At 45.4% G+C, this 61,365-nt stretch overlaps 2 protein-coding genes and 1 long non-coding RNA gene across 3 annotated transcripts; 2 read left to right on the top strand and 1 right to left on the bottom strand.

Annotated features, from left to right (window-relative positions):
• Positions 1-688: 688 nt before the first annotated feature.
• On the top strand, positions 689-29,028 carry HAPSTR1 (HUWE1 associated protein modifying stress responses). Its single transcript, XM_079952634.1, has 4 exons — positions 689-1,267; positions 3,063-3,143; positions 12,364-12,639; positions 24,890-29,028. Exons 1-4 carry the CDS (start codon positions 1,003-1,005, stop codon positions 25,132-25,134), a joined length of 867 nt encoding a protein of 288 aa, XP_079808760.1. The 5' UTR covers positions 689-1,002; the 3' UTR covers positions 25,135-29,028.
• On the bottom strand, positions 28,792-33,337 carry LOC307202570. Its single transcript, XR_013832937.1, has 2 exons — positions 31,426-33,337; positions 28,792-30,511 (listed from the first exon to the last, which is right to left on the bottom strand). It is a non-coding gene; the product is annotated as an uncharacterized lncRNA (long non-coding RNA).
• Positions 33,338-34,123: 786 nt separating this feature from the next.
• TEKT4 (tektin 4) lies at positions 34,124-47,795 on the top strand. The gene is made up of 6 exons (XM_079952600.1): positions 34,124-34,803; positions 36,191-36,261; positions 40,170-40,313; positions 41,640-41,862; positions 43,529-43,683; positions 47,441-47,795. Exons 1-6 carry the CDS (start codon positions 34,270-34,272, stop codon positions 47,655-47,657), a joined length of 1,344 nt encoding a protein of 447 aa, XP_079808726.1. The 5' UTR covers positions 34,124-34,269; the 3' UTR covers positions 47,658-47,795.
• The last annotated feature ends 13,570 nt before the right edge of the window (positions 47,796-61,365 follow it).

The following is a 61,365-nucleotide window of genomic DNA, read 5'->3' as shown; positions in this document are numbered from 1 at the left end:
TGGGTGGAGGTATAATAAAGATGCCATTTCTTATTGCACATTTATGATACATTTGTGTTCATAAGGCAGTTAGGATGTGCACAGACGATCTACACAATCTTAAACCACAAATGTTATAAAAGTTTTTATGCTTTTTTTTAAAAATGAGTTCCAATTTATACATACGCCTAATAAAATAAATGACACCTCCGCGGCCATAGGTTCGTCAACATTTATTAAGTGGGCCTCGTGGAGTCAAGGACGAAGGAAGACTTGCAATCAATCTTTGATAAATCTGCAGAAATCATAAAAATATTAATTATTCTGCAATGACAAGAGAACTCTCTGGACATTTCTGCTCCCCTCCCCCAACCCGCCTCTTAGGGGAGGGTCACAACTCAGAACAACACGCTAAGTAGAGACAGAAAGCAGCTGCGCCTGCGCGCAAGCATAGCCCAGAGGGCGAGCGAGGGAGTTAGAGAACTCCGAACTCCCTCACATCCACCCCGCGCTTGCGCAGACTAGCCCCTCCACTCCTATTTTCTCTCCCTCCCTTCCATTTTGTCGGTGCAACCAACCTTAATGCTCATAATATGTTTCGGGGGAAGGAAAGCGAGAGAGAGAAAAAAGACCCGACTCGTTTCCGTCTCCTTTATGACATTGATGGACACGTCAGACGCCCAATAGGCTTGCGGAGGCGTCCAAAGGGACGATCGGCAGTGGCGTAGCGAAGGCAGAGAAGGCGGGATTTTCAGCCTTTCTTTTCACTCCTTTTTTTTTTTTTGGCCGCAGCCAACCAATCACCCAGCCAGCATGTTCGGGTGACACCTTTTGGTGTGCTCGGGGCGGCGTCTCGGGCTCAGTGTGGTCGGAGGCGACGGAGGGGCCGGACGCTCCCCGGCCTTGTTGTTGTCGTCGTCGTCGTCGTCGTTATGGGGCCGCTAATGGCGTCCCCGTCCCCGTCGAGAGGCGCCCGCTTTAGGTAGCTGAGCGGCGGCGCACGACAGAAACGGGAGAGGCAAGATGGAGGAGAAGGCGGCCAAGGAGGAAGGCGACGCCGAGATCCAAGAGCTGCACGGGCCCGAGCACTGGTTCAGCAAGTGGGAGCGGCAGTGCCTGGCGGAGGCCGAGCAGGACGACGGGGCGCTGCCGCCCGAGCTGCAGGACGACGACGAGGCCGCCGCCGCCGCAGCTGCCGCCGCCGCCACCCCGCAGCCCGAGCACAAGCAGCAGAAGCTCTGGCACCTCTTCCAGAACTCGGCCACGGCCGTGGCGCAGCTCTACAAGGGTGAGGAGGAAGGGAGGGGGAGACCCCGAGGGATTGAAGGGGGGGGAGGGGAGGGAACGGGGAGCGCCCCCTCTCAAGATGGCTGGGAGGGAGGGAGGAGGCATAGAGGAAGTGCCAGGGCCATGGGGGAGGGGTTTCTTTTGGGGGAGGAGAGGCTGAGGTTTTAGGAGGTATCTCCAGTTCATGGGGGAGGGGAAGCGGGTCCCCTAATTATGTTGGGGGTGGGGGGAGCAGGGAGATAGGGACCTCCATTTATGGGGGAGGAGATTTGGAGGCACGTCGAATAGCTTGTGGTTAGTGGGGGCCTCCTTGTATAGAGGCGTGGTGTGTGGAAGGGCACCCCAATTCATGTAGGGGTATGGGGGACCCCCATTCAGGAGACCCTGGAGAGGTTCTCGGGGTAGGTCGAAGAGCTTTTGGAGGAAGATTGGGATCCGTAGATGGTGCCCTATTCATGGAGACAGGGTGGGGAAGCCAATTGGCCTGGAGCTGGGGAAGGGGGACCCCCCCTATTAAGGAGGCACAGTTAGAGAAGACGAGGATTCTGGCGGGTTTGGAGCAGGTCGAAGAACAAACGGGTCTCCATGGGCAGCTTAATAGGAGAAGGGGGTTTCCTCTGCCTCTACGTGGGGCAGTTGAGTATCCTGGGGTAGGGCGAGAAATGAGAAGCCTGTGTACGCGCTAATGCGTGTAGTTAACACATGGCACGTTCATACGTGCGCAGTCGCGTGTGCCTGCGTGCCTTACACGTTCCTGCCTCCGCGCTTCTCGTGTGCCTGGGCATTGACGCGTGTACGTACACACGTGTGGTCTCTGTTCATAGATAGGTGTGTGAGGGGCAGAGGCGGCGACGTGTCTGCTTCGCTTCCTTTGCCCCCTCTCTTTCGTGGGAACGGGGCCTGCAGGGGGAGGCGAGGAGGAAGTGGCCGCGGGCGGAGAGCGGGAAGCGCCTGTCAGGGGGCCCTCCGGCCGGCCGGCCGGCCTTCCTTCCTCCCAGGCCTCGCCCGCCCGCCCGTCACGGCCTTTCCAGTCGGCCGCCGTGACACAGACACGGCGGGCGCGCACACAAAATGGCGTGAGGCGGATCCCTCCGCCCTCCTTTTCTCGCCTCGCGCCCCATTTTCTTTTCCCTCACGAAATAAATATAAGGAGGGTGGGGGGCGGAGGGGGAGAAAGGCATGTTGGTTTCTCCTTCGTTCTTTTCTCCTTCTCTCTCCCCCCCGCGCAGTTGGCAAGTGGGTTCGTCCCGGCCCCTCCCTTCAGCTTCCCGTCGTCGGCCCTTCCCACCGACAAAATGGCGAGAGGGAGACTCGGGTTGGGAGGGGCCTGTGGCAGGAGGAGAGAGAGGAGACGACGTGAAAAAAGCGAGTTATTGTAGGATTCCCTTATCCCCTTCCTTTTAATGGTGTTTGTCTTTCCCTCCTCCTGCTTCCAGTCTCCCCCTACGTGAGGGGAAGCAGTTTTACTCCCCCCCCTCCATTCACATGTGGTTGGTTCCAGTAGTCTCTCTCCCCCCTCCATGAAGACTTGGTTGATTCCAGGATGCTTCATATCCTGATTTTTCAGTCTTTTTTGTCCCCCTCCTTCAAAAAAGGTATCCCATTTCCCCCTCCCTCCTCCGTCCAGGCAACTGAACAAAATGGCGAAGCCCAACATGGCCGAGGGAGGGTCTGAGTGACAGATCATAAGCAGAGCCTGAGAAAGAGATAAAAGCGAGTTAGGTGGTTTTCTCTCTCTTCATTTTCTCGTTTTTGTTCTTTTGTTCTTCCTCCTCCTGCCCCCCCCCCCCGCACAGACCGTGTGTGTCAGCAGCCGGGCCTCTCCTTGTGGGTCCCATTCCAGAATGCAGCCACTGCTGTCACCAATCTGTACAAAGGTGAGAGATTTCAGGTTGGTAGTGGGTTGTGGGGAGGGTGGCAGGATGAATGGGGCCTGAAGAGGACAAGCAGGAAATGGACTTCAGTAGAGGAATAACTGAGTTATTTTGTGTGTGTGTGTGGTTTGACAGTCATGCTGTGCATCTTCATTTCTTACCTCCTTCAAATCATAGTCTTGTTAATAAATGCATACTGGTCTTCACTTCATATTCTTGGGCATTTCTGCTCCACCAGGGCCAGGGGAATGTGTTTGCTAGGAAATGTTAGTTAGTTTATTTATTTTTATTATTGCATTTATAGTTCATCTTTTCTCCAAGGAGCTCAAAGTGACATACATAGTTCAACCCTCCCTCCCCATTTTATCCTGCAGCCATCATGTGAGGTTGGCCAAACTGTGAGACAGCGACTGTCTACCTAGTGAACTTCATGGCCAAGTGGGGATTTAAAACCTGGTCTCCCAGGAGCTAGCCCAACACTATCCGCTACATCACACTGACTGTTTTGCAGTTTCCTGCTCCCTCCCTCTCTGTTTCTGTTGTTGTAGTTGCACAAATTGTGGCCACACGTTTCTTCAGTCTGGTAAAGGTTTGCTGTGCTTTACCTGACTGTGGTACTGCAGTTACAAATAGCAGAATAACTTGCCACTTTCAAAGTTAGGCTGGTCAGCCAGGTTTTCCCTCTTGCCTTCCCACACAATTAGTGAGCATTGCTGGACAGTGCAGTTGTATATTTGTGACAATAAATATGGAAATAGGGTGCTGGTGGTTACAGATAGCTTGGCAAAAATGCAATGTTGCAGAGTTGCATATTTGATTAGGAGGGTAGCAGGGGTATAGTTCTTTATAAATGGTCTAGCACTTTGAGTCTCCAGGTGCTGCACTACTGCTCCCATTATCGCTTACCATTGGCTAAACTGGCTGGGGAGTCAGTAGTCCAGGTGCTCTTGGGACTACAAGGTTGAAGAACACTGGCCTTCGAGTAGTGACTTGCAGTGTGTAGCTGGGTATTTCCCAGACTAGAGACATGTATGATAGACTTCTGGGAAGAGAGGAGTGATTCATAAATGATAAATTTGAGAATGCTAAGGTCTGGAAATCAGTGCTGTATGTTGTAGAATAAGGCCTACTCCACCCTTTCCCAGAATACTGCTGCACACTCTAGAGAGAACTGTTTCCATTCTAGAAAACAGAACACTTCTGGAGTATGGTGCCATGATATTTTCAGTGTTAATAATTGTTAATTATAATATGTGTTGAGGTGCCTGCATCTAAATAACTCAGTATTGAGTGCCTTCTGCTTCCATCGCATAGATAGAAGCTACTGAATCATGCCCTTCACTGTTATTGGAGATGCATTGTGAATTGTGAGTGAGTGACAAAATCTTCGTTGTAAGGAGTCTTTGGCCAGAATGACAGAGCCAAATGTACTCTGATGTGACAGTTGCCAAAGTTCTTGGAAGAAGAAATGAATCGGTTTATCTGCTCCAGTGTTTGGATCCTACCTGTCCATTCCTTTCCCTATCTTGAATGTCAGCCATTTTTGTGCTGCATTGTCCTTGACCTGCATTACCAGCAGTCTGTTAGGTCTACCTGGGTCCGAATGCCTTTTAGGAACAAGTGCGCTGAGATAATAAGGTCCATTCATTATAGAAGCCTTTCTCAAACTATGTTTTGACCAAAAGAGCCTTGTAAGTTAAGAACACCTAGGTATTGCTGAACATTTGTGCATAAGGCAGTCTGAGAGCCACCTTTTCCTCAGTGGATTTGGTTATAGAGTGTGGAATTGGTGGTGTAAGCCTTGAGACCTAACTGTGATAGAATAGAATGGTGGTGTTGGATTCCCATCACCCCAAGCCAGTATGACCAATGGTCAGTGCTGATACAAATTGGGAGTCCCACAGTACCTAGAGCACCAGTTTTCCTATCCCTAGAACAGGAATGTTGAGGTGCCCCAGGATGTCATCTGTGTCTTCATTCCCTTCATTCTGACCCTCTGCCTCATAGGAATGACTAAGAGCTTTCTAGGTTCTTCATTATCACAACACAGACAGAATTACCTTGGTCTGTCTGTCAAGTGGTAGAATGCTTCTGTCTCACCTATTGTAGTACACCTGGCCCTTGGATATGGAGTACAGGTATTATTCAGCTAAGAAACCTAGGTGTGGTTCAGGCTAATTTCTGAACAGTTCGAAATGGGGGTCTTGAGTCACCTAGCACATTACTGGATGAAAAGTTGCTTTGTGACTCAGTGCCCTAAGGTCTCCATTCTTGTAGGAATCATGAGAAAGTTGATTTGCACACTTGGAAGAGGAATTTCTGTAGTCTACAAGGAAGTCTAGAAGTGGTTAAATCTCTACCCTTAAGTTATGTTACAAGCAGACAGCCTTGAATTGGGGAGGCTGACTCCTAGAATAGTTTCCAGCTTGACATTATAGCATAGTTTCCCATAGGAACAAAGTGATTCTACACTTTGGCTGTGTAGTAGCTGACATTGGAGAGAACTGATCTAGTAGTAGTCTGGTGCTATTTATACTGTATTCTAAAAAACCTTAAATCTTAGTGACACTGAGTGAATTGCAAATCAGTTGGCATCCAGAATGTAGATGACAAAGCATCTAGTTCCTTCTCGCAGTCACAGAAGACAGCGTGCATACTGACTGCTAGGGTATTAATATTACTCTTTTTACTTTTAATGATTATCATTCCTATGTTTTTAGCTTTTTCTGTTTTATCTGCATATTTGTATTTTTAACAGTAAGTCGCCTTGAGTACCAATGGGGTGAGGGAAGGCGGAATATAACTAAATAGCAACAGTTCATCACTCAAATTAGTGAGCTGTGCTGTGCTGCTAGACTTAAATGGATCAGTTTGTGTTTGCTTTGTCTTATATGAGAAGGGGGCAAGAATGTGATTATGGGTTTTTGTGGGTTGGGGTTTTTTCTGATTTATGAACTGCAGACCAGCACAGGAATCTTAGCACACTGAGACTAGAATAGCTTGCCAGCTACTGGTACATCCTCCATAAGGTTCACATGTTCTCTTCCATCCACTCATGGTGGGAAACTGAAGACAGGACTACTGACTGTGTCTGAAGTTGCTCCCATTTTCTATAAGGAGACTCTTCAAGAAGTAACTGGCCATCTGACAAAATGGTTTCAGTTTCAGTAAACCACAGGTTACCCTTTTGATACGTTTGACCCAATATGGTGGGGTAACAATAGTTTAGTCAGACTTAACTTTTTCTGCAATCATGTGAGTAACTTGCTATAGAGCAATAGGTGTAATTAAATTAGATGGTGTAGCTTCCAGTGTGTAGTGGTTTGAATGGAATGCAACACTCAAAATGGCAAGCTCTTAGTCATCAAGGGAGGTCTTTGCCAACTCAGCCAATAGTATTAGTCAGTGCTATTTTTCCTTATTTGTGCAGCCAGCTTCCATTTTGCTTGTTTATTGCTTGGTAAGGGAAGACATCTGTGTCATAGCAGTGACTTGCCTTATGCATGTACCTGTTGAAAATAAAAATAAAAACCCATGGAATTGGGTTGTAAAGAGTGAAGCGTTAATTTGCCATGTGGAGTCAAAAGACCTGTGTGCTAGGCTAGTCTTGTAACTGCATCCTGCCCATCAGTTGTGCAAGGCAGAAAGTGGGTAGGAACAGGTGCACTGAGTACTACAGGGCAGCTTAGGACAGTGCAGGAGCATTGCTCAAAGCTGTGGAAAGTTGACTGTAGGTGGAGTTGGGACAGGATGTTTACCAAGTCTGGTGGCCCAGCCTACTTAAATTGCAGGATACTGCAGGAAATTGTGCCAGTGCTAATGCAGCAGCACTAGTTCTTGAGCCAAGGTTCTCATGATATAGTGAGCATGACTTCAGTAGCACTGTTGACACCAACCAGCAGTGGTTCTCCACAGCTTCAGGTCCTGGCTCCTTTTAAGCATGGAGAACATGTGCTCTTCAACTGAGCTACAGCTCTTCCCTACACAAATAGGTAGACAAATCGTCCAAAACCAGTTTGAAATCCATTTTGTTTTACCAGAGTCAAAGTTTTTGACCTGGCAATATATTGTGAAATCACAATGTGGGAGAAACCATGAAGCTAGACAATGCCTCTACATAGTTCCATACTTATTTCAGATATTGTGATGTATTATGATGTTTAGTTTGTGATCTGTTGTGATAGTGAAAACCATTTATTGCCCAGCCCTGTACTGTAGCACAGTGGTAAAAAGGCGAACTGTGAAATCTCTAGTAGATGTCTAGGCTATGGACTCACTAGGCAGTCTTGTGTAGATGACTCTCTCTTTACACCCTCCATCTGTAACTGAAGTTAGTACTGACCTATCCGTACATGTAATTTATAAGGGTTATATAGTACAGCAAAAATTGTATATAAATGCTGTTAGCTTCCTGCTCTTCCTCTTCTTACACTGGGGTAGCATGTGCCCTTGTCCTTCACATTTTATTCTCTCAGTAATATTGTGATGTAGGTTTGGCTCAGAGTGACTGGGTCAAGGCCACCCAGTGATCTTTAACAGAGTGCAGGATTGAATCCATGACTTCCCAGTCCTTCCTTTAACGTGCTAACCACTGTACTACATTGACTTTCAAATTGACACATTGATAATTTTAAGATAGAGGCAACTGCTTGGCTTTTGCCATGGATTCACATTGTCTTGCAGATAACCCTGTTTATACTGAGTTTGCCACCTCAACCTCAGTAGCTGGATCTGTGTGTGTATGTTCTGCTCGTATGACAACATTAATTCCAGTTGGATCTTCAAAGGGTGCTTAGAATCAAGGTAGCAAATCTGCTTTAATCTTTTTAAAACTGGAACAGCTCCTTGAGTAAGGAACACTATTCTAAATGTATGAATCTGACTAGGAACAAAGTGTCAGTTTTATTATTTACTGCCAGACTTGTGTACTGCTATTTCCACACCAAGAATGGACATAGGTACCTTTTGACACTGTGCACACACATGGTTTCACATGTATATGTGTTAGCAGTCCTACAAAAATGTTCATCCACATCAAGTAAACAACTGTTTCTTCATTTGGATCCTACTGACGGTGGCCTTTCAAGGTAAAACAAGTTGCTTTCTGGACTGGCTTTGGTCACCCAGTCAATACAATGTGGTAGTTCTAATTGCTCAGTGGGAGGTCAGTCTGTTAACCCCAGTTAAGAAAATTGCTGATAATCATGCCAAGTGTAATGGCACCAGGCAGAATAGGAAGATGTGTAAAAACAAGGAGTGTCAGTCTAAGACTCTAGTTCTCACTTTGATATATTGCTGTTGATAAATCACAGTGCAATTTACAAAGTTGCCAAGGACAAAGTGGAATGCATGTATTTCCTAACTCAGTAAGGATAGGATTGAAAGTGCGAACTTGCAACACTTTTTAGCAGGTAAAAACTTGTGCTGAGGATTTTGCAAGTCGAGCAAATTTTAGGAGTGTTTCTAATATATAGGACCAGTGGTGGTGTAAATTGTGTGGTTTGCTAGTGGTTGAAGATGCCCAATAAAAGCATGATAGTTTTACTATTTTTTTTTTGTTAGTAGTGCTCACGTTTTGAAATCTCCCTATAAAGTCTGTTAAAAACAAAGCTGAAGGCTTGTTTTCAGTTCCTTCAGCTTGAAATGACATGTGACTACTTGGCTGATATGAAGATCATAAGCTTTTCTTGTCATTTCAACTCTGGAATGTGGTGTCATACAACTCTTGAGTGTGTCTATTCTGGATGCTAGCTGAAGTATCTGTGTAGAGGGCAGATACAAGTGTAGATGGTTGTCAGTGTACAGTCATAGAAAGTAGGACTTAAACATGTTAAGTGAGTTGCGTAACTTCTCATACTGCTCTGTCTCACCTTTGCAGATATGTATTTACTGTTGAAAAGAAGCTCAGTATGCTTTTTATATAACTTGAATGTAATTAGCATTAGTATATTGATAGAGAAATTTGCTTTTGCTTCCTTGGCAATTTCTGTGTCGTGGAAGCATCTTTTAACATTAGTTCTATGCATGCAATTCCATTTTAAAAAAAACTTATGTGAGGAGACTTTTAGACTTGCTTGTTTCCCACAGGCAAGCTCTTTGTTCAGAGTGGGATCAAATTGATGAAACTGCTCAGTCTACTCTCCTAATTCACCGATACAAATAAGATAAGTGTATTGAAACAAAGTTTCATAAATGAAAGTTAAGATGGTGGTAATGGGCCTAAACACCGTGGCACTTGAGATTAATAACTGATGGTGGTGCTCACCTCAATTGCTGCCTTACAACATTGCCTTTAAAAGTTGCCTGTAATCAAAACCCTTGTACAGTGTGGCAGTATGGTGCTGCCTGGACTAAATAGCAGATGTTTTACCCTCACCCTCCCTCCCAAGAAGCATAAAGGTGGCTGTCAGATTGCACCTGTTTCTTTTTATTGCCTACCCCAATTATCCTCCTCCTCTGTGATCTGTTTGTCTGGCCTGATTTTGGCTTTCATCTGTCTGTTACTGACCCCTGGCAGCTTTAGTCGACCCAGAGAGGAGGAAGTGACTCAGGGCTCTCTTGACTGAGTTCATTTGCTTTAAACATCTACTTCCCCGAAGCGTCAAGGTGTCCAACAATAAAAGTGATACTGTATATGAAATACAATAAACACAATTCTTTAAAAGCTGTGTTGGTTGCAGGAGGGTAGGGATTACTGTAATTTATTGTAGTTCCTGTAAATTATTCCTGGTGCTTGTAGCCATCACTTAACACCAAACTACCACTGGCCATGAGCAAATGCTACAGCCATGGGGCACCTCCTGGAGTGGTTAACAGCAATAAATCAGCAGTAAACAGTTACTTCAAGGCATTTTGTAACTCTACCAAAGGGTTCTTAATGAGACTTCATAGAAGAAACTGAAAGGCATAATATTCTCCTAATATAAATGCTTTTGGGTTGTGGAGTTTTTTTCTTCCTAGTAGTCATAGTTCTGCATTATAAGTTGCTGGGTCAGCAGCAGAATGACTGTAGTTCAGTTCTGAACCCCATGCGAACAGCCACTCATCTTGATAACCTATTGATATATCAGCTGTGGTTATCCTGAATAGTGGGCTCTGGCTGACTTGTGAATGAATTTGGAAATGCAATTGCCATATAGTGTGAAAATCGAATAGTTGTTCTAGAGCTCAGGAAAAGATTTACGCATTTTCATAGGTGTAGATCTCCCCCCCCCCCCCCCCCCAACATCTAGCAGTGAAAAGTGGTTTGGTACAGTATGCTAAATGGCCTAAATTGTCTTGTAAGAATGGATACTCATCCAGTAATAGAATGGGTGGAGTTGTGTGAAGCACAATGGTTATGTGAAGCAGGCCTCTTGCATATGCCAAAAGTTCTGATATTATTTCAGAATTCATCATATATAGTTTTCTCTTGAATTGGAAGAATGGAACAATTTTTAAATTGAGTTTTAAGGCATGCGTGCAGTTTCAAACTGCCAGAGTAGTTTTGATACAACTTATGGCTGTTCTCATTGCTGGCTTTACTCAAATTGCAGGGCTAGGTCCCATGGCATTCTCCTGGGAATAAATGGATATTCTACACTGTTTGCAGCTCAAGGGCCGGGTCACATTGTTGTGCATGGTTACTCAACACCTGATGGTCTCTCTGCTGAATATGCAAACTTACTTGGTTGAAAAACATTCTGTTTGAGCTGAACTGATAGGAGAATGTTCTAGTGTGTCTTGATCATACATGTAGGCCACTGTTGGGTGCTGCTTTCATCAAATATGAAAGCATGAATGTGTAAACTGTAGTCTGCTGCCGGTTGCAAGAGCTAGAATGATCTACCATGGATACCATTTGGCTTGGGTTGAGACAGTTGGAATCAGCTTCTGGATTCCATGTGTTGGCTAGGCAAGTCTTATGATTTGCTGTTTTTTCATGTTTGTAAAATGAGCAGTTCAGTTTGCAGTGCTTGAGGAGCATTTCTGTATAAATGATTTCTCCTCAAAAATTTCAAGCCACTTTGAAATTTGAGATAGTTTGTTCTAGGTAGCGTGCATGAATAGTTTGCCAGATGTGATGTTGGTAACTCTTTTGGAGGATTAATAAAGTTGTACTTGACTCCTAAACTTATTCCTAATGCTTCTGTCTGATGTCAAGAGTCTGTTTACCTTGGGATATTACAGAACTCCTGGGCTAAAATTACATGTGCGCTCAAAAATGTTCAATTCAAATCTTCCCTTAATGAGCATTGACACTATCTGTAGGTTACACTTTTCTGTGTTAAATATTATTGTGCGCACCCTCCCAATTTGAATGAGCATCACTATGCATCAGGGCTCACATGAAACCCTGAAGAGCGTGCCACTGCTTTTCCACATTGCATGCCTCTAGCAGCACAAGACAATGCTCCTGAATGTGTGGCAAGAACTCTTGTCAGTGTTGCCCTCCAAAAGATTTTGTCAGCTTAAAAAATTCAAATATTACTTTGCTACAATCATTACTATACATTTACTATGTATGCGGTTTATATGCTTAACCTTTTAAGCCAAACTTTGCCATAAGTTTGGGACTCACGGAAGCTGTTTTTCAAAACATCTGGTGGGCATCAGGTTGGCAAAATATTTTTTTTTTAATCGGACAAAAGTTTAATAGGATTAAATCCTATTTTAATCCCATTGGAGTGAGACAATGAGGAGATGGATACAGGAAACAGACCAATCTTTCTAACTATGATCCTAATCATAAAATAAATGCTTCCTGTTTTGCCTTTATTTTTATTATCTCCTCACCCTGGGGCAAAAAACATTCTTAGAGAGCAAAGCCAGGACATCTGGCAGCTTGTTTTGTATGCTCCTTTTCTTCAACTTCTATGCTTCTTTTGACTGAACTTGCATTGCTTCTTCTCCCCTCACCCCCCCTTGCAAGTTCAGCAAACCAGAGTGGTTTTTGCATGCTGCATCCAACTGTAGCATTTTTGAAAGGGCACTTGTATGTTTAGAGAAACTTCACACAGGAAAAAGATGTTTTAAAACAAAAACCGGTTTCAAATGTGTGCAACTCCATGGGAAGTGGTGGAGGGAAGCAAAGAAACCATACATTTAGTGCTAATTTTCACAGGTTGCACAAAGAGGCTCAAAAGTGTTTTAAATGAGTCGCATGAAGTCAGTATTTGACTCCAGAAGCAGATTTTAACTGTGTATCTAATGCACCTCCTAAAATTCTTGTCTCTTTTTCCAGAAAGCGTGGATGCCCATCAGCGGAGTTTCGATGTAGGAATCCATATTGGCTATCAGCGTCGTAACAAGGATGTGTTGGCTTGGGTTAAAAAGCGCAGAAGAACTATTCGCAGAGAAGACTTAATCAGCTTCCTGTGTGGGAAAGCGCCTCCTCCACGAAACTCTAGAGCTCCCCCAAGACTAACTGTAGTATCCCCTAACCGAGCTACTTCGACAGAAACTAGCTCCTCTGTGGAGACGGACTTGCAGCCCTTCCGAGAAGCCATAGCTCTCCATGGTAATGGTTCTGGCTTTTTCAATGCTTTTCATAGGAATGGGTGTTTAAAGCTCACGCCTCTACACTCTTTTAACTTCTTTAATGACCGTGAGGTGTTACGGCAGCTAACATGAAGAGTAAAGGCACAGTTGGACTGGCTCTGAGTAGCTTGACACCTCATTTGCATTTTCTGCAGTTGCATCTAGCTGTAGAGTAATTTGTTGTTTCTTGCCCTGGAAACTGCTTAGTGCACTTTCCAGTGAATATTCCATGTTGGTATCAAAGGGTTATATATCTCTGAATCACTGTTTCTTAACTCTGCAAGCTCCGAACACACTAAAAAACCACTTGCTTGTTATGAACATAGTTGAGCAGGGCTTAAGAAACATATGTTGGGAAAAGGAAGAAACTTTTCTTCATTTCCCTCTTCTAATAGAGGGAAAAGGGGGCACTTCAAAAATGTTAAGTTTTGGAGTTTAATTGATTATTTTTATTTGACAAAATGGATATGCTGCTTGATGATAGAAAACTGCTAAGCGGTTTTTTGTTTGTCCATGGGACAGCCTTGCTCCTGTGGCTCTTTAAGCCATGCTTTCAGCCATTTTGTCTTCCCAGGGACTTGAGCAAGAATCATAAAGTCTAAGGTGCAATTTAGGTGAAAGTAGTTCCAGCTTTGTAGACTTTTCACTTGGGTACACTGGCTGACACCTTCTTGTAAATCATGACATGAGGCTTGCATCCATGCTCTCTATTTGTTAATGTGATGCATGATTGTTTTTGGCTAAGTGTACATGAATTTGGAATCTGTAGCTGGCCAGCAGTCAAATGAATGTGTACTTATTACTTTGAAAGCTTTCTTGCGGCTTGGAGGAATTTAAAACATTACTAGCTTGTTTGGACACCTTCATCCTTGCAAGAAAAAAACATGCTTCCTGCTGAAATGCTATTCTCTACTTGTTTCACAGTGCTAAACTTACCACTTGAGTGCATGCCTATGAAAAGATCCCAGTGGTGCAGACATGCTCAAATTGAAGTGCAGGCTGATGCAACTGAAATAGAAAACCATTCGAAGTCACCTGCATGTATGGGGGAGGAGGCTTGATTTAGAATGATTGCAAGCTCTCTTATAAATTACTACTGATGACTCAGTTTCGAGAAGATGGAAGACGCCAGGGTTGTAAGCTTTCAGAGGTGTGGGTATTTCAATAATGGATGTTTGAAGAACAAGTTGACCTGATCTTCCAGAATAGCTTATTTAAGTTCCCATCCTGGCACTGATCAGACCCACACTTGCTTAACTTGACATACTATAGAGGTGACATTTAACTTGCATTGTTTTGAGGGAAAGAAACACATTTTAATGTTTGATTTTTTTATTTTTAGAGGCATAAGCTATGATGCCCTTCTAAAAGTTGCCTAGATTTGGATAAACACAGCAAGGCAAGATTTTTTTACAAAAAGTTTTGGTGCAACTCATAACCAGGAATGGAAATTTCAGGCTCTAGTGCTGAATGCTGCCCTCCAGCCCCCTCTTTCTCTTGCTCAGGCAACACCCCTCACTGGACCTGCTTCACACTCCTTGATTGTTGTTGCCTGGCTTGCTAAAATTCTTGAAATATTGTCCTTGAACTCTAATAATGACTTGCTTGCCTGGGTTGAAAATGGAGGGGTGTGTGTGTTCATGTGTGTGTATGTAGAAACCGTACAAAGGTAAAATTGTTGTCTCTTGCGTCACTCTCCAATCTCAATCCCAGTAGGTTGACCGGAAGGGAATGTGGCCTTCAGCCTGAGAAAAGACTTTGAGAATCCCAGTGTTAATAGAGCAAAGCACTGTGTATTTTTAAGGGAAACATTCAGTAGTGTGCCTTGGGAGACTTCTGGGTTGCGTTGTTTGGATCACTGATAGCATTTCCCACAGGTCCCACTAATCATCCTATAGTAGTAAGAAAGCTGAAGTGCATGCTTGTTTAGAGGTGACTAAATATCATGCATTAGTGGTTTGGGTTGTAATTGTGCAGGTGTTCTTGGCTTCAAGTCCTCATTTGGTAAGCTAATATAAATAGTGAGTTGTTGAGATAATAGCATGGATTGTAGTTGGGTTACTATTTATCTTCAAATTATGCAAACCACTGGCCTAGACTAGAATTAGAGACAGGTGTATCTTGGCAGAGCCTTTTGTTGAAACCCCCCTCCCACAAACACAGTGGTCTTCCAGTGTTTTCAAAGCAAGATGGAAATGGGAAGTGCTTCTGTTACCAGGTTGCAAACTGATGCCTAGCCTTTGTGGCTGTAATTGCAAGCTTTCTCTTCCTTCTGGATGAATACCAAAGATAGTTATAGTTGCAAGAAATGCCTGCTAACTATAAAATGAATATTTGCCTCTTTACTAACATGGCCAATATTGCTGAGGAATATGCTCTACCTTCTCAGGCTTTCTGTTACGTACATATTTGTGCATCTATTTGGCTGTGTCTGGGATTGAGAATAATGACTTACCGTATTTTTCGCCCTATAGGACGCACCGTCCCATAAGGCGCACTTAGTTTTTTTGGGGGGAAATAAAGGGAAAAAAATTATTTTCCCCCCAGGCGCGGGGCTGGGGCGGGGGAGGCCCGCCAGAGCTTCCCCTGACCCCAGCCCCCAAACACGCAGCTCTCTGCAAGCCGTGGGAGCCCAGGGCTGGCTCCCGCCGCTTGCGGAGAGGTCCGCGAAGCCTGGACGTGCTGAGCTCAGCGCGCGCAGGCTTCGGCATGCAGGCACCTCTCCGCAAGTGGCGGGAGCGCTCTCCCCGCTTGCGGAGAGGTCCGCGAAGCCTGGACGCGCTGAGCTCAGCGCGCCCAAGCTTCGGCATGCAGGCACCTCTCCGCAAGCGGCAGGAGCGCTCCCCCCGCTTGCGGAGAGGTGCGCGAAGCTTGGACGCGCTGAGCTCAGCGCACCCAGGCTTCCGCATGCAGGCACCTCTCCGCAAGCAGCGGGAGCGCTCCCCCCGCTTGCGGAGAGGTGCGCAAAGCTTGGACGCGCTGAGCTCAGCGCGCCCAGGCTTCCGCATGCAGGCACCTCTCCGCAAGCAGCGGGAGCGCTCCCCCCGCTTGCGGAGAGGTCCGCGAAGCCTGGAGAGCGAGAGGGGTCTGTGCGCACCGACCCCTCTCGCTCTCCAGGCTTCAGCGAAAGCCTGCATTCGCCCCATAGGACGCACACACATTTCCCCTTCATTTTTTGAGGGGAAAAAGTGCGTCCTATAGGGCGAAAAATACGGTACATCTCAGCACAAGTTTCAGTTCCCCACATCTCCAATTAAATGATCCCTGAAACAGGGCTCAAGATACTGAAGAGCTGCTGCCAGTCAGAGAGCACAATGCAGCGCTAGGTAGGCATAGCTGTGCTATGACTTGGAACAAGGTAGAGCTGTTTTGACTTCTTGTTTTTCGTGTTTGCCTTGCTGCTTAGTAATGTCATGGGGTTTTGTGCTTGGGAATAAGACTTCAAAAACAACCTGAAGTTCCAGTATTGAATTGAAAGCTACCATTGACCAGGATTAGGGCATGTTTCTGCATTGATGGAGGTGCTAATTGGATATATGCTGGGTCTGGAAGATAGAACTGAGGAAATCTCTGTCCTTTTTTGGTAGCTTTAGAATAGAAACTCTTTCAGGTTGTGGTAAGTTATTGCAGTTTGGAATGCTTCTGTTTAGGGTGCCGTCCATGCCACCCCCCCCCAGTAGGATACTCCATTCCATTATTCCTTCCCTGGCTTTCCATTTTTATCCCTACAGTCTTATTCTTACATTTAGATCAGATCTTTTCCCAAGGAGCTCAGTGGTTCCCCCACTCCCCATTTTATCCTCACAACAATTCTGTGAAGTAGGTTAGACTGAGAAATAACTGTCCCAAGCTTACCCAGTGAAGCGGAATGGCTTAGGGGTTTTTGAATGCTGTCCCCACAAGTCCTAGGTTGGTACTCATAACTGCTGTGCTACATTGCCTTGGGTAGCATTTCCTGGCCATGTAGCATGTTTAGTCCACATGGGGTTGCTGTGGGTTTTTCCTTCCTTGAGGTTTTTCGCTCTGGTTATTTCCAGCTTGTGCACACAGTGGAGGTCCCCACAGTCATCTGAAATTACACTACTTAGGTGGCAAACACGGTTAAGTGTATAGTCTAAACCCTCAGATTGTTTTGTTTTATTTGTTAAGATTATCTAAACCTTTTCCTAACAAGAATCTTCAGGACATGTTTGTCTGAATCTCAACCAGGGTCATTGGGGTCAGCAAGCACCAGGCCAGTCATGGCAACATATTGTCAGTTGTGCTTCTGAACTTGGGTCAAAAAACCTAGATAGAAAAGCTTAGTGTTACTGAGCCCCTTTTCTTGGGTTTCCTACCTAGGAGACTCTCATTGACTTTAGCAACTTCAGTTCTAAAGTTCTGCCCTGAACATGGAGGATTCCATCTCTGCCTTGCCTCTTTTGACAGCTGTTGCCTAGAAAAGCTGTGCTTTCTGCGAACCACTCCATCAGCAGATTGGGCCCTGTTCAGGCGTTGTGCTTGAATGGGGATTCAGAAAACAAGTAGTGGGTGTGCACACTGGCCTCTCCATGTGCCCTCACTGATGTTTCTTCATTGATTGGGGAGGTCTGAAAGGGGCTTCTAAGCAAATTCAGTTGATCCAGAATTGGGAGCCCCAGTTGCCCAAACACACTTAGAAGGCCCCTTCAGGCTTTCCCATTCAGTGCAGGAAAGTTCAGAGAGGAGCATGGCATGCATGTTCTTGTGCCCATATCTCACATTCACATTCCAGATTCAGGTATAATGCAGCCAAACAAGCATTATTGGAGTTCAAGAACACATTTAACTCCAAGGAGGGTGCAAAGCAGGATTGTTGAAGACTCTGGTAGGGAGAAGGGATGTTTCTTGACAGGGTGTGTAACCTATGGAGAGGCCTGTAGGGCCATTTGCACCTGCATCTGACGTTTATCTGGTGCACTGTGGAAGTATATTGACACACTGGCTGCAGCAGGAGAAGCTACTTTGGGTCAGATCCCAGATGGGCTTGATGTGCCCTGTTCCCTACTGTATTTGTATTTCTCTCTGAACAATGGGGCTTTCCTGCCATCTTGCAAACAGCTTTCAAAAGTCTTTTCCCTGTCAAAGTGGCTTGCTACTTGGCAGGATAAGGGCTTGCAGCTACTGGTGTGGCTACCTGCTCAGACACAGAGAACTGGTTATGCAGTTCAGGTCCTGGCTTTTGTCTCCCATATTGTTGTGAGCAACTTTGAGTGGCCTGGAGTCTGTCTATTCTCCAGTGACATTCTGGCAGCTGGGAGAGATCAAGAGTAGGGTTAATTTGAATACTAATTCATTTCCCCATACTCATATCCTGCCCTTCCCGATGGAAGCACAGAGTGGCTAACGATAACACTATTGTACACACGTCACAGCAACAAAAATGTTAACATCATAACAGAGTGTGCAGAAGAGCAATGGCAGCAGAAGGGTCAATTACATACCAAAGGCCTGAGTAAATAAAAGTTTTTATCTTGCGCCTGAATGAGGCCAGAATGAGGGACAATCAAATATCATTTGGGAAGGAATTCTGTAATTTTAGGGGGAGTGGGGCCATTTCATCTCCTGCCCAACAGAAGTTGAAGTCAGATTAACAAGTAGAGCAGATATTAATAGATGGGCAGAGCAGTACTAGAGAAGATACTTTTTTCAGGTACTTGAGCCTCAGTCTTCCATTCTGTTAACTGTTTTGTTAAGCGATAATTCATCCCCCTTGGTTTGCCATTAGCTGTGGTACACTTGTGCAGTAATGTGTACTTGGAGTTGCTTCACTTCATATTACCAACTCCTCTTAACCAGCAAGTGAGGGCTATAGGACCTCTTATCTTCACATTTCATGAGATAGGTTCTGTTGGTTGTGGACTGAACCCTCAACTTTTCTATACTGAACAGTATTTTGGTCAGAATGTAGCAGCAGACTATCTTTAGACTTGTCCACAATTTTCTGGCTTGGCTTTGTTGTCAGTCATTATTAGTGATACCTTCTCCCCCTCCTCTCCCAGGTGTCTTCCATGTGTACAGAATATGGTGGTAGGATGGGGACTTTGTCTCACTTTGCATTGGATGTTGGAATAAGTAGAAATTACTTCTTAAAAGCCCAGTGTCATGTCCCTCTCAGCAACTCACTGGATTGGTTGGATGGCTTTTCTGGATAGGTCTGGGAGAGACTTCTGCCAAACATTGGAAAGATGGTGCCAGTCAATGTAGATGTTCCAGAGCTAGATGAACCAATAATCTTGACTCTCTGTAAGACAGCCTCCTATAAGGGAACAGAGGGACACTGGTTGAGAGTTGCTGCTTAGGGGAGAGAAGTGATTGCCATCAGTGACTGAATTTGTCGACTTCTCTAAGAAGTTCTTTGTTCTCAAGTTCAGATTGCTGCGTAGGTTACATGGAATTAAGCCTGGAGCAAGTCTAAAATCTTGCTATCCAGATACTGTTGTTGGATTATAATTCTCCAGCTGAAATGGCCACTGGTTGGGAAGATGGGAGTGATGTCTAGAGGGCACCACGTGGCCTCCCAATTGAGTTGGTAGATTTGCCCAATTTAGTGTGTAAATTCATGAAACTCAAAGGAATATATGTTTGCTAGTCTTCTGAATGTGTGACTTGGTCAGATATTCTTTCCTCCTTCCTCTGGGAATCTTCTTTTTTTTTTAAATAAAATTTTTATTAATTTCCAAATTTTTTAACATAAACAAAAACAACATAAAAACAAACACAAAAACTCATATTTTCTTAACCTTATTTCCATAACCCTCTTTTCCCGGACTTCCCCATACCTTTCCCTTTTTGCATCCTTAATTTTAAACCATTATTCAGCAACCCTTCTTAACCAATTAAATGTAAATTCATTCTCTTTTTCAATTCCACCCTAAAATTAAACACAATTTTCCGCTGCAATTCTGCGTCTTCTTTTCCCGCAGCATTTTAGCACTCCTCAATTTTATAATAGTTCTTAAGATAGATCTTAAATTTCTTCCAATCTTCTTCCACAGTCTCTTTCTCTTGGTCGCGGATTCTGCCGGTCATTTCTGCCAATCCCATAAAGTCAATCACTTTCGCCTGCCATTCCTCCAGCGTGGGTAGCTCTTGTGTCTTCCAATACTTTGCTAGAAGAATCCTTGCTGCCGTAGTAGCGTACAAAAAGAAATTCTTATCCTTCTTCGGCACCAACTGGCCGACCATATCCTCTGGGAATCTTCTGTAGCAGAATGTTGGATTTGGAGGTGTCCCTTTGTTTTTTAAGAAAAGTTTATTTGGGACTGGTTGAGGTTTAGGAATTAAATTGACGGACCTGGTGCTCATTGGAAATAAGCTAGCTCCACCTCTGAGGCTTCCTGCAGGGAAGGACACTTGTCCCACATGACACTATCTGGAAATATTTCCGAGACTGGAGGTTAGGCAAAAGGTGTTTTTCTCATGTGACTGATTCTTTGGTGACTGGTAAGGACAACTGTTTCTTGTCAGATCTGAAAGCAGGGAGATGCAAACGTAAGAACCCTGGTGCACATTACTCAACAATGTGTTCGTTAACAAAGGCTTCTTCAGGCAATTCCCTATGTCAGATGCATCTGCCACATTCTGTTAAAAGTGCCACAGGTTTTTGTTGCTGTGGCAGAAGGCTGATGCTACTCTTCTGGATTCTGATCCAGTATCGTTCAGGGGCCTGTCAGTATGTTTCTTGACTGCTGGTTTGCAAGGGCCTGCCTTTGGAAACTACATACTGTCGGTGCACATTCAGTTTTATTGTGCAGGCATTTGGCCATAACAATTTGACTGTTCAATGAAACAAGTACCGTATTTTTCGCTCGATAACACGCACCTGGCCATAACACGCACATAGTTTTTAGAGGAGGAAAACAAGAAAAAAAAATTTGAATGAAACAGTGGATGTATCATTTTTGTGCTTCATGCTGTGGCCACAGACATGTGATTTGACGGTGAGTTTGGGGTAGCCCGATGGGACGCAGGTGGCGCTGTGGGTTAAAGCCTCAGCGCCTAGGACTTGCCGATCGAAAGGTCGGCGGTTCGAATCCCTGCAGCGGGGTGCGCTCCCGCTGCTCGGTCCCAGCGCCTGCCAACCTAGCAGTTCGAAAGCACCTCCGGGTGCAAGTAAATAAATAGGGACCGCTTACCAGCGGGAAGGTAAACGGCGTTTCCGTGTGCGGCTCTGGCTCGCCAGAGCAGCGATGTCACGCTGGCCACGTGACCCGGAAGTGTCTCCGGACAGCGCTGGCCCCTGGCCTCTTGAGTGAGATGGGCGCACAACCCCAGAGTCTGTCAAGACTGGCCCGTATGGGCAGGGGTACCTTTACCTTTTACCTTGGGGTAGCCCAATGCAAAAATCCTGAGAATCCATGTCGATCTGTGCTTTGTAACCACGTTTTTGCACCGTTGCAGCCCCAGGCAACAGTGGGTGCGTGATTTTTTTTGGTGTAGGCTGTAGCCATAGACATGCTATGTGATCTGATGGTGAATTTGGGGTGACCCAATGCAAAGATCCTGTGGATCCGTGCTTTGTAACCAAGTTTTAAGTGGGGAGGGAAGGAAAAACATAGAAGGGACAAGGAGCACGAGAGGGGTGTGCGGAGAAGCAGCTGGCTAAGAATGCAGGAGAGGGGTATAACGGGAGGGAGGAAAGGAAGGCAAAAGTCCCCCCCCCAAGCCAGCCCCCCCTCTCTACCTCTCTCCTGCATGTTTTCCAGACCTGCAGCACCGGAGCATGGAGAGAAATTAGAGGGAAGGACGCTCTGCTTTCCCCTCTGCTTGCCTGGAGGGGAGGGGATTTGCCTGCTCTTTGTTCCTTAACGAAACAGAAGAGGGTGGGCAGTAAGACCCTGAGGCAGAATGCAGGAAAGCAGCAGCCTCCTCTCCTCCGTGAAGGCGCGATATGATTTTTGCCTGATTTTTGCCCTGTACTTGGGACAGTCAGCTCCAGGGACCACACATTTGCTCAATAACACGCACAGACATTTCCCCTTACTTTTTAGGAGAAAAAATCTGCGTGTTATAGAGGGAAAAATATGGTATTTCAGAGGTGTATAGTGGGTATCAACATGGATGTGATTTGAACCTTGTGCTCTTGAATCAGGGAGTACTGTTGAATTTTGTAAATCGTTGCCGTCAAATCTGTGCTCTTCAGGAATAAATTATGTGAATTTTAGAACTTCTATAGAAAGTTGTAATTCTGAGGCTGAAAGTTTCGGTATAAACCCTTGAAGCAGAGTAACACGACCTGGTGGTCACTTATGCTTCTTTTTATCGTCTGACTGAAGCACATTCTCTTGTACTGTATTTTAATTTTTGTGAATATGTAGCTCTGAGCATCACTGTGACTTGATTGCTTATTAATAAGCAAAAAAGACGCACCGTGGCTACTTTAAAATATGGCTACAGACATAATGTCTGAACTAAACCAAACCTTTGACAGTGAAAGTAGCTTTTAATGGCTGGTATTTTGAGCCCAGACCATATATATTTAAAAGTCTACATTGGTTCCCAGTACGTTTCCAAGCACGATTCAAAGTATTGATGCTGACCTTTAAAACCCTAAACAGCCTCAGCCCTGTATACCTGAAGGAGCACCTCCACTCCCATTGTTCAGCCTGGACACTGAGGTCCAGCTCCGAGGGCCTTCTGGAGATTCCCTCACTGCAAGACGTGAAGCTACAGGGAACCAGGCAGAGGGTCTTCCCAGTAGTAACACCCGCCCTGTAGAATACCCTCCCATCAGATGTCAAGGAAATAAATAACTGCACAACCTTTAGAAGACATCTGAAGGCAGCCCTGTATAGGGAAGTTCTTAATGTTTGATGTTTGCTGTGTTTTTATTATGCTGGAAGCGGCCCAGACTGGCAGAGGGGCAGGGTATTACCACCACCATCTTTTAAGGTTTTGGTAGCACCTATATTAAGGGTCTTGAAATATGCAACTTTAAACCTAATTGATCACTCGCCTTGTGGTAACCGATCAACCAGATTCTTGACTAGAGCTATGTGCCAGTGTAGGTTAACAGCCTACAAGCCTACAAAGCATAAATCTGCATGTTACCTCCTTGCAACCTTGTCTGTCTGTGTGTATGGTTATAAGGCTGATGGGGCTTGGGTGGGCCACAGACTATTTGGAGAACTCCAGACCTCATCTATAAAGCCTGTGCTAGAAATACCTGTTTTGCGTGACACTGTTAATACTATAAACATGTGAAACCTTATCTGCCAAGGTGAATTGAAACTTAGCACCAACTAAAACATTTTACTTTAAATGTGCCGTTGTACTACTTCAATATGCCTCTGAATGCATGCACCATTGAGCAACAGCACAAGAGGACAGGATATGTTAGGCTAGATGGGTCTTTGGCCTGAACCAGCAGGCTTCTAGGTTCTTAGGTAGAAGCTGTGACTGGACAACAAGCCCAGTAGCTAGTTAAATGCATGCTGTTCCAGCAGGCTGCCTCCAAGTTCCTTAAAAGGGGCATCACATTCTGTCATGTACTTGCTTGGGAATAGTGCTACGTTCTTTAGGCTCCCTTCTGCAGTCAGACAATGGAATTTTGAAATTCTTTCCCCTTGTAGTCTTGACGTGCTTCTTGGAGATATACAGATAAAATGATATTCTCCTAGAACAGCCCTCCCTCCCCAAACTATATCTTTCAGTATAGTTGGTAACTATATTTCCCCAGAAGTTTGTATGGCCTGATGAGGATGTTGCAGCATTAATATCTAGCAAGCATAACCATGGTTTAGACCAGGCATGGCCAAACCTGGCCCTCCAGCTGTTTTGGGACTACAGTTCCCATCACCGCTGACCACTGGTCCTGTTAGCTAGGGGTGATGAGAGTTGTAGTCCCAAAACAGCTGGAGGGCCAAGTTTGGCCATGCCTGGTTTAGATGTTAGGTAGACAAGCTGTGGCTTTTGCAATGACTGACTTTGGTGTTACCCAAGTTCAATGTGACTATCTCATAAACCTACCCAGATCACCCTTATATGATTGTTGAACCTACCACTAACACTCTGACAAGTAACAAAAGTGCAGATTCCTAAGTACCACAGAAAGACAACAAGCAGCTGCCCCCAATTCAGAAATTCTTGTACTGTGGCTTAAGCAAGTGACCAGAACGCAGAGTTGGAAAAATGTTTTGAATTCCCAACCCCTTGTATAACATTGTGGGTTACCAAGGCAACCAAGAACCTGGCCTTCTTCCCAGTCTTGCCTGAATTGGCACTCTACATGGAAAGGGAAAAGGGGGCCAGGAAATGGTACCTTCCATTAGATGCTGGTTGAAGCAGAACACATCCGTGCAAGCCTCAAGAGGGCTAGGGTGGCCTTCTCTAATATTGAGTCCTCAGATGGCTGATGGGAGTCGTAGTCCAACAATATCTGGGGGCTCAAGGCTGGACTAGGACATTGGTTGTGATCAGTGATGTGGGGCAGAAAATCCCCATTCCCCAAAATTCCATTACTTTTTTATGTGTAAAGAAGGTTTTCTGCTTGATGCATTCATTAATAACAATGAATGGCCATTTTGAATACAATACTTGGCAGGCTCTGCAGTTTTGGTCTTTGTTAAATGCAAGTAGACTTGGGCCCTGTTTGCAGGCTTCTCAGAGGCACATCTGGTTGACTACTGTGAGAACTGGGTGTTGAGCCTATATGGACTTTGTCCTGATCCAACAGGTCTGTTGTTATGTCAACATACTAAATTAGGGCACAAGAGAATTTTCCAGTGTAAGTTACCCTAATCTGCATAAGAGAAATTTCAAGGGGGGGGGGGAATTCCAATTCAGTCTTTGACCTTGATCTTCGGGCCACAGGAAGTACTTTACATAAACTTGTCCCAACTTGTTCTGAACTTCTTGCATGTGGAAAGTATGTGGACTCTTCTAATGTTCCTAACTGATTTGATTATGCCCACTGGGCTGCTCTTTGGAGATCCTCAAAAGTCATAAAGCACCTGAAGATCCCTAGGCCTCAGTTAATAAATTGAAATACACTGTACATTGCTCTGTGTGACTTGTGGTTTCTGATTCTGCCAGTCATGTTGCAGGCTGTTTTGCAGGAGGAGACTTCCTATTTTGAGCTGATCTTTAGGTCATGAGGGTTGGGAACGGTCCTTAAGACAAATGCTGTCTAACTTTGGAGTTGGGCAGATGGGGCTTTTTTTTGGATGCTGACTCTTTTCTAATTTCTGCATTCTCCTTCCTTCCTTCAGGTCTTAGTGGTGCAATGGCTAGCATAAGTGTTCGTTCGAGTACCCCGGGCTCACCCACTCATGTGAGCAGCGGCTCCAACAGTAGTCGAAGGAGAAATGGACTCCATGACGTTGACTTGAACACTTTCATATCCGAAGAAATGGCACTCCACTTGGACAATGGTGGAACTAGAAAGCGTACCTCAGCCCAGTGTGGTGATGGCATTACGGACTCCCCAACCCATAAACGCAATCGTATGATCTAAATGGCAAAACCTTTTGACCCCCCACCTCTCCCTCTTCCTCATTTCCCCCCTCCCCATGCTGCTTTAAAGGCACTCGATCCACAGCGTATCTACTGCTGGGGAAACAAACCTGAGGCGCTCTCCTCCCAAGTCACACAGATTCAATAATTGCCATAAAGGAAAGCTTACGTACTGACAGTAGATTCTTCTCTCGTAACTACAGCTTTCTTCAAATTTAGATTTCTTTAGCAGAGGACTTCCAATGTTGTGTAGTAGCTAGCAAGCTCATCGCAGGCAGAACATGCATCCGTTCCAAGGCTAAAAAGTGACCTTACTTGTACTCTTAAAGGGAAAAAGGAAATATCAGACATTTATTTGGTTATAGAAATGCTTTTCTGTCCTTTTTTTCTTGCTGTGTTTAAATACTTGCTTCAACAGTACTGCCATTTTGACAACAATGTCAAAAACATGACTTGGCATGTAAGACCTGCAGGCTTCTTTTTTTGAATATATATATATATATAAATATTTTCTTCTTAAAAGTTCTACTGGGCGCATTAATTTCTATATAGTTAAGTGTGCAAATTTATAATTAAGTATTGGCCTGTACCTTTTTTTAAGTTCCCAAAGCAGTTGATGGTGGCTGTGTGGTAATGTAAAGAGGTTCTACGATGGTTCTGCAATGGAAACTAAATCAGTGCTAAAAAGGATCTTCATTGGATTTGCTTTGTGTGTGTGAGAACTCTGACATTGCTGCACCAGTCTCACCTCCCACACCCTCCTGGCCCAAGAACTTTTAATTGGAAGTCTTTCAGCTGATTGCCCATTATTACTTGAGTATTCCCTTGTAAGCAATCAGCATAATTCTTCATTAATTTCCACAGAGGAACATGTTCTGTCACTGGCGAACAGGTGGCTTGGGTACTACATGACTTGTATTGTGTGCTTCCTGTGAAGAAATTATCATTGTGGAATGATGAGAAAATGGATGAATGGGACTAGTTTTTGTTTCTGTTTTTTTTAAAGGATATTGGATGTTTTCCCACTATGTTGTGTGTGACTTCCAAGCTGCTTAAGGAGACATGACTTAAATCACCAAAGTCAGCCAGTGCAGGTCTTCCGACAGGGGCAAGATGTGACTGTTTTCAAAGTCCCATGAAATAAATTTCTCTAGGAAATAATCCTGAAATGTTTCCAGTGGCTTCAGTGCAATATGCAGCAGATGCAAACTGAAAGAAAAGTCTTGGGTTTAAGCTGACCTGGCCTTGAATGTGAGCTAATAGCCAAGTTCTTGCCACCCTGTGGCATCCTAGGTGAAGCAGGTTTCTGGCTGTACCATGTTTTCTCAATGTCAGTCATGTGTGTTTGATCAGCTAAGTGAACCTTGGAGAATGTTGAAGGGAGGCTTAGAAGAGGACCAGCATGTAAGGGCTATTCTCCGCCTGTGTGGGAAAGAAACCGGTGACAGTGACCCAGTTTGCATGTAACGGTAAGTCAAAACAGTGGCTTAGCGCAACTGAGGAAGTGGGCTGGTTGGTTCCTGTGCCCAAGATTGCAGCTGTTACTCTCTTTGCCCAGTGAAGTTAGACATGGTTGGCTTAGTGGTGCACCCGAACCTGGGCTTGCAGTGGGCAGACAAGCCATGGGAGAGAGAAAACCACAGGCCTGATTTGGATGCAACGCTAAGCCAAGCTATGGCTTAACTCTGGCTAGCGGGTCACCTTGGGCAGGGGGCCGTGGCTGCTGTTTTCAGTCCAGGGACCCTTGCACCACTTGTTCAAACTATTCACACTTAAGCCATAGTTTAGCTACTGTTATGTGTGAACTGAGGCAGTTGTTGCAGAAGGCCCCGCCCATGCCTAGTTCCTGAGATCTTCCCAGTCTTAATCAAGTGGTGAATGGAATGATGTCTTGCCTACTTTCTGCTTCCATAACTGGGGGCTTTTTTAAGCAGCCTAGCCTGCAAGTAATTCAATTTAAACTTCTTGGTCTGACCAGCTAGGCGGCATCAGGACCCTCTCTACACCATATAATGCATCTGCAAACCCAGGTCTCCACCCCCATGGTCACTTCCGCATTTCACTTAACAGGATGGAGAGCTCAAAATGCATGTGGATCTTCCTGGCTGGAAGCACCCTGCAAATGGCTATTGTGAGGCAGGGGAGGGGGAATCTGTTTATGCTTCGAATACCTATGGGGAACTCTGTTGGATCATGGGATGCAACAGCATGACTAGTTGGCTGGTACTGAGTCACAAGTAGCTCTTGAATTTTTCTGCCTTTTCAGCCTTGAGGTGTCCTGGCACAGGTGCCCTTTTGTCACCATTTAGAAGAAGTCTGCTTTGAACCACAGGGTACTCCTATAACTTCCTGAGGCCAGGAACATGCATTGCAAGAAGCATGTTGCTTTTTTGCTTTTGTAGAGCTTTTAAGTATTGCTAAAATACAAACAGCTTGGGGGAGTTGCTAAACAATTATTTTTTTTTAAAGTTACGTGGTGTTTGTGGCTACAGGTTTGTAGTTCATGATACTATGCGTGAATTTTAAAACAAACCCAGAGACGACACTTTCTAAAGGTTGCCAATGTATGTACAGCTAGTTCACTATTGTTGACCTAAAAAAAGTGCACCACGGCTTCTGTGTGACATTTGTAATTTGCATGTGGTCTAGAACTAGCTTCCATCGTGAGAATTCACACTGGTATGTGCCGTAGTGGCTTAAGACCACAGTGCAAAAAACCTGACTACCCACCAGCTTTTTCTGCCAAAAAAAGTGGCACTTCAGAAACATAGGAGGAGACTGTTTAATTGAGAAGCCCAGAACACTGGGCAGTGTCTTGTATTTTTGGTAGCAGTCAGCCTGGAATGGACAAACGTCGCATAATAACGTCTGCCACTGCTATGCTCCCCAACCCCCTCACTCCTAAATTGATTTAGTTCATAGGTGTACAGAACTAGTAGAGGAAGGTTTTTCTAGGGCTTCACTAAACACTGGGTTTTTCTGATCAGTGGTATGTTTTCTCCAAAGTAGTTAAGTGAGGGCCAGCCCATAATGCTAGTTGGAGCAGGATACGATACGTTTGTTTTATCGCTTAATGAGTTTGAAAAGATTGAAATGTGGATCTTGATGTGTGGAGTTCTTCTTCCCTCAACCCCTATCAGATAGAATATAATAATTCCTCTGTTCACTAATGCTTTGAAGCTTTGCTATCAGTCTAGCTCCTCTGAACAAAATTTGTCAAGCGTTTTTTTTTACATTTTTGGTGCCATTTTTTTCCTTTTTGGTAAAAGAAAAGCTGGCTTTGATAATCTAGCTGCACTAATAGTGTGTGTGCTTGTAAGTCTTTCGACAAACTTTATTTTTACTGCTTTTTGAAACCCTTGTATTTGCTGTTGAAATATTCAGCCTCCTGCCAAAACAAACAAAAAAGCTAGACTGCATGATGGCCTCATCTGGGAAATGGGTGTGTAACGAATTAACTTAAATATCCAGTGTGGATTATTTCCATTGGTTGTGACTTCTGGAAGAATAAGACTATTGTAAAACAGACATGTTTAGCGCTTTGGGATGTGGTGGGAAATTAGTCGATTGCAGTTCCGCATTTTTACCTGGTTCAATTTGAATGCCTTCCAGTGACGTTTGTCTCATCTCTTTCCCCATGTAAACCAAACTTAACATGAATGTGGGGCAGATTTTACATAATAGTGTATCCTGCATTGAAGCTGAGCTTGGCTTGCATATTACTAAAAGTTCAATTTAAATATTAAAACACATGAGCTATAATGAAGTAATGCAAAGCTGATTTTTTTCTTCTTCCTTTGTCTGAAACTGAACTCCTGCAATCCTCAAATGTGACTTACCCTGCTGGAGAAATAGATACCTTTTTAAAACCCTAATAAAATTCAAAATAAACCAACCTAGCTCGTTTGGTTTTTTAATACTTCTCTTCACTTTCTCTAGGCATCCGGAAAAGAGGGTGGGAAGTATCTCCAAACTCAAACGAGGTCAAACATAGACTGTTTAAAATCTCACATTTATGGAGGACTAATCCTACTTGTAAGAAGAAGAAAATGATTACCGGTAGTTCCGTTTTCTCAGTGTCCTGGAGACTTCTGAGTGTGTTTAGCTGTGCTGTGACTGAATGTAAAGCTCTAATTTGTATTGTTTTGGATGTAGAACATGAGAATGTTTATATAGTTCTTCACATACATTGGGAGAACAGCCATAACTCTGTGGTAGAGCATATGCTTTGCATGCAGAAGGTCCCCAGTTCAAGCCCTTCAGGTAAGGCTAGCAAAGATTCTTGCCCAAAATGCTGGAGAGTTGCTGCCATCAGATCAATGGGCCCCAGGGACCAAATGTGGTCCTCTCCATCTTGGTCTTGATGTAAGCTCAGGCCACAATCTCCACTGGCATTATTTAGTGCCCGTGTGCTTACCTGACTGGAATGTGTCCTTGGATTCTGATAATGATCTTTGCTTGGCTGGATGGAAGAGAAAAAGAAAGGTAGGTATGTCTGTAGAAACTAGCCTATTGTACAAAGGTAAAAGTTTGGCCTCTGGCCCACCCACCACTGGCCTGTGGCTCCTGGAAGACAGCCCATAAGGAAAGTGGTCCCAGGCTGGATTAACTAACTTTACCCATGTTAGTTACTACCGTAATGCTAACGTGGATAATGTTCTCCACCCGCCCCACACTAGATGGACCAAATGATCCAACTTTAGTATTACATTTTTATGAACATTATTGCCACCATTGTTTTAACATACTGTGCGTATGTTATGCAGGACAGTTACTGCCTGTTTTCAGACGTGTGTTTGTGCGCTGAGGCTGTGAATATAATAGCAGCAGTCCTGAAGCTGCCTGCCCAGAGGCTGGGACTGAATTGCTTTGTAATGGCGCATCCTTTCCCTGCTTGGTAGAAGTAGCAGAAGTTTCATGGAATGAGAAGAAAGTGAGCTATAAAGAGCTGAGCAAAAACACTGCTTCCCAGAAGCAGTGGTTCACAGACCATGAGCCACCGGCTGCTGGTCCACAGTGACTCCACCACAACGCAGTTGGGTGGGACACTTCAAGGACAAAATCTGGCACATTGACTGGTGGGGAGTGCCACTCTGCCACATCAGATAGTTGGAGATGCACAGGTGTAAAAGTCCCTGTTGTTAAAGGAGAAGGAAGCCTTTCAGGCCCAGACGGCCAGATCTGTGTTCTCACCCTACAGGTCAACTTTTACCAGTGTGCAGCGCTACCCACCTGTCAGTAATATGGCATAATGATGATAGGCGAGTGAGATGGTTAGTTCCACCCACTGTGAGGGGAGGGATCTGCTTCACTTAGTGATGGCTGATTGACAGGTGGTTGTAGTTTGGGGGGAAACGGGCTTGTGGGCCAACATTCGCCTGCAGAGTGCGGACTGGAGATTCTCCATCCCTGATAGAGAGTTCATCTCACTTGTAGGATGCACAAATAGGTCAACTTAGGTAACAGACCTCTGTGTGTTGCATGTACAGGCAGTGCCATTGGCCCAAGCCATAAAATAGGCAGAATGGAGGGGAAACAGAGTCCCTGTCAAATCGGATCCAGTGTGTGTGGGGGAGGGGATTCCTTCTAAAATGGGTAACCTTTTGTTCTTGATAATTGATTGTGACAGTTCTCACACTTGGTTGTAGACTTCTCTGATCAAGTTGTAAACTTCTCTCTGAGCCCAGGCCTGTGTATGTGGTGGCTTTTTCCTCGAAGCTACCCTTTGAGGTTTGGAGCAAGAGCTGACATGCCCATGGCCTCTGGGTGAATTTGAGGACTAGGAATTTGAACCCAGGTTTTGCTAGGCCACGTGTGGCATTATAGTACATGGTTGTGGAATTCAGAATCGCTCTTGACACAGTTGCACACGGACCTCCATTTCCTTCCATCAAATTACAGCAAAGTCATCAGCACTAGGTAGCCTCTATGCTGAAGATATTTCTGCACCAAGAAAAGGTATTTCTGCACTAAGAATACATGTAGCGCTCTAGTCCTGACCCCATGCTCCTACCAGACTTACTTGGATGGCCACCTCTCTGGTTTCCAAGATCAGCTGCCATTGGTTGCATGATTTTAAGAATGCCTTCGCAAGGGAAATTTTTTTTAAAAAAACTTTTTATTAAAGATTAAGCCCAGCTGCTGGGGGTCCTGTGTTCATGCCGAGTAAACATATTCTCTGTTTCTGGGCAAGTATTACATATGACTAGCCTTGTATTTGGCCAAAGTGGATTATGTCCTAAAGTAATATTTCTGGGTCAGCAACTGCTTCTAATCTTAGTCACTCATTCACTGGTTCATTGCAAATGTATGCAAGAGAAAATCCATGAATTACCTGCACTTTACCCTTAAGATCCCAGGGTGGGTTACATTTACAATACAACCTTAAAACATCTTTAAAAAATTGCAATTACAAAACACGCAGTCACATAAAGGTAGGCTTACATCTTGGGTGGCAAAGGCCAAGGTAAAGAGACTTGCTGTCAGCATTGGCTGAAAGCTGTCGTGATGTTGCTAGATGCATCTATGTAGGGAGGGAGTTGCACAATTTAGGGGCTGCCACAGAGAAGGCACTCTGGAGGTGGTGAAACTAGCCTCCCACCCTGATGATCTTAAGACCTGTAGTAGTCCGTTGGGAAGGAGGTAGTCTTTCAGGTAGTTGAGGCCTAAGACTTTTACGGCTTTAAACACTAACCTGAGCACCTTGAATTTGACCCAGAAATGAACTGGCAAGCAATGCAGCTGTTTTAAATGGGTTATATTTGTGGCAGCTGTCTTTTGAACCACTTGGAAGTTTTCACATCTTTTGCAAGGCCAGCTCCACCGAGAGCACATTGTAATAACCCATTCCAGTCCTCCCAGTTGCCACCAGCTATTGTGCCAATAGAGTTGTAGAACTCAAAAAGCTGTAGGGGGTGTTAAAGAGTTGTCAGCTAAGCTGACATGAGTAATCCTTGACAGACATCTCCAAGTAGGGGTGGAAATAACTATCTTCACACCTATTTAGAAATCCCAAACTAGCCTGCAAATTCTCACCAATTGGCCAGACAACTGTGTTTACCTGCAGACTGCCCCCCAAAAAAGGACTTGTATTCTCCAAGATGGTTTACTACAACTCCCATCAGCCGGAGGAATATGCTGCTGTGCATACTGGGACTGATGGGAGCAAAAAGTCCAAAAAGCAGCCATTTATGTTGATAGGATTTGTACTTCAAGCACCACCTTGTGGGCAGCTGTCAAAATACATTAACTAGGGCTCTTCTGATACCATTTATCCTACAAATGTTAGCTGGAAGTACTTGGTCTGGTGCAACAAGTTGTTTCATTTGCTGCTTGAAATGGAAGTTGTGAATAAACAAAACCCTTTGCATTAAAACAAAAATACCAAACTTGTTCCCTGGAGAAGAGCCTTATCTTTGTAGTGTCCCTCCTTTGCAAGCAGAAGGTCCCTGGTTTAACCCATGGCATCTCCAGAGAGGGCTGTGAAGGACCTCCGCTGGAAATTCTGGAGAACAACTCACACTGGATAGCACTGAGTTTGGACCAGTGGTCTGACTGCAATGGTCTCATCGATCAGTGGTAGAGCCACCTGCATTGCAGGCAGGTCTCCTGTCCAGTCCCTTGCATTTCCAGCTAAATGCCGGTCTAAAACAAAGAAGAGCCGTTCCCCGGAAAGCTGGTCTGATATAGACCAGCAAGTCTCCATTTTTAAACTTTCCTTGGACTGCTTGAAGATTGCTGTGCCTCCAGCAGATCCCTGAACAAACTATTTTGCTTTGCACAGGAAAGCACTTAATATATTTCAATAACTACCAGTAAGTTTCCAATTTAATGGATGTGTCTGTTTTTGAAAGTTGTGCAATATTGGATTTAGTGACATTTGATGCTTAGGTTGTTCTCCCTATCGGACTTGATGAATTTTCTGTTTCAAGTGTCCTCCCCCCCCCCCAACCCATAAATCCAATTTTGAGGGTTGACTAGGATCCTGTGCAGATAATTGGTACACGTTTTGTAAATTCATGTGCTTTTCAAGTGACAGCAGTGGAAACGAACAGAGGTGCCTCCATCAGTTATACTACAATAGAGATGGGGGACCGTTTCCAGCCCCAAATCAACATTCCCTTGTGGTGGGAGCCACATGGCAGTGGAGGTGGTGGCTGGAGCTAAAAGTGGGGGCAACTCTTATCCTTTGTGTGTTGCATGTTACATCCCCATCTCCCGCAAATGCATCATTCGATGCATGCAAGCAAGGGTTTCCTTACATTTCAGTGGCATAGTGCAGCCAGGCAAAGCCATGAGGGATGTGGCCTATACCTCCCAGGAGACAGCTAAAGGGGCCTGGAGGAACACATCTGACCCTGGGCTTGATGTTTCTAGGCCCTGAGACAGCTGTAAACTATGACAGCTTTGTTTTCCCCACCTCAGTTTCATCATGAGCTACAGCTGCTGCTCACTTGATGTCCAGCTTTGATTCTATGAGTTGATGCTTCACCTTTTTTTTGCCACGGACATGTGCCCCCCAGAAGGGTCTAGGTTGAGAAAGTTCCCCCACTGCTTGCCTAAGATCTCCTGTGAGTTCAGAGCCTTGAGACAAGATCTATTTTTTTAAATACTGCCCTTTGATTAAAATTAATTCCAGGGGGAGGGTTTTGTAAGATGAAATTAAGCAAGAACAAAAAATTGACTAAAACAATTGCAAAGCAATTGAGGACAACAGTGGGAAGCCCCATTGTAATTGCAGCACAAGGAAAAACAAGGCTGAAATAATTATGATGCTGCTATATTTTTGATTTTACTAACAGGGCAATTTGTAGCCACATTGATTAGTGCACTGGGGGCTCAGCTCCAGAATCCTTCCTTTTGCAAATGATATTCCCAGCCCTGTTGCCCCATTGGCTCGCTGCAGTCTCCCTAGGCGACAAGAAGCTGTGTCAGGCCTAATGGAACATTCCCCACGTGGCTCATTGGCTTCAGGCGTCACCAGGGGCAACAGGACAACACAGAGCCTCAGCAAGGCTTTACAGTTTTCTCGTAGTAGGTGAGCATCCCCAGTGAGCCTGGGGACTTTCCTGGCTGGGGGAATCCTCTTTGTGGAGTTCTCTTGGACCCGTGGTTGGCCTGAAGAGTTACTGGCACCATGTCTAACCCTGGTATCCTCCTGACCAAGGAGCCGGCTCCTCAGACCATCCCTGTTTGCGAGCTGCCCATGAAGGTCTACGAGCCGGCGCTGAACACCGGCCCTGATTCCTCCAGTGGTTTGGCCACCGCTGGCTTCCGCACGGCCAAGTACCTGCCAGAGGAATGGCACCAGCACAACTACACCCGGTACCATGAAGCCTTTGCTGACCGCGACCACTCGGAGCGAGTCCGCCTCGAGTCCCAGAATGTGGCCGCCTTCACGGCGGAGCTGGCCCAGCGCACTCAGGAGGACTCCACCGTTAAGGTAGGCGAACGCCTCCAGGACATCCACTTCTGGAAGTCAGAGCTCCAGAGGGAGATTGAGGACCTCACGGAGGAGACGAACCTGCTGGCAGCCCAGAAGCTGCGCCTGGAGAGGGCCCTCGACGCTACTGAGATCCCGTACAGCATCGCCACAGACAACCTGCAGTGCCGCGAGCGCCGGCAGCCTCCCGATCTGGTGAGGGACCAGGTGGAGGTGGAGTTGCTCAAGGTAGGACATTTCCTTATTCATTCTGGGCTCAGGACATGAAGGACCGCTTCCCCCTGATCTGGCACTTGCAATCACTCTAAGCACTACACCACACTGGCTCTCAAGGGGCAATGCAGTTGAAGAGCACCTGCTTTGCATCTTCAAGAAGGTAGGCTTCCTGTCTGAACCCCTGGAGAACTGCTACCAGTCAGTGGAAACAACACTAAGCTAGATGGACTGATGGTCTGACTTGATGTAAGGTTATATATCCCATGTCCCTAACAGGAAGCAGCCAAAGCTTTAAAAAGTCCCAGGTTCAGTCCTTGGCATCTCCAGGTGAGGCTGGGAGAGATTCCCTGCCTGACACCCTAGAGAGATGCTGCCAGTCAAATAGAAACCAGTGTGTATGTGTATATTTGCATGCATTTAAAACCTGCCTATGGGAAGCACTGTGTCTGGAAGAGAAGTGACCCCCCCATTCCCAGATCCATATGTTATCTGGCCCACTGCCAGGTTGGTCCAGGGCTTGGGGGGGGGCATGTCACAAGGGTTGTGGTTTAGGGCAGGCCCTGTTGCCACTCCTGAAGTGCTTTTGTCCTCTGGGGGGGGGGCGGGGAGAGATGGAGGCATGTGCAGAAAAGTTGGGGGAGCAGCAATCTTGCCAATGACATTTATTGTTGTGCCACACCACGCCCACTGGTGTGAATGAAAATTGGCGCAAAATGCTGGCATATTGGTCAAAAAGCCACAGTTCTACCACACAGCAGTCACTGCAGTGTGGAAGGAACATTAGGAAATGGGACAGAAGGGCTAGCGTTATACAGCGGTACCTCAGGTTACATACGCTTCAGGTTACATACGCTTCAGGTTACAGACTCCGCTAACCCAGAAAAAGTGCTTCAGGTTAAGAACTTTGCTTCAGGATGAGAACAGAAATTGTGTTCCAGCGGTGCGGCGGCAGCAGGAAGCCCCATTAGCTAAAGTGGTGCTTCAGGTTAAGAACAGTTTCAGGTTAAGTACGGACCTCCGGAATGAATTAAGTACTTAACCTGAGGTACCACTGTAATCAGGAAAACTAATGCAATTATTTCCTGTGGCTGAATGCACCTTATTTCTCCATACAAAACCAAGTGAAAAACAGAAGGAGCACGGTTCAGCTTTGGAGAATACAATAGCCTTAATATGATATCTAAAAGACACTCAGGTTGGTGCCTGGTTGGGAGGAGGGCACTGGATGCCCAAACTGGAATGGCTATTGCATAACCTTTGGAAGTTTGGGGCACCCAGAGAAGAAGATTGGGCAGTTCCTATAAGACAGCCTCCCCCGACCTGGTGCCTTCCAGGGGATTTGGACTACAACTCCCAGCAGCCCCAGCCAGCTGCTAATCTCTCTACTGCTTTTATCTAGGAAGCCGAGCTCATCAGAAACATCCAGGAGCTACTGAAGCGAACTCTGAAGCAAGCTATTAATCAGATACAGTAAGATCCCTTTCCACTGTTGCGGGTTGCTGGTGTTCTAACTAACTCTTGAACTTAGTCCTGGTGTAACATGTGATCGATCGGGAGGAAAATCAAAGCATTGCACTCTGCAGAGGGTGGTATGTGTGAACTGATTTCTTGTAACTTTGGTATCATGTGCCCCAAGCAGAGCCTGGTGATGCACAGCCCAGCCAGCATTCTGAAGCTAAGCAGCTCTGAGTCTGGTCACTGTCTAGATGGGAGACCAAATGGGAGACAGACAGACAGACAGACAGACAGACAGACAGACAGACACACACACACACACACACACACACCACCTTTCAATTCATGATAGAAGCAAGGTGGGCGTAGAATTGAACTAATTAACTAATAAGTGTGTGAACTGCTTTGCAAATGGTTGTGACCGGGATGATAAAACAATGATAACAACAAGACAAATCTACCGTGTTTTTCCCTCTACAGGACGCACCGGACCATAGGACGCACCGGACCATAGGAGGGGGAGAACAGGAATTCCCCCCCCTTGTTCTCCCCTTCCAAAACAAGGTGTGTCTAAGACCAGCTCAGGGAACAGCGCAAAGGCTGCGTGCAGCCTTGCTGCTGCCCCCCAAGCTTGTGGGGCTGGAGGTGGGGGGAAGCGCTGCTTTCGCCCACCGCCAGCCTCAAAGATCCCTGAAGCCTTTGGAGCGCAGCTGCACTCCAAAGGCTTGAGGCTTCGGGGACAGCCTTTCAAGCCTCCGCTGGGCAGCAGGGTGCCTTCACCCCGCTGTCCTGCGGAGGCTTTGCGCAGCCATCCTGAAGCTAGAACAGCGAGATGGAGGGCTGTGCAGCGCCCCGTCTCACTGTTTTGGCTTCGGGGACAGCCTTTCAAGCCTCCGCAGGGCAGCGGGGTGCCTTCACCCCACTGCCCTGTGGAGGCTTTGCGCAGCCTTCCAGAAGCTAGAACAGCTTCGGGCTGCAGGCTTCTGTCCGCAAGCCTTGGGAGCCTGGCAGGAACTCCCGCCGGGCTCTGAAGCCTTTTGGATAGCTGCCCGAAGCCCGGGGTGCGCAGCGCTGCACTCCCCGGGCTTTGGGCTGCAGGCTGCTATCCGCAAGCCTTGTTACCAGAGTCCTAGGAGATTAATGGTTCATTGTATCATTGATTGGCATGAGACTTTTTAGTGGACCACAGTAGACTTGCCTCAGGGATTCATGTATGAATAACCTGTCTGGACTGCTGCAATCTAATCTTCACGGAGCTGCCCTTGGAAGCAGCCTGATAGCTGCTGCTGTTGCAGAATGCAGCTGCCTGGCTGTTGTACAGAACAGTGAAAGGAGGATCATATCCCCCTTGGCTGCCTGTGAAATACAGGGTTATTTCAGAAATTAAGGGATGCTGGTATCAAGTGTACAAAGCCCAGTTCCTTCTGAGCTGGCTGTGTTCCTACGTCCCGGGGGTCTTCAGCTTAGTGTAATGCCTGATGACCTTGTCCCTCTCCTTCTGGAGCTGTGGATAAGTTCATGGTAAGAGCATAGTTTTGGCTGGCTACCAAACTGAGCCAAAACTAGCCCCATCCTGATGATTTCCTTTATAATAAATACTGTATATCTTTTTACAGGGAAAATGTGTTCTTATAGTTGCCACCAGATGGCACTATGAACTAGGAAACAAGAATACACACAGGCAAGCTGCAGAACTGCTTTGGATAATATGGAAAGGGATGGTTTCGGGGAAGAATATCATCCACGATTGAAGCTTCCTGTCCCCCACGCTTGCTTGTAACATCCACGGCAGAGTCTGTGTCCCTCTCCCACTGCAGTAAAATATATGAAGCTTGTGTGTAGCACTGCAGGAGGAAAGAACACAGCTCCCCCTTTGGACACCCTGGAAAAATGCAAAGAACTAGAAACTTGAAGCAGAATTGGTGGTTTCTGGTCTCCTAAGCTGCACAATTCCTTTGTCCCATAGCACAAATGTCTGGGTTTGCCTTGCAAATAAGTCTGCAGGGAACCTGTGGCCCTCCTGAGGTTGTTGGACTACAGCTCCCATCAGCTGCAGCTAGCCTGGCCAATGATTGGGGATGATGGGAGATGCAGTCTAGCCACCAGGAGGGTCACAGGTTCCCCTTGTTGGCAGAATAAAAAAACTCTGCCTCATTTTGCACCTGCCTGCCTGGCTTTTGCCATACACCTTTTTTAACATTTCTAGCATTCTTGGCAAATACGACTGTCTCTAATTTTTATATAAAGTGAGATCTTGATGTGCACCCTGAATTACTTGATTTGCCTTTCTCAAATTATGTTCTAATTACTTTTAATTGCACTCACTTGAGCGTGTGTCAAGGATGGATTTTGCTCTTGGATGAGCGTTTCAGTCTGAAATGTTCTCAGCATTGCATAACGTAATGTTAAGGCTGATGGCTCGTACTTCTCGGTTGGAACTGCCACCAGGTGTCATATGGAGAGATGGATGGAAAGGGCCTTTTTTGAATATTCACTGGGATTTGAATCCAACAGTCAAATCTAAATGTGAATAGCAAATTTTCCCATGGGGATCTAAATGGAAGGGTTTTTCCTAGAACTGGTCTTTTTATTGAGGTGTCGAACCATTTGCTCCTGAAATAAGGTACTGTATGAAGGCAAATCTCAGGCCTCTCCAAAATTTACAGGCTGTTAGATAGCCTTCACCATTCTGGTGTCCTGCAGAGGCCTTGGGGAATACATCCCTTAAATGAAAATAAGGGCATTTCTTACTCTCTCCCCAACTGACCAGCCAGTATGGTGTAGTGGTTAAGAGCAGTGGACTTGTAATCTGGGGAACCGGGTTCGCGTCTCTGCTCCTCCACATGCAGACCTTGGGCTAGTCACACTTCTCTGAATTCTCTCAGCCCAACTCACCTCACAGAGTGTTTGTTGTGGTGGAGGAAGGGAAAGGAGACTGTTAGCCGCTATGAGAGTCCTTAGGGTAGTGATAAAGCGGGATATCAAATCCAAACTCCTCCATTTTGTGTTCTCCCTCTGAGCATTTCCTATCAGAAGATGGGTGAGGGCCACCAGCACGCAACAGCAATGGGACACAGCACATATGTCATCCACCATACTGAGAAAACCTCTTCATCTCCATTTTATCTTATTTAATTCTTTGGTAGAGTTGCAAAAAGCAGATCACACACCAAGAAATACATTTTAGAAAGGGGCAAGATTAAATGCAGATGCACATTTTTTTTAAAGTAAAAAAAAATCAAGACTCCTTGCACTCTGCTCTGCTCCACCTTTCTTCCTACCTAGGGTGGTCCTGCCCCTCTGCCTGCCCCTCAGAGCCAATGCATCGTGTAGGTCTGGGCCTTGGCGGCAGCAGCCTCTTCTCCTCCTCGCCCGCTCTTCAGCAACCACTACAAGCTGCCCAAGGGAGGAGGGTGGCAGCAGCAGCAGCAGCAGCCATGGAGAGACAACAGGATGCTCCCTTGCATCTGCCACCGCCATTTGGGACAATGGCTGGCTCATCCGCCTCCCTGAACTTGGAGTCAGGGGATCAAAGCTATCGGATTGGCTTTCGTAATTCTGGGTCTATTATTGGAGGGTATGGGAATACAATTCTGGAAGCTCAGCCATGCTGGCTGGGGCTGATGGGAGTTGTAACCCAAAACACAGCAGCACTGTCTGGGGCTGATGGGATCTGTAGTCCGAAACATCTGGAGAGATGCTAGGCTGGGCAAGGCTGCTGTTAGACATTCAGTACCTATTTAGACAGGCTGCTCTCTGAAACACAAATCTCTGAGGAACTGAACCTCACAAGGTTTTCTTGGGCTGACTAAAATTGGGTGTGTAGGTTGCATTTTGCCCACAAAACAAAGGTGAATGGTGGGGAAGGAGTGTGCTTTCAAGGCCCCCCTCCGTTCTGAGGTTTGCGGTGTTTGATTCTGCAGATTAAATCGAGATCACAAGGAGATCTGTGAAATGGACTGGTCTGACAAAGTTGAAACTTACAACATTGACGAGAAATGTGGGAGGTACAATAACCAGAGCACGAACATCCAGTTCCATCCAAGCACATCGAGGTTCGAGGACAGGTGAGAACCTCTGGATCACCTACACCTGGGAAGGAAGGCGGCACAGAGTAAGGAACCCATTGTATCCACCCTTAGGTGTCACCATTTGTATGTTTGAGAGATACTTGCATTGGCCACTGGAGCCCACTGGTAGGAGGGAAGGTCAGGAGACCAACATCAGGAGGCTCCAAAGCTGATGACAGGCAGAGCCAACTAATTCTTGTTTTGTAACTATCCCCTCTTTTGAGTTGTACAAAGCTAAAGAGGAAGCTGATAGGGAGGGCTGCCCCACTGAACTGGTTGCAAGTAAGAAAGGTGGGGGCGGGGCTGGCTAAATGCAGGCTGAGGTTGCTGGGCCCACTCATCCCAATGGACTAACCTCTACAGGATTTTAGGCCGCCCAGTGACCTTCACAGCTTGAGTAGAGATTAGAACCTGGGTCTCCCGAAAGTCCAACAATTTACCCAACACATCGTCTCCATCCCTGGTGAGCTGAGCAGAACCATACATAGTATTTTAAATGTGAATCCCCCATAGATGCAGTCCAGATAGATGCAGTCCCAAAGATGGGACTCAGGTGGCGCTGTGGTCTAAACCACTGAGCCTCTTGGGCTTGCTGATCAGAAGGTTGGCGGTTCGAATCCCCGTGATGGGGTGAGCTCCCATTGCTCCGTCCCAGCTCCTGCCAACCTAGCAGTTCGAAAACATGTCAGTGCAAGTAGATAAATAGGTACCGCTGTGGCGGGAAGGTAAATGGCGTTTCGATGCACTTTGGCTTCCGTCACGGTGTTCCGTTGCTCCAGAAGCAGTTTAGTTCTGCTGGCCACATGACCCAGAAAGCTGACTGTGGACAAATGCCAGCTCCCTCGGCCTGAAAGCGAGATTAGTGCCACAACCCCATAGTCACCTTTGACTGGACTTAACTGTCCAGGGCTCCTTTACCTTTTTTATCTTTTACTTGCAGTCCAGGAGTGGGGCCCAAATGCCACCCTCTGAACTTCTCTGTCTGGCCCTTGGAAATCTCCTCAGGCCTCCATTTTTGCCAGGCTGGAACGTGTCCTTGAACCTTGAGGATACCTGAGGAGAGACAGCACTGTTTGCATCTGTGTAGAAGCTAGCCTACTATACATAAGCAATGTTTGCATCATTTCCTCTGCCCACGTTTGCTTTGGGCCCTGCCCACCACTGCCATGTGGCATTCCCGCTCCCCATAAGAAGGGAACATGGCCCTCAGTCTGACAAAACATCCCCTAGCCCTGTTTGGAGATGGCGGACGTTGTGACGCTCATTGTTTTGTTTCCCATCTCCTCCTGCTCTCGCCGCTCCTCCCTGGGGCCCACGCCACAGCGCTTCCACGCCCGAGACGTGGGCCAAGCACAGCCATGACAACATCTACCGGGCTGAGCGAGAGAAGCTGGCGTCCATCAATCTCCGTGCCCTGATTGACAACATCCTCCGCGACACGGCTGAGGACCTCCGCATGCAGTGCAACCGGGTGAACGACGCCTTTGCCCAGCAGTTGGAGGTGCTGGAGGATGCCAAGCACAAACTGGAGCACCACCTGAAGAAAGTACGCGGCCCCCTTGCTACGGCCCAGAGCGGGAGAAGCTTCCTGGATTGGTCCACTCCAAATATCAGCACTGGGTTGGGGGGGGGGCGTTGCTTGAGCAAGGCGGCTTGCCTCAGTGAATCTACTTCTTCAGGGGGAGACATGCCCTACAAGTGTCCCGGGGAAAAACGAGGACATCCCGTTTCCCCCTGTGAGAGGTCAGCCATTTTGGGCGCCATGATCTCGCACGATTTAGCGAGATCTTGCCCCCCAATCTTGTTTCAAAAACATGAGTTTTTGAGTCCCAGAAAAAGTGTGTCCTTTGGGCTCTGTGATCTCACACGGGAGCGCAGACAGTAAGATCTGTTGGAGGGTATGACATTGACAGTGGCAGCTTGACAGATACCTGGCTAGGCCAGCCCTTGACACTAGGCTAGGCATGCCGTAAAGCAGGGCTAGAAAACCTAAGGCCTCAGTGTGGCCCGTAGAACTGTCCCTAGGCCACAGGCCCTCACTGGGCCTGCTTCACATCCTCCTTGAGTGTTTTTGCTTGGCTGGAATTAGTGTCGTTGAACTCCCATAATGCCCCTTGCTTGCTTTGATGAAGGATGGAGTTTGTGTGTGTGTTGGGGGGGGGGAACTAGCCTACTGTACAAAGGTAAAATTGATATTTATTGCTCCATCCCTCTCCTTTGTCTTGGTCTCCGGCCAGGAGCATATTGCTCTATGGTAGAGTTGACTTGCCCCCTGCTCTCCATCCAGCATTCAAGGGAGATTCAAATGAGGAGAAACACAGGAGATTGGAGGGAAGAAAATAAGTGTTTGGGCAAGTTGAGCAAAATTTCTCCTGGGAGGTGGGGGTCCCCAGTGGGCACCATAGGAGGTGGTAGTGGGCATGTTGGCAACCTGTGGTTTAGTGTTAGGTGAGAACCAGGCCACTGACAAAGCTACAGCCAGTGCACTTTACACCTGCAAATTACCGGGTAGTTTCCATTTGAAGGGTTGCGGTATCCTCCTTGTTTTCAGAACAGCTTCTCTCACTGAAGCGTTGACTCTGTCTCCAGCACTGACTTATCACCAACACCACCCTTAGCATAACAGGATACTGCAAGCAGATTTACCGTACTTTTCTGTGTTTAAGACGAGGGGGTCGTCTTACACACGGATAGTGCAGAGGGGGGACGGGCGATTCGTGTCCGCCACGAGCAGGAGATTGTCAGTGGCGTTTGGGCGGGTGATAGGTGGCTGCGGCAAGGCCTGCTGGCAATTGGCTGCTGCGGTGGCAATTGTTTGGGCGATTTGCAGCTGCTGGCGATGAGCGGGCATGCCAATAGCGGCTTCGGCCAGGTGTGCAATTGGCAGCGGCAGTCAGATGGGTGAGCGATTGTCTGCAATCCCCCCCAAAAAAGCTCAAGAGCTCTTGGCAATTCCCCCCCATTCCCTTAATTTGGAGTCCCCAAAAATAGGGGTCATCTTATATACGGGGGCGTGTTATACACAGAAAAATATGGTACTTTGTGTATAAAAGACTTGGAATCTAAACATGCCCCAAAGTATTTCTAAAGCGTCCCCCTTCCCTTTCTGCATATGTGCTGGAAGCCGCCAGGGGTGGCTGGGGAAACGCAGCCAGATGGGTGGTGTATAAATAATAAAATGATTATTATTTATTTTAATTATTTTAAAACAGACTCTTAAGGAAATTGGCGATCAAGAGCACAACATTGAAGCTCTCAAGCAAGCTATTAAAGACAAGGAAACGCCACTCAAGGTAGCTCAGACGAGGCTCTATGACCGTTCATTCAGGCCCAATGTGGATCTCTGCAGAGACACTGCCCAGTTTAGGTAAGTGTTGTTCCAGCTGGCGTGGGGGTGGGGCTTGAAGGATTTTTTTAAAATAAAAAAAAATCTGTGATAGTTTTTCTGTGAAATAACCTAATTTTCACTAACCTAATGTACACGTTGGAATAGAATTACCCAGCAGATCTTGCACTTCTCTGAATGTGGTAACATGATTCTCAGCAACTTAAATATTCCTTTTTGCAAGAAAAATGTGTATATGGGAGAGATATGAATTTTAAGTCCCATTTTCAGAGAAAATATGCATTTAAACATGAATTCTGGAAAAAATGCCTTTAAATATACATCGGGGGGGGGGGGGAGCCCATTAAAAACATTTCTTTTAGAGAGAGAATAGTAAAAGCTCATTTGGAGAGAAAATACACTAACACACATTTTGACTATTTTTCAAAAAATATGCTGATAGGTTTAAAATAATTCATAGGTTATTGTGGATATAGGGCAGAATGGAATTGTGGGTAAAAATATGAAAGAGGCCAAAAACAGATTCATTCGATTTCATTTCAAGCACTTTTGCTTTGCTGGCCAGCCATGACGAATAGCAGCTCTAAAGGGGAGGACTGGGTTGGAGTTGCAGAGTGGGGTGACTCCATTTTTTTAATAGTTTTTTAAATTTATTACAAAAACACCAAAAGCACTGCCTTTCAGAAATCCTCCCCAGACATCAATTCCGCCTTTGAAATCCCTGTAATGCATGCAGCTCTACCTTAAATCAAACCATGGCCTCCTTTGGGTGTCGTTTGATGGAGCAAAATGCATTGGCTCTCAAACTGCCCAAGAAGATCAGGTCCAAGGATGGGCCACTCACTATCCAGCTTGATTCAGATGTTACATGGAATGGTGTAGCAGCAAATTAAGAATACGGGATCCCTTCATGATCATTGCAGCCACTCATCCTCACAGCCCCTTCTAAGAATTCATATTAATATTAAAAATATACAATGGTAAGAACTTGGAAGGCATTGCAATGTTCTATTCAGATCTCCATGTGTTGCCCTTTAGCTAGATCTACTAGTTTCTGTGCCTATACGTGGGCAAATGATTCGGAGTGCTCCAATACATCCTTTTGGAATGACTTAATTTTCCTTGAAGTTCCATTGTACGTAACAGAACCTGCACACCAGTCCCTTTTGTCACCAGTGTTCCTAAACACTTAGTTTTGGAGCTTACAGAATAAGAACTCTTTGGTGTTCTTCCCGCGCATCTTCTCCAGAAGGACCCTAGGAGCCAATCCTCAGAGGCTGACTCACCTCCTTTACTCTGATTGGCTCTTGTCAGCACAAAGGGGGGAAAGTCATCTTCATGCTGGTTGAGTGGTTCCAGGATATTGGAGACGGGGACCTTGTTGGGACCCTGCTGAAGAAATAGTAACAGGTCTTTGATACACACACACTACACCTGGTTATATAAGCAGCATAGATGCTACCAGGAAACTGATCTGCGTGGGCCTATCTCTCTGTTTGTTGTTGTTTAGCCGTTTAGTCGTGTCCGACTCTTCGTGACCCCATGGACCAGAGCACGCCAGACACTCCTGTCTTCCACTGCCTCTGGCAGTTTGGTCAAACTCATGTTCATAGCTTCGAGAACACTATCCAACCATTTCGTCCTCTGTCGTCCCTTTCTCCTTGTGCCCTCCATCTTTCCCAGCATCAGGGTCTTTTCCAGGTAGTCTTCTCTTCTCATGAGGTGGCCAAAGTATTGGAGCCTCAGCTTCACGATCTGTCCTTCCAGTGAGCACTCAGGGCTGGTTTCCTTAAGAATGGATAGATTTGATCTTCTTGCAATCCATGGGACTCTCAAGAGTCTCCTCCAGCACCATAATTCAAAAGCATCAATTCTTCAGCGATCAGCCTTCTTTATGGTCCAGCTCTCACTTCCATACATCACTACTGGGAAAACTATAGCTTTAACTATATGGACCTTTGTTGGCAAGGTGATGTATCTGCTTTTTAAGATGCTGTCTTTGTGGTAGTTTTGTGTGAGTGAGACAGAATTCTAACAGTTCCTCTTAAGTTCTGGTTAGCAGACTAACTTGCAGAAAGGTACTCGAGGGACAAGGGGACAGACTGTACACTGTACTTAGGGTACAGGATTGTTCAGAACAGATTGATTCCAAGTTGCAACATATTACTAATACATCCTTTAAAAACCTACACACATACACGATCTTTTCACCGCAGCGCTTCTAATTGCGGCCTGTCATTACAGCAGAAAGGTTATCTACAACTCTTGAGTGCAGAAGTAACAAAGTGGGCATTTATCACCTTGCAAACATGTTTGACGGTGGAGAAGGGGGACTGTCAACACTGTACGTCTCCCGTCACCAACATGTTTGTACAAAACAAACACACGAGAGGGGGAAAAAGGGAGAAGAAAAGGTTGAAATTGCTTGATGCCTTTTCACCTGCCGGTCTTCTAAATTAGAAACGGGCATGGAACGGCTCTAAGGAGAGACTTAGAAGATGTTTGCTAGACATGCAAAAATGACTCACAATTCTCATTCCCTGTCTTACTAAATTGATTTTGTGTGAGCCATAAACGATATAGGCTGGTTTTAGTCCAGAGGCAAATGCAAATGAAGGCAAGGAGAACTGCTGACCAGTCTAGATCTGAAGCTCCAGCTTTGGATGAAGAGGATTCCTCTTTCATGTGAGATTGGGTTACTCCAATGCACTTTTATGTGGGGTGTCCCTTGCGCTTGATCCAGAAACTATAGCTGTGGCACAAATTGCTGCAGGAGTGAGACCCTGTTAGCATAGAGACAGGCATTTACTATCTGTGCAAGTTGTTGTTATTGCTATATAAAGCCCTTAACAACTTGGGGTCAGGTTACCTGTGAGATTGCGACAAATTGGAAGAGTGACAAAGTTCCGTTGAGATAAGAATGGACTCAAAAATTGGCCGAATATGCGGAACTAGATAGCTTGTCAGAGAAAATAAAAAAACAAATCAAAACAGGTATTTACTTCAAGTTGGGAAGTCTTTAAAACTTATTTGAAAAATAACAATTGTAGTTGAAGGTCAGTTGCAGCCTTCGAATAATTTCAGCAGTAGTTTTAAGTATGATGTAAAAGATAAGACAGATCAAAGATGATCAAACTTTAATAGAACTTTTGGCAGTGTATAAACAATGAGAATTTGAGGTGCGGAGTAGATGGAAAGTCTGGTCGACAGAAAAAGATGATAATTATTTCAATATTAGGAGAATATTAGTTGATGTATCAAGTTTTTTTTCCTTTCCCCCCCTCTTCTTTCTCTTTGTGGTGATGGATAGTTGTTTTCTTTTTTTGTTTGATGTGTAAAAGTGAATATATTTTTTTAAAGAAGAAGCATTATTAACAGCTCTGGAAAAAAGAAAAGAAAAAGAGATTGCCTTATTCACATATATTCCCACTTAGCTGCTTCAATCTGTGAAACTGACGCTGTTACAGGAACCACATAATACTCATTCTGCACTTGTAGGAAATAGATTTTTTATTTTTTTAGTGTGGCAGCGTCTTCACTCCCTGCCTGTGGACATCAGGCAGAACCTTCACTGTAATTTTTTTGTTTTACTCTTTCTGAAAACTGCACCGTGGTTTTATGACAGTCAAGCAGCATATACATTTTGTGAAATAAATGTTGGATGGTGTGGTTTCTAGGCAGGCTGGACCACCCGCTTCTCCAGCCCAACCTTTTTTTCTTTAAAAGAAAATTAATCCCTGCACCTCTGACATCTGTTGCTCTGTTTCACACTATCCAGGCTGGTCAGTGAAATCGAAGAACTGACAGCGTCCATTGAGGCTCTCAAGAAGAAGCTTCTAGAGTCAGAGCAGGCTCTGCGCAACCTCGAAGACTCTCGGATGCATCTCGAGAAGGAGATTGCTGTGAAGGCCAACAGCATCTTTATTGACAGGCAGAAATGCATGGCGCATCGGTCGCGATACCCTACCATCCTTAGACTAGCAGGCTATCAGTAGCCACTGCTGCCTCCGGTAGAGGAGAGTGACCCACTTGCCTCGACTGATGAGAAATTCAGTTGCATAGGAATGTGAACTTCTCTTCCCTCCCCCAGTTTTTGGTTTGTGTTGAAATAAAATGAAGACATTTTGCCAGGAGTTGTTGTCTGTTGTCTGCTGGAGACTGGAGCCTTTTATCTGGGAGACTTGGTGGTTTATAAACACCAATGTGGGGAGGGGTGGTGGTGTCCTCAAAACACGGTGTTGTTGCAAAGAGTGCAAGCTGCCACATCCTTAAGAGAAGGGTAGAATATCTGTTTGCATGCAGGAGGTCCCAGTTTTGGTCTCTGGCACTTCCACGCAGGAGAAGTTGCCTGCCTGAGACCCCGAGGAGCTGCTGTCAATCAGTGTGGACAGTGCTGAGCTAGATGGTCCAAGAAGTCTGACTTGTCATAAGGCAGCTTCCTATTATAGGTATGTTCTGGTGTTCCCATCTCACCTTGGTCACAAACTGACCTGGTGGCCATAAAATCAGTGAGTGCTGGTCCTCCTTTCTGTGGAGGAAGCACAAAGGAACCTGAAGCAGTTGGAGCAGCGAAGACCTGGGTGAATTGAATGCCTTTGAGAGGGCCCTGGCTGACCTATTTTGGGAGCAATTGACTCATTGTCTGTTCCTGGCCTGGAGAAAGGGAGAACTCAGGAATAGGGCCGGGTGATACCTGTGGTTTTCAACATTGCGATATATCACCAGCTAAACATCACGATATACCGATGTAATGTCTGAAATAAGGATGGAGCTATGTAGAGGCATGGGCTGATTTCATGGGTTTCACCACATTGTGATTTTTGCACCGCACACACCACGATGCGCAATATATTGCCAGGTCAAAAATTATGAAACCAATATCATGAGATGGACTTGAAACTGGGTTTGGGATAATATATCACCCAGCCCTTACACACATCATGATTCATGATATGTGGCCAGGATAAAACCTGATACCGGTATCACAATATGGACTTTAAACTGGTTTTGGACCATCAGAGGCGTAGGAAGGGGTGAGGTGGGTGCGGTCCGCCCCAGGTGTAATGACTGAGGGGGTGACAAAATGGCAGGTGAGTGGGCAGCACACCTCGCGCCCGGCGACAGATAGCCCTCCTCAGCCGTGGCGAGGGGCACCCAGCTGCAGCAGCTCCATTGCCGGGTCATGTCTGACCTGGCTGCGGAGAGCAGGAGGAAAGTGAGTAGCAGCTTCCCTGCCCCCCTCCTACCCTGAACTGTGGTGTGTGGGAGGGCACCCTCTGCGCTCTGCCCCATGGGAGCGCACCCCACGCCCCAGCCCCCTCGGGAGCATGCCCACCCTGGGCAGCACAGACATATGCTCCGCCACTGTGGACGATATGTTGATATATCACCCAGCCCTACTCAAGAAAAGCCGCTGCTTTGTTCTAATGAGGCCAAAGATGCCCTGCCCTGTTCTTCAGAGCTGTATTGTTTTCCTGATCTGCTTTGCATGCATCCGCAAGCAACAGTTTTCCACAGGCTTGAGTGGTACTACCACACGGTCTCCTGCTGCAGAGTCACGCAGACTCCCTGTTTGAAACCCTAGAGAGCCACTGCTGCCAGTGGATCAATGGTTTAATCCAGCTCCCTGTGTTCGTTCCTGCATTCTGACTTCAGTGCTCCCTGAAGCCTCAAAGGCAGCTTCTGGACACAGCATGCCTTCCCATCTTTCTCTGAGGCTGAATTCAGGCATGAGGCTAGATAAATATTTGTAAACAAGGCATTATCGAGAAGCGGAATGTGCTGCTTGCAGGAGAGATGGGTTGTGTGTGTGTGTGGGGGGGGGGTGTTAGAGAGAGAGATTGATCTTTGGACAAAAGATTGTTAATCGCAGAATCGTTTGAATGTTGGTGATGAGCTACTAATATCAATAGGCCGGCTGAAAAAAGAACTGATCAGAACTGTCTGAGCTCTGGATCTTTTCACAGGCTCTAAAAGACCTTGTAATAGCATCTTTGCAAGTATCGATCCCTTCGTGTCGTCCTGGTCCATGCCATAGAAACATCCAGCCGGGCTGCTGTGGAAGCGCTTGCATTTTCAGTGCGAGATCTGAAGGCAATGTCAGTTAAATGCTGAAATGCCATTGAAGGTGATTATCAGGCTTAATTGCCGAGTCGCCTGCTGGGAGATTAATGCAGTTATGAAACTTTGTTGTATTTTTTTTCTTAAAAAATAAATATTGCGGAGTAATTGCAGGGTAGATCCTTAGTTCTAACGATCCATGATGGATAAGCATGACATTCAACAATATCTACCTGTGAATCATCACCCAGAGAAATAAGTACAATTAGCACTCTTTTAAAATCCCTGGTAATTACACATTTCCCAAATAGAAGCATCTGATTGCTTAGGTCAGCCTTTGCTAACCTGGGGCCCTTTGGATGTTTGGAATACAAAACCGACACAGATGTGCCAAGAGTAGACCATGTGGCCATAGTGTCCTGGGGCTGATGGAAATTTTGGTTCATCTTGAAGGCACTCGGTCAGGGAAGGCTTGCCTAGGTCATCATCTGAGGCCTTCCAGTATTTTTGTCCTTGTGATGCCACCTGTCTCTGAGGCCCCCTCTGCACTGTACATTTAAAGCAGTGTCGTATCACTTCCCCCAAAGAATCCCAGGAACTGTAGTTTGTTAAAGGTGCTGGGAGTTGTTAGGAGACCCTGATTCCCCCTCACAGAACTACAGTTCTCAGAGTTCCCTGGGAAGAGGGATTGATGGTTAAAGTGCTCTTCAGATGTGAAGGAAATAAGTAGCTATCTTATCTTCAAAATACATCTGAAGGCAGCCCTGTTTAGGGAAGTTTTTAATATTTAATGCTGTATTGTTTTTAACACTTGATTGGAAGCTGCCCAGAGTGGCTGGGGAAACTCAGCCAGATGGGCGGGGTATAAACAATAAATTATTATTATTATTATTATTATTATTATTATTATTATTGGAACTGTAACTCTAGGAGAGGTGTCTTAGCAACTTACAGCATTCTTAGCAAACTATGGTTCCCAGAATTCTTTGGGGGAAAGCTGTGGCTGGTTATGGTGGTGTCATGGTCCTTTAAATGGGTAGCACAGGTTGCCAAGTTAGTGGAGGCCCCTACCTGACGGAGCTTTCTTCCAGGGGGGGTCTGCCCTGGCACCCACCCCTCTCTGTCAGAAAAGAGGCTAATGCATGGCTCTGTTCCAGAGAGCCTTTGCTAGGGGGTTGGTGCTGCATATTTCACACTGCTGTGCTTTAGTAATTACTAATTTAAAACTTGCTTCTGAATATTCAGAAGTCCCTTCCATTGTCTCGTGCTATAATCTTTTGTTAACAGACTCTTTTTTTCCTGGTAAGGATTCCAAGCGCTTCAGGGTGCGCAGTTATTTATGTGCATCACTACTCCTGGAATTTCAGCATTTTATCATTTCCCCTCAATATTGCACCAGTAGATTAAGTTAAAGAAAAATAACAACTCTGCAATTCTGCGACAAGGGGGCACACTTATATAGAAAGCAGTGAAGCTTGTTATCAGGACCACGGGGGGACAAAGCTAGAATGAAACAAAACCTAAGCATGCAAGTCTAGACACGAGCTTATAAAAGGGGACCACAATGGGATGGTGTCTGGTTTGCATGGCTTGCATTGTTCTCGTGCCCTAGAACTAAAATGAAATGTGCATGAATGTGAAATTCAGCAAAATTTGAAACCCACACACACAAGTAACTATCGATCAAATAAGGAGATGCGAGGGGCTGTTGTCCCTGTTCCTATTGCTCACCAACCCTGCCTACCCCTCCCTCCTCCCTTTAAACCTCACCCAAATCTCCATCCCCTCACAGCTCCTCTGTGTCCCTTCATCCCTGCTTTATTCAAAACCCTGCTGTTGTTTGGAACTGCCATTTAATAACCCGCCTTCTCCTTTGCTCCCCGCCGCACACCCTGACCAAGCAAACCTGACTTCATCCAAATCTAAGATTGCGATGCAGCACTACAAATCCTCCATTGGGGGATGTGTGATAACATTAAACCCACCCCCCTAAGCAAATCACTTACAGTGGTACCTCGGGTTACAGACGCTTCAGGTTACAGACTCAGCTAACCCAGAAATAGTACCTCAGGTTAAGAATTTTGCTTCAGGATGAGAACAGAAATCGCGCAGCAGCAGCGGAAGGCCCCATTAGCTAAAGTGGTACCTCAGGTTAAGAACAGTTTCAGGTTAAGAACAGACCTCCAGAATGAAGTTCTTAACCTGAGGTACCACTGTACAGTGGTACCTTGGGTTAAGTTCCGGAGGTCCGTTCTTAACTTGAATGCATTTTAAATACAGTGGTACCTCGGGTTAAGTACTTAATTCGTTCCGGAGGTCCGTTCTTAACTTGAATGCATTTTAAAAACAGTGGTACCTCGGGTTAAGTACTTATTTCGTTCCGGAGGTCCGTACTTAACCTGAAACTGTACTTGACCTGAAGCACCACTTTAGCTAATGGGGCCTCCTGCTGCTTCCCTGCCGCCGGAGCACGATTTCTGTTCTCATCCTGAAGCAAAGTTCTTAACCTGAAACACTATTTCTGGGTTAGTGGAGTCTGTAACCTGAAGCGTATGTAACCTGAAGCGTATGTAAGCTGAGGTACCACTGTATATAAAATATATCATTTACAGGCAACCCATCATCGCATCCCGGAGTGGTTTCCAACAATGACTAAAATACAACAACAACAACAACAACAACAACAACAACAGCAGCAACAACAATCTTTATTACAGTCCAGAGACCCAACGAATTGTTACAAAGCAATACACAATCCAGCAATACCTCCAGGTTACAATACCTCCATTGTTACAAAGCAATACACAATCCAGCAATACCTCCAGGTTAAACAAGCATTTTGTTCAGAATATAGGGATCATTAGTTCTTGCAACCACCAATAAAAACTTTGCCACTTTGCTGCGGGTACCCAACTGTGTCCCCAACTCCATACTTCTGTTAGAAGCTGGTGAATGCCCAATTTCAACTAAAGCGTGGTGGGCTGCCCTAAAGCATTGGCTCAGGATTTCAGTGTTTGATCTAGGGAAGGGTTTGTACCAACACCTGACCAATGAGGAATTTGTCAGCAAATGGCAGAAAACCATGGCTAAAAACTGTATTACCTGGGTTATGAAGGTGCAAAGATTATGGGATAATGCACACAGTGACTAAAATACAAACACACACACACACACAGAACCTAAGAAGAGGCCTGCAGCTGAATCAGGCCAATGAACCATCTAGTCCAGCATTCTGTCTTTAGAGTGGCCAGCCAAGTGCCTATATGCAGGAGTTGTGTTCATTGTCCCTCTCCCACCATCCACTCCCATGTGACTGGTATTCAGTTGCTGAGGACTGTTCTAAGGGATTGTAACATATGCAGAGCACTGACTTGGAAGTCCTATGTGTGCTTTGAAGTACACCAGAAGCCTCTGTGGCAAAAAGGCTAAATAAATGATGGGTCAGAAATTTACATCCCCAACTCCTTTTTCTTCTGGAGCAACTGATGGGGAAGCAAAAGAGGAGATCATGCCAACGGGGCCCATCTAGTCCAGCATCCTGTTCTCACAGTGGTCAACCAGATCCTTATGAGGAGCTCACAAGCAGGGCCTGAGTGCAACAGTATTCGTAGCAGCTGGTAGACAGAGGCATTTACTGCCTCTGGCAGTGGAGGGAAAACACAGGCATCATAGTTATGAATATGGAAAACAATCCAAATTAATAAAAACAAGCGATAGCGTTAGGACAAAAACCGAACAAAAATGATTACTACTTTACTGCAAAAGCCTGTGAGGACAGGAGTATCATTATTTATTTCATTTGTGAAGCATCTTTCCATGAAGCATATCAAAGCAATTTCACACTACAATAAAAACCACAGTATATAGTAATGGAAGCATCAAACAACACTTGAAGCAAGTTTGTTCTGTGTCCTGGCAAGATGCAGTTAATCACTAAGAAGACCATATATTTGTTACAGTAATTAGCAAAATGGAATTTTAAAAAAATCCTTAAAGCATCTTGACTTCTGCCTCCATCAGTTGTCCTGATAAAAAATGATGCTGTTTCCAAGGTGACCATTCTAGAGCTTTGAGGATGGGGTGCTCAGAAGGCCTTCATTTGCTGAAGTGAAGCAATGCTGGTAGTATCCTCTAGGTCAGTGTTTCTCAAACTTGGGTCTCCAGCTGTTTTTGGACTACAACTCCCATAATCCCTAGCTAGTGAGACCAGTTGGCAGGAATGATGAGAGTTTTAGTCCAACAACATATGCAGACGCAAGGTTGAGAAAGGCTCTCCAGGCTGACGCCATACAATGTTAATGTGTCCAGCGTTCACCTCTGAAAATTCTCCTTTTTCGCTAGCATTGCTGGATCTGTTGGCATTTCATAATTAAATTAATTAGAATCTTAGAATCTTAGAGTTGGAAGGGACCAAAGGGTCATCTAGTCCAACCCCCTACAATGCAGGAATCTCCACGACAGATGGCCATCAAATCTCTGCTTAAAAACCTCCAAAGAAGGAGAGTCCACAACCTCTGGAGGGAGACTGTTCCACCTTTGAGTAGCTCTTACTGTCAGAAAGTTTAGTTAGAATCTCTTTTCTTGTTACCTGAAGCTATTGGTTTGTGTCCTACTCTCCAGAGCAGGAGAAAACAAACTTGTTCCCTCTTCCATGTGACAGCCTTTAAGATATTTGTAAATGGCTATCATATCTCCTCTTTCGAATTATGGCGCTGGAGGAGATTCTTGAGAGTCCCATGGACTACAAGAAGATCAAACCTATCCATTCTTAAAGAAATCAGCCCTGAGTGCTCACTGGAAGGACAGATTGTGAAGCTGAGGCTCCAATACTTTGGCCACCTCATGAGAAGAGAAGACTCCCTGGAAAAGACCCTGATGTTGGGAAAGATTGAGGGCACAAGTAGAAGGGGACAACAGAGGACAAGATGGCTGGACAGTGTTCTCGAAGCTATGAACATGAGTTTGACCAAACTGCCGGAGGCAGTGGAAGACAGGAGTGCCTGGCGTGCTCTGGTCCATGGGGTCACAAAGAGTCAGACATGACTAAACGACTAAGCAACAATCTCCTCACAGTTTCCTCTTTTCCAAACTAACCATACCCAGGTCCATCAAGTGCTCCAGCTTAGTTTTGCATAAAAAGAACTGCATGTATGAAACAATTTGAAACAAATTCATATACGTACTGATAGGAATCAAAATTCCCACTTAGAAGGCTTGTTGAAAGAAGGAGCTCATGGTTGGGAAATTATCAGAGTCTCCACCACTGGACTTCTGAGAAAAGGGTGTTCTGGAGCCTGGAGTCCACAACAGAGAAGGCCTGCTGTCAGAATGATGAAAAGGAGATCCAGTGTGGTGGAGTGCTGGACTAAGACCTGGAAGAGCAGGGTTCTAGTCCCTACACAACCCTGAAGCTTGGGCCAGTCACAGACTCTCAGCTTAACCTACCTACCTGGGGATTAAATGGATTATATAATGGTGGGGAGAAAACTATGTACACCAGCTTGAGCTCCTTGGAGGTAGGATATAAATTTAATAATAGTAATAGTAATAAAAGACAGTTAGATTTTTTAATAAAACCATTGCAGTGTCTTCAGAACTAAGCTCTTGACAATTCGACCAAGATGAAGGTGGTAATAAAGAATCGGGAGTGGATTTTACACATCTGGGAGACTTGCTCAAGAATATTGCCAGAAATCTGTACCGGCCATGTATTTCTTGTCGAAATAATGAGCTGTAGAGTACCTTGGCATTCGATAGCTATTTTATTAAGGCTTTTGAAAGATGTGGAAAAGGAGATCAGAAGGCTTTCAGAATTAACTAGGCTCTTCTTTGTGCCCCCCCCCCTTAATGCAGCCTCAGAGAAACACCACTGAATTGTTTTTAGTTCTTCCTTCTGGCAGCTTATGGTCAATGGTCACTAGCTGGTATAATATTTTTGGTTAGTCTAATGCAGGAGTAGGCAACCTAAGGCCCGGGGGCCGGATGCGGCCCAATCACCTTCTCAATCCAGCCTGCGGATGGTCCGGGAATCAGCATGTTTTTACATGAGTAGAATGTGTCCTTTTATTTAAAATGCATCTCTGGGTTATTTGTGGGTCATAGGAATTCATTCATTTCTCTCCCCCCCCCAAATATAGTCCAGCCCACCACATGGTCTGAGGGATGGTGGACCAGTCCATGGCTGAAAACGGTTGCTGATCCCTGGTCTAATGCTACAGCGTGTGGAGTTTTTTTTTGGGGGGGGGGGCAGCAGACTCATTTAAGTCTGACAGCCATTCTGTCAGCCAGACTGTGATAAAACACTAGTTGATCATAGATTCTATTCCATTTGCAAAACAAAAAACAAAAAAACCTTACGCCAACCTTGGAATAGTTAAGTTGTTGATGAAGAGGAAACCAATTTTCATGAGCTGACACATCTTGATGCAGCTCTTGCTAAATCCAAGCAATCAACCTTGGCAACAACCAGCACTCTGAATAAAGAGGCAATGATTTCTCCACAGTAAAACTGGTAAATTCCATTTGATCATTCGGCCGTTGATGCATGCTGCTGTTTCTATAGCAACGCTTAAAAGCGTCTTTCTAACAAGATCATCTTTGCTGTCGATTACGTTTGGCTTACCCACAACTCTCTTGGCTTTTCTCTCATCCTTTCTGACTTTTGCAGGATGAAACCTTTCCTGACAATTCGGGATAGCTGAATGTCAGTTTTAGTTTCTCGTCTTTCCACTAAGTCAGACATATTGAAGAACCCCTTGACCTTGAAGAAGTGTACGGTTCTGGTCAACTCAGTTCCAAAATGATATTGCAGAGTTGGAAAAGGCTCGGAAAAGGGTGACTCAAATGTTGATCCAAGGAGGGAAAGACTCCCCTATGAGGAACGATAGCAGCATTTGGGGCTTTTTAGTTTAGAGAAAAGGTTCTGATGTGATAGAAGTGCATAAAATGGTGCACAGGGCAGAGAAAGTGGTTAGTGAATTGTCCCCCCCCATCCCAATTGCTGAGAATCACAAGTGGGGAGAATGCTGTAATAATAATAATAATAATAATAATAATAATAATAATACCTTTATTGTCATTGTACAACCTGTGTACAATAAAATTAAATGAGCCTCCCCCCCAACACTCAATCTCTTATTGAACAACGCATCACCTCACAAGTCAATTTCGCTATGTTATTTTCCATTCAACAGCCTAACAGCCCACAGATAGAAGCTATTTTTTAGCCTGTTGGTACAGCTGATTATACTTCTGTATCTCCTGCCCGAGGGTAGAAGATTAAAGAGGTGATGGCCAGGGTGTGAGTCATCCCTGAGAATTTTTCTCGCTCTCCTAAGGCAACGATCCCTTGCGATGTCATCTAGCGGACTCAAGGGACAGCCTCAAGTCCTGCTTATGGACTGGGTGGCCAATGTGAGAATAGGATGCTGGACTAGATGGACCACTGGCCTGATTCAGCATCCAAGATCATCTTCTGTTCCTATATTCTCCTATGGTTCTTATGAGTCCTGCAATGCCCTGCCCCATCATGACCTCTCAACTTTCTAGAGCAGGCAGAGGCAAACTCCGGCCCTCCAGATGTTTGGGACTACAATTCCCATCATCCCTGATCACTGGTCCTGTTAGCTAGGGATGATGGGAATTGTAGTCCCAAACATCTGGAGGGCCGGAGTTTGCCTATGCCCATGCCCATGCCCATGCCTCTGGCATTGCTTCCCTGACCCTGTGATTTCATTGCGCTCCTCAGTTGGATAATTCAACCAGTTGCAGGAAGAGCCACATCTCTGCCCTTTAGCAACCAGGTATATGAACACTGATATCTATTCACTGCCTATATAATTTATTTATTAAGTTGGTTTCAGTATCTGTCCTGGGCTTGTTAGGGGATTAGTTCGTTTGCTGGGTTTGTATTTAGACTCTTTTGAGAGCCATTATGTTAATGATATAATTGACTCTTTTAGGGAATGTTTATGGATTTGGTTTTGTGCGTTGTTGTTGTTTTTAAGAAGCAGGATGTAGTTGCTAATTAATATGTCCGCTCCAGTGAGTTAATGAGATTTTCGGGAAAACAAACCAGCATTAATTAGTATTATTGGGGCAGTATACCTAGTAACATTGGATTCGGAAGCTTGATATACCACAAATCAAACCCCAGATTTTCTTCCTCTCCACCTACCCCCTATCCAGCAGGCAAATTGTGTTAAACTCATAATTTGCAAATTGAGCAAGCCATCACTGGGGTTTAACTGGATGTCGTAAGAATTGCAGTTATTTTAAAAGTGTATCTGTATTCTTTATGTAGAAAAAGTATATTCAAAGTAACATAAAAAGGCAAGAACAACCACAACATAATTAAAGCCTAGCCATCTAATAAGTTAAGAACATTTTATTCCTTTTTGCTGCTAGTGATGATTATTTATTAAACTTATTAGTCACTCCTTAAACGAAAGTAACTGAAAGCGACTTACAACAATAAATAAACCGCATGTAGTTTTAGCCTTCTAGTTTAAGTAATTACTTAATACAGGGAATACAGTGGTACCTCGGTTTACGAACTTAATCCGTTCCGGAAGTCCATTCTTAAACCAAAGCTGTTCTTAAACTTAGGCACGCTTTCCCTAATGGGGCCTCCCACTGCCGGTGCCCTTCCACCATTCGGCTTCCGTTCATAGACTGAGGTAAAGTTTGCTAACTTCCGTTCGTATACGGAGTTCGTATACTGAATAGTTCGTGAACAGGGCTGTTCTTAAACCAAGGTACCACTGTACAGGGAATCAGGTTGATGTAAAACACTTAGAATTTTCGTCTGGGGCCCCAAAGGGGTTCGCTACGGTCAGAGAAGATGGGTAATGTCCAACCAAGGAGAGAAAGCAGCAAGCAGTGTTTTAAAAGCAAAGATGCTTTATTTGGTTGCAGCCGGGTTCCCTACGCAAAGGTGACAAAAGGTATTAACTTACCTGCCCAAGGGTAAGTTCAGAATTTTATACAGCCACAATTGTGGGTGGTCTTTTTCGCCACAGGTTCATCAATTTACAAGGTAAGGGGGAGATATCTGGGAGCAGGGTGCAGAAAGGAGGTTCGGGTGCAAGATACAAGGTGGGGTGCAAACCCTGTCTGCATAAGTAAGGTAATACTTTGAAATCCAGGGGGAGATGGCATGTGCTGGTCCAGGGGGGAGGTTATTGTGGGGCGAGGTCCAGGACCTGAGTTGAGGGTCGGCAGACGGTCCACCTCGGGCGAAGCGGGGTCCACAGAGGGAAGCCGGGCAAGGACAGGAACTCTGGGGGAAACAGGACTGGATGCTGGCCGAAACAGCTCATCAACGACGTTGCTCCCGCAACCTGGGACCGGGCTGACTGGCCTTTATCTTCTCTGAGGCCGGGGCGGTCCCGGCCCCTAGGAGACCCGCCTCTCTTGGCCTTAAGGCGAGCACTCCTCCTGGGAGAAACCAGTTCCCTTCGCCTCTCTGCCCTGAGCCTCTGCAGTTCAGGAGAGGCTGAAGGGTTACTGGGCCCAGGGGGAGACTCACCTGTAGGCACTGAGTCCTCAACCACCTCTGGAGCCAGAGTGGATTCACCTGGTTCCTGCTCCTGAGGATCCGGCACAGGTGCAGGCGCTTCAGAATCAAGGCCCTGCCCCAGTTCAGCCGGCCCTGGAGGCGGGGACTCCTGTGCAGGCTGGGATTCCTCCGGTACAGCCTCTGAATCGGATTCCCAGGCCATCACATGGCAAATGATATGTTAATCCGGTTTCTCTAGAATAACAATAGGGATGAGAGTTTTATCTAACAGCTGAGTTCCTCTCCCCTCAGGATCAAAGGAAATGGATCTGGTCGTCTGGCACTTTAAGGAAGAAGGAAGGGGAGCTGAGTGGAAATGATTAGGTTTGAGGCTAAAAATAACATTTGTACTTTCATGGTTACAATAAAGTGATGCAATTTGAATATATGGGTTCCAATTCTTATTTTCCTGAAAGTAGTTGCAATCATTGAGAAGTTGAACAAACGCTGATAAAGGCTCAAGTATTCAAAGGGGTTGATTCCATTTGCAAAGATGCCAAATGTAACTATTGCATAAGGGTCACAGTATGAATTCACACTTACAAGTAGTAAAGACACAATTACAAAAGGGGAGGAACTGCATAAAATTTAAAATTACCTGGATACAATCATATATAAAAACATGCTTACAATTACAAAAGAATACTTGGATACAATTATTAAAAATAGAGATAGGGTAAATTCAGGAAATAGAGTAATGGGCAGTGCAGGGAAGAAAGAAAAAGGAAAGAAAGGATAAGAAAGGATTCGAAGAAGGGGAATAAAGGGAGAAGTGAATTAAAAGGAGAGCAGACAAGCAAAATTGAGGAAAAGGTTTATATATATCTCTTAAATTGTCTTCATTTGGTTTATTTGGTCTTGGTTTTCAGCTTCTTTAGCTATTTTTCAACATCATGGCAGAAGGCCTTCTCGGTAGTGGCACCCACCCTGTGGAACACCTTCTCATCAGGTGTCAAGGAGATAAGTAACTATATAACCTTTAGAAAACATCTAAAGGGAAGTTTTTAATGTTTGATGTTTTATTACGTTTCTGTATATGCTGGAAGCCGCCCAGAGTGGCTGGGGCAGCCCTGTCAGATGGGCAGGGTACAAATAATAAAATGATGATGATGATGCTTTAAGGCAGACTGGATTCTCCTGGTATTTCCCCCCTCCCCCCTCCCCCCTCCGTAAAACAATAATTGTACAAACTGACTTGTAAACGGTAAAAATAACATTTACTCATTCATAATACTTGTTGAAGAGTAACAAATAACAGCAGCTTTGTTCAGGCAGACTTGAAATAGTAATCCGGTTACAAAGACATACTTTAGTGTAGTTTAATATGGAGTCTGAACGTATTTAAGTATACCTTCACTAAGAAACCAGAGGCCTTCCTTTTGGGTATTGTCGGCCAGAAGGTGTTAAGGAAGGACCGAACATTTTTTATGTATGCAACAACAGCAGCAAGGATACTTATCGCTAAGCACTGGAAAACCCAAGATCTACCCACACTGGAAGAGTGGCAGATGCAGCTGATAGACTATATGGAACTAGCCGAGATGACCGACAGAATCCGAGACCTGGGAGAAGAGAAAGTTGAAGAAGACTGGAAGAAATTTAAGATTTATTTAAAAAAGCATTGTAATTTGGTTGAATGTTAAGAAGGATGCTAGATCATAAATAATTGAGCACCACTAAACTAGATGGAATTAGGATGACAAGTGAGATTGAGGAAAAAACTTAAACCTTTGGGAGAAATATTAGATTATATTTTAAATGAATGGATGGGATACAAGAATGTAAACAAGATGATAAATTGCGGGTAAGAATTGACAATGATGCAAGTGGGAGCGGGAGACGTGAGGGAGTCCAATGAAGCTAAGAAAATATGTTATGATATATGTTTCATTGTTTTTTATTTCTGCATTTATGTTTAAAAATTTTAATAAATATATATATATATATATAAAATAAAAAAATAAAATGGAGTCTGAACTATGGCTCAATCTTAGCATATGTTCTACATTGCTGAAATAAGGTAAAGAGGAAAGTGGAAGTGCCCAGCCAGATGAGGAGAGTGTGGCTATGACCTCCCCATGTCA

The sequence above is a fragment of the Podarcis cretensis genome (genome assembly GCF_951804945.1).
Source record: "Podarcis cretensis genome assembly, chromosome: 14".
Taxonomy (NCBI): Eukaryota; Metazoa; Chordata; class Lepidosauria; order Squamata; family Lacertidae; genus Podarcis; species Podarcis cretensis.
This window is presented reverse-complemented; position numbering and strand designations above follow the sequence as displayed.

Coding starts and splice junctions, on each gene's coding strand:
- HAPSTR1 (XM_079952634.1), top strand. CDS start 1,003: ATGGAGGAGAAGGCGGCCAAGGAGGAAGGCGACGCCGAGATCCAAGAG. Junction 1,268..3,062: donor CGTGGCGCAGCTCTACAAGG/GTGAGGAGGAAG, acceptor CCCCCCGCACAG/ACCGTGTGTGTCAGCAGCCG. Junction 12,640..24,889: donor AGAAGCCATAGCTCTCCATG/GTAATGGTTCTG, acceptor TCCTTCCTTCAG/GTCTTAGTGGTGCAATGGCT.
- TEKT4 (XM_079952600.1), top strand. CDS start 34,270: ATGTCTAACCCTGGTATCCTCCTGACCAAGGAGCCGGCTCCTCAGACC. Junction 34,804..36,190: donor TGGAGGTGGAGTTGCTCAAG/GTAGGACATTTC, acceptor GCTTTTATCTAG/GAAGCCGAGCTCATCAGAAA. Junction 36,262..40,169: donor CAAGCTATTAATCAGATACA/GTAAGATCCCTT, acceptor TTGATTCTGCAG/ATTAAATCGAGATCACAAGG.